The sequence below is a fragment of the Gossypium arboreum genome, chromosome 8 (genome assembly GCF_025698485.1).
Source record: "Gossypium arboreum isolate Shixiya-1 chromosome 8, ASM2569848v2, whole genome shotgun sequence".
Classification (NCBI taxonomy): Eukaryota; Viridiplantae; Streptophyta; class Magnoliopsida; order Malvales; family Malvaceae; genus Gossypium; species Gossypium arboreum.
The window spans coordinates 140,263,959-140,334,911 of NC_069077.1; the positions used below are offsets into that span (position 1 = coordinate 140,263,959).

At 34.7% G+C, this 70,953-nt stretch overlaps 6 protein-coding genes and 1 long non-coding RNA gene across 9 annotated transcripts in view; 3 read left to right on the top strand and 4 right to left on the bottom strand.

Annotated features, from left to right (window-relative positions):
• LOC108470254 (protein REPRESSOR OF SILENCING 3) overlaps positions 1–1,732 on the bottom strand; it is a 3,609-nt gene extending 1,877 nt beyond the window's left edge. For both annotated transcript variants that reach the window (XM_017771545.2, XM_017771541.2), the window contains exons 1-3: positions 1,432–1,732; positions 1,125–1,349; positions 1–160 (exon numbers count right to left, since the gene is read on the bottom strand). The exon at positions 1–160 is cut by the window's left edge and continues 257 nt beyond it. In XM_017771545.2, coding sequence (XP_017627034.1) covers positions 1–160; positions 1,125–1,349; positions 1,432–1,638 — 592 coding nt within the window. In that variant the 5' untranslated portion in view covers positions 1,639–1,732. The remainder of the gene's footprint in view (positions 161–1,124; positions 1,350–1,431) is intronic.
• A 1,644-nt stretch (positions 1,733–3,376) lies between these two features.
• LOC108468221 (uncharacterized) lies at positions 3,377–6,314 on the bottom strand. The gene is made up of 6 exons (XM_017769113.1): positions 5,388–6,314; positions 5,260–5,316; positions 4,479–4,921; positions 3,959–4,088; positions 3,716–3,853; positions 3,377–3,625 (listed from the first exon to the last, which is right to left on the bottom strand). The coding sequence occupies exons 1-6, from the start codon at positions 6,312–6,314 to the stop codon at positions 3,377–3,379; spliced, it is 1,944 nt and encodes a 647-aa protein (XP_017624602.1).
• A 4,167-nt stretch (positions 6,315–10,481) lies between these two features.
• On the bottom strand, positions 10,482–43,217 carry LOC108469725 (uncharacterized). The gene is made up of 20 exons (XM_017770733.2): positions 42,831–43,217; positions 42,710–42,749; positions 42,350–42,592; positions 35,533–35,632; positions 35,334–35,408; positions 26,954–27,061; positions 26,096–26,212; positions 25,859–25,974; positions 25,566–25,665; positions 24,641–24,999; positions 23,945–24,278; positions 23,329–23,519; positions 15,821–16,039; positions 15,333–15,519; positions 14,350–14,582; positions 14,190–14,282; positions 14,023–14,124; positions 13,229–13,586; positions 12,638–12,775; positions 10,482–12,553 (listed from the first exon to the last, which is right to left on the bottom strand). Exons 1-20 carry the CDS (start codon positions 43,042–43,044, stop codon positions 10,844–10,846), a joined length of 5,037 nt encoding a protein of 1,678 aa, XP_017626222.1. The 5' UTR covers positions 43,045–43,217; the 3' UTR covers positions 10,482–10,843.
• On the top strand, positions 36,065–41,701 carry LOC108469726 (uncharacterized). 2 transcript variants are annotated; one of them, XR_008287117.1, is made up of 7 exons: positions 36,065–36,278; positions 36,466–36,555; positions 36,682–36,760; positions 36,844–36,906; positions 36,994–37,350; positions 37,451–37,575; positions 41,566–41,701. It is a non-coding gene; the product is annotated as an uncharacterized LOC108469726 (long non-coding RNA). The 2 variants fall into 2 exon arrangements; XR_001869181.2 differs by having other exon boundaries at positions 36,066–36,278; positions 36,989–37,350.
• Positions 43,218–45,521: 2,304 nt separating the features above from the next.
• LOC108470223 (uncharacterized) lies at positions 45,522–53,571 on the top strand. Its single transcript, XM_017771497.2, has 18 exons — positions 45,522–45,871; positions 45,953–45,980; positions 46,050–46,150; positions 46,314–46,517; positions 46,609–46,852; positions 47,168–47,343; positions 47,836–47,918; positions 48,208–48,280; positions 49,170–49,235; positions 49,353–49,395; positions 49,532–49,671; positions 49,957–50,163; positions 50,843–50,927; positions 51,120–51,414; positions 51,718–51,979; positions 52,127–52,340; positions 52,424–52,638; positions 53,027–53,571. The coding sequence occupies exons 1-18, from the start codon at positions 45,746–45,748 to the stop codon at positions 53,174–53,176; spliced, it is 2,712 nt and encodes a 903-aa protein (XP_017626986.1). The 5' UTR covers positions 45,522–45,745; the 3' UTR covers positions 53,177–53,571.
• A 536-nt stretch (positions 53,572–54,107) lies between these two features.
• On the bottom strand, positions 54,108–58,851 carry LOC108469286 (cold-responsive protein kinase 1-like). The gene is made up of 7 exons (XM_017770181.2): positions 58,425–58,851; positions 58,119–58,326; positions 57,894–58,024; positions 57,161–57,374; positions 56,101–56,329; positions 55,853–56,003; positions 54,108–54,612 (listed from the first exon to the last, which is right to left on the bottom strand). The coding sequence occupies exons 2-7, from the start codon at positions 58,255–58,257 to the stop codon at positions 54,259–54,261; spliced, it is 1,218 nt and encodes a 405-aa protein (XP_017625670.1). The 5' UTR covers positions 58,258–58,326; positions 58,425–58,851; the 3' UTR covers positions 54,108–54,258.
• A 5,688-nt stretch (positions 58,852–64,539) lies between these two features.
• LOC108469941 (cycloartenol synthase 2) overlaps positions 64,540–70,953 on the top strand; it is a 6,741-nt gene continuing 327 nt past the window's right edge. The window contains exons 1-18 of the mRNA XM_017771072.2: positions 64,540–65,130; positions 65,952–66,137; positions 66,327–66,416; positions 66,555–66,749; positions 66,860–66,944; positions 67,047–67,213; positions 67,549–67,737; positions 68,011–68,124; positions 68,412–68,534; positions 68,626–68,748; positions 68,813–68,911; positions 69,075–69,131; positions 69,342–69,388; positions 69,493–69,636; positions 69,751–69,928; positions 70,424–70,504; positions 70,768–70,851; positions 70,925–70,953. The exon at positions 70,925–70,953 is cut by the window's right edge and continues 327 nt beyond it. Coding sequence (XP_017626561.1) covers positions 64,933–65,130; positions 65,952–66,137; positions 66,327–66,416; positions 66,555–66,749; positions 66,860–66,944; positions 67,047–67,213; positions 67,549–67,737; positions 68,011–68,124; positions 68,412–68,534; positions 68,626–68,748; positions 68,813–68,911; positions 69,075–69,131; positions 69,342–69,388; positions 69,493–69,636; positions 69,751–69,928; positions 70,424–70,504; positions 70,768–70,851; positions 70,925–70,953 — 2,189 coding nt within the window. The 5' untranslated portion in view covers positions 64,540–64,932. The remainder of the gene's footprint in view (positions 65,131–65,951; positions 66,138–66,326; positions 66,417–66,554; positions 66,750–66,859; positions 66,945–67,046; positions 67,214–67,548; positions 67,738–68,010; positions 68,125–68,411; positions 68,535–68,625; positions 68,749–68,812; positions 68,912–69,074; positions 69,132–69,341; positions 69,389–69,492; positions 69,637–69,750; positions 69,929–70,423; positions 70,505–70,767; positions 70,852–70,924) is intronic.

A 70,953-nucleotide genomic window follows, 5' to 3' on the forward strand; every position in this document is an offset into this window, starting at 1 on the left:
CATTTATTTCCTCATGATGTCGAACTTCTTTTTGTTTCACAGCATTGAAACGACCAGAGTGCTCCACACAATCACAAAAATGTAGAGGAAAAGCAGGGGCTTCAACACGTTGGAAACTGTATCTATGCTTTCCAGTCCCACTAAATGGCAACGATTTTATCTGCACAACATGAAAGTACCTGTCAGTTGAGCTGGTCGAGTTGGTTTTGGATCGGATTAATTCCACTTTTAAAATTTTCAAGTCATTTTAGCCCTGGTTAGTTTTGAGTTTGGGCCATTTCAAATTCAGGTCAATTCATGTTCATGTTGTTTCGGGTTTGGGTCATTTCATGTTCGGGTTGTTTTGGTTTAGGGTCATTTGAGTTTGCCAATCAAATTATTACCGGTTTGGATCACTTTGGATTTTTGTCATTTTGGGCTACTTGTTAAAGTCAATATGGATTTGGGTTGGATGGTTTCAAATGTAAATGAGATACCGGTGCTTACAAGCTAATCAAACTCAACACAAATAGAACTCAAACTCAATTTGGTAATTATCGAGCTGAACTGGAGCTCAAGCAGTTTGAGCTATCAATCGAGCCAAATTATCAAGCTTGTTTTATTGTCCTTAATATATATTATTAACTCTAAGCTTAATTATCAAGCCAAGCTTGAGCTTCAACACATATGAGCTTAGTCAAGCTTGAGTTCAAGTTTGAGTATGAAAATTGATAAATCACCTTAATCACCTTAATCAAGCGGAGCTCAAGCTCAATTGAACTCAAGCCAAGTATCGAGCTCTAAATTTCGAGCAGAGCTTGAGCTCCCGGGCTCAGCTAGATTTCACCCTTAGTTCAGTTGACTTTTTATTATCAAATTGGGTTTGGATTCAGGTAATTATGGTTAGAATCATCCGGTTCCATAATGACATCTATGGTTTCAGCTGAAGCTAAACAATTCCCTATAACATAACAAAGAACAATGTTACTTGAATTTGGGACTGGTATATATCCAACACAAGGAAATGGGAATGTTTAATTTTTTTACAATTTACACACATATATAGGAGCAACAACACAAACAACCGATTTAAGAGAGCAATTTGCAATACAAAATTGAAAATTTAAATTAAAAAGAAACCTAACCTTTGATAATCTAGGAAAGAAGATCCGAAGCTGGTTGTTTTGAGAAACCTGAACTTTGTTTTTGCTATTGTTGCTATCTGAAGAAGAAGGCTTAGCTTGATGGCTTCCTTCATTAGCTTCATCTTCAGCTTCTGCCTCAGCCCATTCCCGTTTCAGGCGAGTAAGAAAGTGTTCTTTAGCCTTTTCAAGCTTCAACTTGCCCCCTTTCCAAGCGCACCCATTATACTGTATTAATTTTCAAAAACAAATCAAACCATGAATTTCTAAAGCAGTAACCCTAAACATACAGTGTTCAAAGATTTCCCACCGTGCTAAATAGCTTGGAGATGGAGTTTGAGGTAGATGTGAGGATATCGACGTATGCGAAACTGCGACCTTTGGTCCTTACGATGTCCACTCCTTCCACCGTTCCCACGGCGGAGAATATCTTCCGCAGATCATCGCTGTTAACGCTTTGCCCCAAACCTCCAACATGTATTCTTGTCCTAGTTGTGGCTGTGGGATCGGCCGCCATTGCCGGTCTCTGTGATTCTATTTCACGGTTTTGCCTTACTAAGGAGTAAAGGACTTACTTTTGGGTATTTTGGAACCTTTCGGGTTTGGGCTCTTTAAAGTTTGGGCTTTACAAATTACGATCCATTCATACGTACAAAATCTAAGTATAATTTATAATTGTATAATGGTTTAATATTTGTTTTGGCCCTTGTACTATAGTGAAATTCTCAATTTGACCATTTAACTATTTTTCCGGTCACTTTGCCCCCTCTACTTTCATTCTATCAATTACATTAGTCCCTTGACCATTTTCGTTCAAAAAAATCTCACATGTTCGCCCTTTGAAAATAGGCTTAATACATGTTTTTGCCCCTGTATTATAGTGAAATTCTCACCTTAACCCTTTTATTATTGTCCACGTGTTCACATTTAATTTGCTTTAATAGCCATGTATTTTTTTAATGGAAATAATCAAGAGGCTAACATGATGGATGAAATGAAAATAGGAGATAAAGTGACCTAAAATAATGTTGAAATGAGAAATTCACTATAGTACAAGGACTGAAATAGGTATTAAGCTTTGCATAATTTATTTATTATATTTCATGCCAAATTTTTTATATGAGGAAACTCGAGGTATGTCAACTAAAAATTTTAACACAAATATTTTATCACTACATCTGTGGTTCTGTTGATATTTTATGTCATATTTATTTAAATTGTATTTATATATGTTAAATTTTTTTTTTGAAGAAATATTCACTAGTTATATTAAAACAAGTCTAAAACAAGCAAAACAAAAACCAAAACAAAACAATTCTAGGAAGGGCCCAAAACAAGGGAGTCCCAAAACCTGCCCAGCACAAAGTAAACGCAGGAAAACAAAGCAAAAACAGAAAGACCCAAGGAAATAAAAAAACTAACAGGTCCAAACAAAAGAAAAATAGCCCAAACATATAACCAGTAAAACAACAAAAGGGGTGCTCTAGTGTCACGGGGCTAGACCTTTTGTCTCGCAATCCGTGCGGCCTTAGGCGATTCGCTCGTCCAAACTCGCCCAAGTCAGCCTTTACTCGAATGAGGATTCCTCAAGAACTCCTCCAAGGCACCAACTCGTACAGCGGAAGACTTCTTATGCCAAAAGAAGCTTATAAAGAACAATAGAAAGGGACGCACACAAAGTGTTTGAGTAAATGCTCTCTATCCTCTTATTCACAAAGAATAATGAAACAATGAATGGAGTGAGTACAAATGAGGGGGAGGCTTTCTATTTATACTTGAGCTCCCCCAAAACCGACGGTCAAGATAAAGTTACATCGACGGACGAGATTAACCAATCCCATGATTTAAGGGATTTTACAAGATATTGCCATATCAAATCCTATCTAATCTTTACAAGATATGATTCCCTTTATCTTTAAAGATTAGTTACCATAGTTGCCTAAGTTGCCATATCTTCGCTATCGGGCCAACCAGGCTTCAATCTGATAGGCTTCTCCAATAGTTCCTTGAATCGGGCCAGCTCTCGTGGGCCAAATGATCCCTATCTAAGTAATAGACCTCCATCGGATGCATTTGGTTCGATGGTCACGGGCTTTGAACTCTGGCCCGTGACACTAGAGCCTTCCACTCCAGCTGGAATCCACCCAAAAAACCCCTCTTGAAAACATCAAAACGTGTGAGCAGCAGCAGTCAGTAAATAAGATGTCAACAATAAATTACCTTCTGACCGTTTCAAAACCCAACAACGACATTGATTACTCCCTCCTTCTTGAAAAATCTTCTACAAATAGATTCAACGAAACATTTCCATCTTCTTCACCTCTCCTCCGACTCCTCAAGTCCCTCATGCTCTCTGTCCTCCTTCGATCCTCAGCCACCGTCTCCACCGCGCCAGAAAATACCTGATTCGCCAGATAAGTTGACTCTCTCCTTCTTATTCCTTCTGAAGTAATGAGATGTGCAACCTCATTAGCATCCCTATTTGTGAAAAGGAAAACACAAGTCTGGAAACCCAGACTTAGTTTTTTAGAATCATTTATATACACAGCAACCTATGATCTATCCTCATGCTCCATTTGCAGCTTACGAATTACTGTCCAGGAGTCACCCTCGATCTCCACCTCCTTCAAGCCAAGATGTAAACCAAGTTGCAGCGCATGAAGGCACGCCACCGCTTCTGCAGCAAAGGCGGATGGTATGTTCGAGTTCATTACTATTTTAGAACCAATAATCTGCGCTTTATCATTTCGGATAACAAACCCAGAACACAATTCCTTTAGTTGTTTGTTGAAAGCGGCATCGAAATTAATTTTTTGTCTCGATCCAACCGAACCAACCCAACTTCCTATACAGAGACGTTCAACAGGTATGAACAATTTCAGCCCATCCAGTTCCAGCATAAACTTTTTAACAAAAACAGTAATTTGAGAACCCGTTTTAACTTCACCTTCATGGATAAATTTATTTCTGGAAGTCCAAATCACCCATAAAGTACAGACAATAATTCTACAAAAAGCCGTAGAGCCAGATTGAAAAATAAGCTTTAACCAGTCTCTAAAATCAGTATTATCTTCAGGGAGAGGCCAACTGATGCCCAAATTTTTCTATGTTTCCTTTGCTGTAGGACATTCGTAGAACAAGTGTTCCCTCGATTCCACACCGTTTTGGCACCAACTACAAGTAGCAGATCCTCTCAATCTCCGATATTGTAGGTTACTGAAAGTAGGGGAGAAATTACGTGAAACACGCCAAACTGTAATCTTTATTTTAGAGGGTAGATCTAAGTTCCATAGCTTTTTGTAAAATTTTTAATTTGTCTGTAAGTCATTCTGATCATTGTATAAGAGAATTTTATGCCCACTCTGCACCGAATATTCTCCAGTCGGCTCACCCCGCCAAATAACAAAGTCCTCATGCTCATACAAAGACAAAGGAATGTATAGAATTCGTTCCACTTCCTGCTCCGAGAAGGTATTACAGATTAACTCAGAATTCCATTTTCTACCATTTGCCTCAATTAAATCAGCAACTTTTAATATGCTCATATTAACATTTGTATGCTGAATTTTGAAATCCTCATTACCAAGGATCCAAGCGTCTTCCCAAATAGAGACATGTTTGCCATTTCCAATCCTCCAGCCCAAACCCTTCAGAAGTAATCCCTTGGCCGCCCAAATACTCTGCCAGGTAAAAGAAGGTAAATTCCCTAACCTTGAGTTTAAGAAATCAGACTCTTTAAAATATTTGGCTTTCAAAGTACGTGCCAGTAAAGAATTAGGATTACGTAATAAACGACAACCCTGTTTGGCCAATAAAACAATATTAAAATGATTCAAATTATGAAAACCCATACCGCCGTCTTCTTTTAGCGCGCACAAAGACTTCTAATCACACCAATGCATGCCTCGCTTGCCCTGATTTTTCCTCCACCAAAAGGTCCCCATGATATTTTCCAATTCCATGCAGAGAGATTTTGGCAATAGAAAACAAGCCATCATGTAAGTAGGAATAGCTTGCAAAACGGCCTTTATAAAAACCTCCCGGCCCCCCGCGAAATGTGTCTTAGGCTCCAACTATTGATCCTATTCTTTAAACGATCTTTTAAATTCTGGAAAGCCATCCTCATCTTTCGACCCACCACATTAGGAAGACCAAGGTATCTCTCAGGATTCGTCGAACACCGCAAATTAAGAATCTGAAAAACCAAACTCTTATCCTGGTCATTCACGTTAAAACTCAAAATGCTGTGGACTTTTCAAAGTTAACACACTGCCCCGAGCAAGCTTCATACTCTTCAAGAATATCTTTCAACACACAAATCCCCCTTCTTGAAACTTCTCCAAACAAAATACAGTCATCTGCGAACATGAGATGGGTGATAGGTGGGGCTGATCGACAGACTTTAGCACAAAAAATTTTTCCTTCTTGGCTTGCTAGTCTCATTAAGGCAGAAAGCCTTTCTCCACAAAAAAGAAACAAATAGGGACTCAACGGATCCCCTTGACGCAAACCTCTAGAAGCTCTGAAGTTAGACCCTTCCTCTCCATTAATTAAAATCGAGTACTGGACAGAATTCACACAATGGAGGATAAGACTAATAAACCTGTCTTCAAAACCCATATTAGCCATCATTCCTCTAATCGAAGGCCATTCCACTCTGTCATAGGCCTTACTCATGTCCAGTTTTAGAGCCATAGAACCTTTCTTGCCAGACTTTTTGTTTTTAAAAGAGTGAAGAACTTCATAAGCAAGTAGAACATTATCTGAAATAAGTCGGCCAGGAACAAACGCGCTTTGCGCATCGTCTATACACCCATCCAATACTTTTTGAAGTCGGTTAGCCACAGTTTTGGCAATAATCTTGTAAATAACAGTACACAAACTGATAGGGCGATAGTTTTTCAAATTGGAAGGATTAGCAGTTTTTGGAATCAGCACCAATTGAGTCCTATTGATATCTTCCAAAGAATGACCATTATTCAGAATGTCTAGACAGAACTCACAAGTTTCCTTACCAACGATATGCCAGTACTTTTGGTAGAAAATTGCCGGGAAACCATCAGCACCCGAAGCTTTTGTTAGTACCATCCCTTTAAGCGCCTCAAGAATTTCTCCCTCAGCATAAGTGGCCAGCAGAAGGTGATTCATACTATTTGAAATACACAGCTGAACTCCAGATAGTATGTAATCCATATTTCAGGTCCTAGAAGACGTAAAAAGATCAGAAAAATAATCCCTGGCAATAATCTTCACCTCCTTTGTAATACCCCATACCTGTACTTGAGACCGGGATAAGATATGAGGTATTTCCGAGATTTTCAGAATAATTTCAATTAATTTATATAATTTAGTATTCATTTTAATGTTTCATATAACGTCTTTTTCATATATTCAATTTAAAATATCATATAAAATACGATATAATATTTAAATTGTCATATTTACATGCTCATTCAAGATATACGAACCTACCTGACTAAATTGTAAAAATATCAAGATTTAAGGGCATATTGGTAATTTATCATTTTTTCAAATTTCACCCAATCTTAAATTGATAATTTCATTTAATTTATTAATTTAGATAATAAAATAATTTATTCCCTTCAATTTAGTCATTTTTAACATTTTTATAAAATTTGTCTCCTAAAATTTTACTTTTATTTAATTTAGTCCATGGGCTTAAAACATGCAAACTAGCCATGCTAACTGAATATTCATATATATTTTCCTCCACCTTTCCATTCCACATCTTTGATGTATATAACACACTTGTAAGTAACATTATCTATAATTTTTATTATTTATTTTATGGATATTCAAGTTATCTATCGTGTCATAGTCACTAAATTATTTATATCTGGAGCTATAAAACTCAAAATTATGATCCGCTAATTTTTCCTGAAACTAAACTTATATATATTTTTACCATAAAATTTTAAGAATTTTTGATTTAGTCAATAAGTACAGTTTATTCTTCAAAGTTATCTTTGTTCTGCTGTCTGACAGTTTCGACCCTTCTTCACTAAAAATTAATTATCTCATAGTACAAAACTCAGATAATATTCTCATTGATTTCTCCTGAAAATAGACTTATTATGGATTCTAAAAATATAACTTTAAGTCTCTAATTATTTTTATCCAATTTTTGGTGATTTTCCAAAGTCAGAACAGGAGAACTCGAATTCATTCTGACGTTGTCTCACAAAATTCATTATATCTCATAATTTACAATTCAATTGCTTATACCGTTTCTTCTATAAGAAACTAGACTCAATAAGCTTTAATTCTATATTTTATTCATCCTCTAATTCAATTTATACAATTTTTGGTGATTTTTCAAACTTAGAGTACTGCTGCTATCCATAATAGTCTTAGTGCAAAATGTTAATTTTCTACTTTTAATTTCAATTTAATCCTAACTAAACTCACTTACTTTTTTTATCTTAATTCATACTTTATTTCTACTCAATTTTTAACCAAACTTAGACATAATTATCTATTTTTCATCATAAAACCATAATTTCAAAATTCTTTCAATTTAGTCCTTAAAGCATAAAACTTATGAATCACTTTACAATTCAATCCTTATTTAATTTCTAACTTGAATATCTATCAATTTAGCCCTTAATTCATCATTTTACTCAACATGAACATTATCTAGAAATTTAATAACTTTCAAAATATCAACTTAATTTCATCAAAATCTTGTTCCAAAGCTTCTAAAACATCAAAATTAAAAAAATGACTAAATTGACTTACCTATTAAACTTTCAAGCTTCAAACCTTCAATTTTCTCTTTTCTTCTTTCTTTTCTCTTTTTCTTTCTTCCTTCCCCTGTTTCGTTCCACATTCTGTTTCTTTTTCATTCTAATTCTTTATTTTTTTTCCTTTTTTATTTACTTTACTTTTAATAATAATATATAATATACTTATATAATAAGCAAACATATATGTGTATTACAAGTGTATGTATACTATTGGTACCCATATAAATTATTTTTACCATACACTTGTCTTATATTTAATTTATTTATCAAATAATATTAATTAAATAATAATAAATACATTAATTATTTACTTAAATAATAAGTGAATACATACATGTATTACAAATGTATGTATTATATTAATTACACATGTATTTTATTTTTGCCATACACTTGGCACTCTTTTTGGCTTATTTGCCTTTTAGTCCCTTTACTTTTCTTTATTCTATAATTAAACTTTCACTCTTCATTCAATTTAATCCTTTTATCTAATTATCCTTAATTAAGTTAAATTCACTTAATTAAACTCTAATTAATCAATCATTTTACTTCGTAAATATTTTTAAATAAATATTTACGAATCCACTTTTCATAAACAGATATCCGAAATTATACTTTTTCAGTATCGGTAAAATTCTGGTCATTACATCCTTACTTCCTAAAGCAAAAGAGCCATCGTTTCGTTGAAGGCCCCGAATTCGATTAATACGCCTTCTCTGGGATGCATGCTTATGGAAAAAAGCAGTATTCTTATCACTCATTTTAACCAGTTGGCACGGGCTCGCTGCTGCCAATACTTTTCCTCCTTATCCAGTTCCGTATTCAGATGGAGTTTGGCCTCAACAATCTCTCCTAAAATCTCCTCCGAACTCTCTTTACAATTTAATTCCTCCAGCCTCCTATTTAGTCGCTTCATCTGATTAAAATGAATGAGATGCCCATCCACAGCCTCTAATGAATCCTGACTCGTAGAAACATTAGAACCCAAAATATTAACCCGCTGTCTTTTTTTCCCATCTTTATGAGAGAAAGGTTCCTCTTCCAATTCACAGTCCATATGTGCCACCCCCAAACCTTGCAAATAGCCCAGCCCATTAGAAATTGTTTTTGGGACAGCACCTTCCATTGAAACTCCAAGTAATTGATATTTTCCACCTGTCAAATCTTCTCTATCATTAATACTCAAATTTTTTCCTTTTTGAGACTCATTTAAAGTAGCTGAAAAGTTGGAACGTTCTAGATTAATTCTCAAATCAGAATTAAAATTTACTCCATAATTTCTTCCACGATTAAAGCTGGAGTGTTGGCTCGATTGATGCCCAGATCCGTACTTTCCAAAACTACTATCGTCTCCACTGCCCCGCAACCAGATACTGTTTGCAATGGAAGCTTTCCTCCCTTGTGCCTTCAGCGACAAATCCCAACCCAACTCAATTTCCTGCAATCCATATTGAAGCCTCCTCGAACAAAAGCTATCCCCATGCCCAAGACATCCACATAAAAAGCAAAATAATGTTAATTTTTCATACTTAAACTTAACATAAGTGGATTTATTTGTCGAAATCATAACTTTTTTACGTCTTTTCAGGGGCATTCGAACATCAAGCTGAACACGTATACGCATATAGTTCATATTACCAATTGCCAGTTGCTTCGTATCATACTCCAGAAATCTTCCAATAAAGTTACCAAATTGCACAGCCATAGAATCTCTAAAAAAACCTGGGGGCAAATCATGAATCTGAATCCACCAATTAGAATACACCAAAGGAACAGACATTGTATCTTCATTTTCCCCAATCCTATGTAAAATCAAGAGATGATTATTAAAGGACCAAGGAGCACCATTGATAACCCTTGAAATATCAACCTCGTTAAAAAATTATCTGTGATTTGCACACCTCCCAAAGGATGCCAAATATTTGCCATTGTATTTCTCATTGCTGGAAAATGGACCACGCTGGCAGTAAGAAAACATCCCACCAAACAAAAACTATACACATCACAGTTAACCTCTGCGTCGTTCGGTAACGATAACGCCTCTTCCTCGCCATCATCCAAACTCAAACCCGCCATATCTCTCTCCATATTTTATTCAACAGTAAAGCAACTGAATATACTCAATGACTAAAGCACCCACGAACACAAAACCGCAGAGAACGGAGACAATAGAAGGAACAGTACCCTAACGAAAGATTAAAAGGAAAAAACAAGGAAAAAGAAAAAAGAAAAAAAGAGCGTGTCAAAAGCGACAGACTAAAATGTGCCAATACGGCAGACTTGGTTCATCTTAAAAAAGGATCACTTTTTGTGAGCCGAGCAAATACTTACATACAAAAGAACAATTATATATTAAATTTTTAATAAATTAAATATTTAATTATTTATAAGATGATTGTGGTGATAGGAACATACTTCCATTACACATGCATACACTACATTTAAAGAATTGCTCAAAAAAGACATATCAGTTACTCCTTGGATGCTCAAACCTTAACCACTAGATCAACCACCGGAGATGAAAGTGTAAATTTAAGTGTAGCAAAAGAAAAAACAAGAAAGAAAGCCCCACGACGATTAAATAACATCATCATTTTGCAAGCTCTGGACTTTAATATGCATTCTGGATAAAATTTCGATAACAAGCAAGGCTTACAGCACAATTCTACAACAAATCCTATTAAACTACTCATATGGGCAGCTCTTGAGTGGAAAAGCCAAATCAAGAACAAATATAATCCCTACTTACAGATTTCGATCAAGCCAAACCGAAGTCTAGATAAATCAAATATGTTCACATTGATGCATTCACAAAAATGGGCTCCTGATGCTGGTTCTTTTTCCGAATCCTATCAAGGATCACTGTAGTTCATATGAATGAAATCAAATTGTTGTTGTCTGGAATCAGTTGAATTACTATGAACTCATTATGTGCTAGTCGTAGTCCTAACAGACTCAAGCAAGTGGTTCACTTGTTGGGTCTGTAGTTGGAACACTTGTTTCTTGGTTATCTGGTGTTAGAGATGGTACATCTGCCAATGGTTTATCTGTTGGTGTTGCATCTGGTTTGTCATTGATAGACTTTGTTGGATTACTTTCTACTGAAGCAGTCGTATGTTGATTGCCTGATGAGGAAATAGCAGATTTATCATCTGAACCAGGTTCACTTGCTCCTGATATGGGTGGTGGTGCACCTGTTGCTGCTGCAGCAGGTGCACCAGGAGGTGGTGCTCCAATTGGCTTTCCTACTGTTGCAGCTGGTGCATTGGGAGGTGGTGCTCCTATTGGCGTGCTTGGTGTTGTGGCCGGTGCACAAAGAGGTGGCGTTCCTATTGATGTGCTTGGTGTTGCTGCTGGTGCACCAGGAGTTGATGCTGCTATCGGTGTGCCAGAGGTTGCAGCTGGTGCTCCAATTGACATTCCTGGTGTTGCTGCTGGTGCTCCTATTGGTGAGCCTTGTCTTGCATCTGGTGCAGCGGGACATGGTGCTTCAGTTGGCGTGCTTTGTTTTCCGGCCTGTGCACTGGTAGGTGGTGCTCCTACTGGCATGCCTGTTGTTGCAGCTAGCGCAGCAGGAGGTGGTGAACCTATTGGCGTACCTGGTCTTGAAGCTGGTGCACCAGGAGGTGGTGCTTCTATTGGCTTGCCAGGTGTTGCATCTGGTGCATCTGGTGCATCAGGAGTTGGTGCTCTTGTTGTCATGCCTGATGTTTCTGCTGGAGGTGATGCTCCTGTTGTTGTGCCTTTCTTTGCTGCTGGAGGTGGTGCTCCTGTCGCCATGCCTGGAGTTGCAGCTGATGCATCAGTAGGTGGTCCTCTTGATGGTGTTGCTGATGTTTCAGCTTGAGTGCCAGGTGGTGGTGCTTCTATAGGTGTGCCTGCTGCTGGAGCTGCTGCACTGGTAGGAGTTGCTCCAATTGGCATGTCTGGTGTTGCAACTGATGTACTGGGAGGTGGTGCTCCTATTGCCATGCCTGGTGTTCCAGCTGATGTACCAGGAGATGGTACGCCTATTGCCATGCCTGCTGTTGCAGCTGGTGTGCCAGGAGGTGGTGCTCCCATTGTCATGCCTGGTGTTGCAGTTGGTGTGTCAGGAGGTGGTGCTCCTACTGGTGTGCCCGGTGTTGCAGCTGCTGTGCCAGGAGGTGGTGCTCCTATTGGCATGCCCGATGTTGCAGCTGTTGCACCCAGAGATGGTGCTCCTATTGGTGTGCCTTGTTTTGCAGCTGCTTCCCCAGGAGGTGCTGCTCCTACTGGTGTGCCGTGTGTTGCAGCTGGTGCACTTGGAGTTGGTGCTCCTATTGGAGTGCCTGGTACTGCAGCTGATGCACTGGGAGATGGTGCACCTATTGGTGCTCCAATTGGTCCACTAGGACGTGGTCCTTCTATTGCCAATGGTGTGTTCGATTGTTGCTGGGAAGTCTGCGTTGCAGGAGCAGGATTTTTCTTAATAACAATTGAAGAAGAGAGTGCTGACATCCCAGGAGGAAAGATTTCAATAGGTGGTTTCTTCCCTGCTTCTGACAAACTCGAAAGTTTCAGCTCAAGAGCAGCCAGAAATGCAGCAGTAGCATCTGTCTTTGCCGTTGGAATGTGATCCACCTCCTTCTGTAACGCTTTGTTCCAAGCCTCAACCAGGTTCTTCAATGTTGATCGTCCATGTGCCTGAAACAAATTTTAGACTGGTCAGGAAATGCAAGAAATATGGTTCGGATGAGTAACAAATTGTCGACATGAACCACGTCATACATGTGCATGTAAAACAGCCTCTGCAAGCATCCCAGTATCCTGCCATGCCTTTTCCATATGAGCATTATCTCCCAATAATGCAGCTGCAAACGCCGCTTCCCGTCCCAATCCGAGTGATATCAAGTTAGTTCCTAAACCCTGCAATAACATAGAATATCTTTACCAAACAGTGATCAAATCAAGAACGCCAAGTGCAAAGATGATAATGGTAAACAGAAAAATTAGTAAACTCATTCGAACTATTACAGAACTGCTAAAGACCTTTCTCATAAGTGAAAACTAAAACTAGAAAATTGCTTTAAACAAAACTAAAACTAGAAAATTGCTTTAAACAAGGATATGGATATAAAATTGTTGCATCGACTCTTCATTTTTCTTAAAGTATCTATGTCTATAACCCACAGTTAACACATTCAGACATGATTGTGGATTATGGTCCTCAAAGGTCTCTCCAAATACATGAAAAAGACAGAAAAAGTGAACATTCCTGTGTTGGACACATACTTATTTCCGACATTCACACCCGATCCTAAATAACATAGGAGATATATATTTGGATAGCAAGAATTATTATAAATATCACCAACTTACACTCAAGCGTGTCAACTCTCCATGATTTGCAAGGCGAAGAGCCAGTCCTCTTAACTCATGCCCCGGTAAAGCTCCTTTCACTGAACCTGCAGTAGCTAACCTTTTAAGAGCTTCACGAGCAATGTCAACCTGGGCAGTAGCATCAGCTGCATCAATAAGGTCCAAAAACTCCTTTGCAAATTTTACTATGCCTTGAACAGCCTCAACCAAATTTTCCTTCTTAGCTGTTAGATTAAGGATATCATTCTTATCGAGTCCTGGATTATCTTGTCCCATGTCCCTGCTGTTGCTCATTTTAAGAAGACACTGAAGAGCTCGTTTCAAATCATTACTCTTCATGGCTAAATCAAACTCTAACCTGTAAACATAGAATAGCAATGTAATTGAAAAAACATGGACCAGAATGCAATGCAAGAATAACATGTGGTTCTTGGTGAACTCTAATTGGCACAAACATGGATGATGGCTTAATATGTGTATCAAGATTGATTATCTAATCTAAACTCTAACTGGTACAGCCCTTCCACCATCAACTTCCTTCCCTACATTTTTTAGCAAGCAGCGGCATTCCTGCAGGTTAATTTACAGATAGCCACATGAAACGATAGCAAATATGAAAGCAAGAATGCAAAGGCATGTGAGTATGTTAAAGGGAGAGAAAATCTTAACATTGAAAATTATTATGACTGAACTAAAAGCTCATGTCAAATTTGAATTTCAAATTTGAAAATGAAAAAAAAAAAACAGACACAACAACCATAAAAGAAATCAAATACAAAACAGGTAAGGCAAACCTCTTAGATATGCCAGGTAAATGAAGTGCTTCATTCGCATAGCCCATTCCAAGCAAAAATTGTGCTAAATCATCATGATGTTCCCTGGCAAGCCTAATTGCCCTGCCAAGGAAAATAATGAGATTGCACAAAATTGGTCTCATTTGAAATATAAAAGAATGCTATACCATTTCACCGCACTAACAGCATCTCCATAAGCAGCGAGACACCGACAACGAATTCCTGGATGGCTTAGGGACAAGGCATGCACGGTCATGTACCTATAAAAGTAAAGTAATGAATGCTTTAGCAAGCCATTAAATATCTCAGAGTTGCAGGACAAGCTACCTATCAATGAGCCAAAGGACTCCATCTCTCACGCCAACCACAATTACTGGTCCGACTGGTCGCTTTTGCTCAGTTGGAAAACGAGTAACTGCTACTGAGACCCCTCCACCACCAACAGCTATCTCATTAACCTTTCTTTCTTCCATGTCATCCCCACCAACTTTAAATTTCTTTGGCAACGACAGGAAATGTGGCACAGAAGGAGCAGGTTGGAAAGAAGCTAGTCGAACCACCTGACAAGAAAAAACATAGATGCAAAATAAAGAACATTAATCAAATTGTAGACATTAAGGCATAGCATTCTGAATAATCCACTATCTAGAGACCATAAGAGATAATTAATTACAGCAATAAGAAGTCAACTGAGTGCTAGCTATTAGAGTGTATTTCCTGTAATTTGTTCTTTTGACTAGCTTGGAATATCTTTAGCATGACAGAGCATCATTGTCAAAGGTGCATGGTGCAGACTAACATGCTAGAACCCTTACAACGGCAAAGGGGGAAGATGCAAAAAGGTGCTTGCCCGAGTGAAGTAAGGTGCTCATTTCTAAGAATAATAATATATTGTATTTAAAATATCTAAAATGCTAAAATCCAAAAGTATATGATTTTGTTAATAAACATTACATATTGTACAACATTACACAGCTTAATGTTCCAAAGATCAAGAAGTATCACAACTAACATCATCCAACAACGTTCCAAGTTTTCTTTACTTCCATTTACAACAAGAAAAAGAACCTAATGAAACCAAAGGACAAATTAAGTCAAGCATAATTTTCTGCACCTTTTGACTTTAAAAAATGTACCCAGGCGCAAAAAGCATGTGCCTAATTAAAGCTGCCTCATCTGAAGGATTGTTCATGTTGTGCCATAGTGCCTCTGCATGTACCTTGACAACATTGACAGGGAGTGTGCAAAGCACAACCTACACTAATGACAACCAACAGAAAATTTACAAAAAGTTATATCAGAATTCTGACCTGTAACATAGGTGGTCTCAGTGTTATTTTTTCTTCTTTAGCAGCTTGGGGACCATCTACATTGATTAGAGCCAACTCTCCATGACCAGCAAGTGCTCTTGCCTGTGCCTCTCTTAGCTTCATCTCTTCTTTTCTCTTTCTTGTTTCTATGTCAAGGGGTGCAACTCCAGCATCCACAAAAACACATCTGAAAAATGCAGCATATTAGATACGCACTGCAAAACTACTACTCTGCCCGTGTAGCATTCCTGGGAGTGTATTAGGCCTTAGGGCATCAACCAGAAAGAAATGGAGCTTTATGAATAATTTTCAGTGCTTTGACTGACATAAATGCTTGAAATAGGCATCAATTTCATTATATTGCTCAAAGAAGGAAATAAGGGAATAATTATCCAGCAAAGAATGTAAATCTCAACTGAAATAAGTAACTTTCCACAAACCTCCAACTTAATATAAACAAAATTTCTGAAAAAGGAACCTTATCTTACTCGATAGTAGTTGGTGTAGCCACAAACAATTGTCTCCGCTGCCAAACTGCTCCAGTGGCATGACTAATTGCAACATCTCCAAGGTATCTATACTGGGGGCGCAATGTAGAGATGACAATATAACGCTGATAAGCAAGAGCACAGTACTCAACGGTTTGGTCCCATGCAGTCCACTCTGGCTGAGGGAGAAAACTACCTACTGGTTGACAAGTTTCCCAACTGTACATTATCACTTCAATAATTATTATGTTAAAGAAAAAGAAATGGCATTCTATCTTTTTGTCAACTTATGGTAAAATTAAAATATGCATAAAAATGAAGTGGATATTAGGTAACATAAATATCTCAAAGCAATTACTTCAGGACTAAGGGTAACAGAAAATTTGGAACTAAACATACAATACATATACAAAGGCTGGTTCAGGAGTTCAAGTTAAACAAGACTTCTAGGTAGTCGATTCGGGAGTATTGTTCAAGTGGTGTTATCCCACATCTATTATGGGTTTTCTAGCATTTTATATTAAAGCTGGGCCCTCCATTCAATACCGATCGATTTTAAGTTGGATGCTTTAATTAGGGATTAGATTCCAAAATATATTGTGTTGTTCTTCCTGCCTGACAGCATACGAGGTCAACAACCCTAGGTGAGGTTGTCAACATGTGGGCAATGTTAGCAATTGCGCATGATTAGCCTATATAACCACCCAACAAGGCACTCCACTCTATGAATCGCCATCTCCTCAGATACTCAGGCTCACAGGAGAAAAACCCCACCAAAAACAATATCCAGATATGTTGAGGTCCAACTCATGGTCCTTAACAAGTTATAAGTCACGGGCAATGTTAGCAATTGCACATGATTAGCCTATTCAAGCGCTCAACAAGTTATTTTCAAAGACTCAGTTTAATTCGTTGTTTTGTGAAGTTTGTGAGTATGCTAAATATAGTAAGAACTCTTATCCTTTGAGAAATAACAGAAGTATCATTCCTTTTATTACTATTCACTTTGATGTTTGGGGACCAACTCGGCATACCTCATTGTCTAGTAATCGATGGTTTGTCATCTTTATTAATTGTTGTAAAAGAATGACTTGAATATATTTATTGAAGTCGAAAAGTAATGTGTTTGTATACTTTCAATCTTTTCATAAAATGATGTATACTCAATTTGATGCTAAAATATAGTTTGGTACAAAGTACAACTTTGATGACTATTTGGAGTGTTTTGGGATAATTCATCAAACTAGTTGTCCAAGAACTAGTGCTCAAAATGTATTAGGGGAAAGGAAGAACCGGCATTTGCTTGAGGGAGTCAGATCTCTCATCTTCACTATAAATCTGCCGAAACCATGTTGGGAGTGATGCAATACTCGTAACTGGTTACCTTATAAATAAAATGCCTCTAAAGGCCCTTGATTACAAAAGTCCCTTAGAAATCTTAAAAGGTAAAAATGAATATATTATTCCAAGAGTGTTTGGATATATTTGTTATGTTCATGATCGGAAAGCTGAAAAGTTAGACATATATTATCCAAGAGTGGATGGATATATTTGTTATGTTCATGATCGGAAAGCTGAAAAGTTAGACCCACGAGCACTTAAATGTGTGTTCATTGAGTATTCTCCAACATAAAAAGGATACAAGTGCTATTGGCCTCTTTCACGACAAGTCTTTGTTAATATGAATGTCACTTTCAAAGAAACTAAGGCTTACTATGATCTACACAAATCACCTCTTTAGGGGGAGAATGATAGAGAAAAAGTGATACCTAGCTCAGTAACCTTGGAAGAACTTGTCCCAAGAGAAAGAATGGAGTATCAAACTCCAGAAGGTCAAGAAGAGGCTATTGTAGAAGAAATGGAGATTGATGTTGAGGAGGAAATTGTTGGGTGATTCAATAGACCAGATTTGAAGATGTATTCAAGGAGGCATGGAACAAAAAAAGGTCATCATGCAACCTACTATGCACCAAGAATCTTCTTCTTCTAGTGAGTTACCCTTAAATCTCAATAATAAAAAAACCCTATATGGGCTAAAACAGTCTCCTAGAATATGGTTATATAGATTCAATAAAGTCAATATCTCTTTTGTCTATCGGCAGAGTGATGCGGACCATACCTTTTTTATAAGACATCATAAAGATAAGATCGTCATTCTTATTGTTTGTGTTGATGATATATATAGTGGTAATAGGAAATGACGAGGAAAAAATTGTTCAACTGAAGCAACGATTGACTCAAGAATTTGAAATAAAAAATCTAGGGAAATTACAGTACTCCTTGGTAATTGAAGTTTGTCTGGTCAAATAAAGGAATCTTCATCTCCTAAAACAGATACATCATTGATCTCTTGACAGAAACGGGCATGGTGGGTTGCAAACTTGTAGAGTCACCCATGGAGAGCATCATAAGTTGCAAGTTGGGATCAGAGAAACAGTGGATAGAGGTATCAAAGATTAGTGGCGAATTTGATTTATTTCTCACAAACTAGACCAGACAGTGTTGAAATATGTATATATTTTAAATTTATTTAGGTAAATAAATCTTATTTGGGTAGATAAGTTTTATTCATATTTTAGAAATATTTTTATTTTATCTTTTAGTAGTTTATTAGAATAAGGGAACTATTTTCTTTTTATATTTTAGTAGTTTATTAGAATAAGGGAATTATTTTCCCAATTAGGATTAGGACTCTTTCCTCTATTTAAGTTCAATTCTTTAGTTAATAAGATGAGTACAATTTTATTCAAAGCTCTCTTGAAATCTTTCATGGTATCAGAGTTAGGTTAAAATCTCTAGTAACATCATGGTTAAAACAGCCTTCATTGGAGATAAGAGATCCAGCAATCAAACAGAGGAAGAAAGTTCTACAGTTGAAACAACTACCGAGTGTACAATGACTCAAGGGACAGAGGCGTCTCACCTTTCTTTTCAACTGACATCTCACAAGTTGAATGGCAAGAATTATCTGGAATGGTCACAGTCCGTAAAATTAGCAATTGATGGGCGTGGCAAGCTAAGTCATTTAAATGGAGAAGTTCAGCAACTACAGGTGGGCGATCCAAAGATGAGCAAGTAGGGGTCAGAAAATTCTATGGTAATTGCATGGCTTATTAATTCCATGAAAGCATCCGTAGGTAAACCTTTTCTTTTTCTCCCAACTGCTAAAGATGTTTGGGACGCTGTGAAAGACACCTATTCAGATTTACAAAACGCTTCACAGATTTTTGAGTTAAAAATAAAACTGTGGAAAGCTAGGCAAGGGGAAAAAGAAGTTACTCTTTATTATAATGAAATGATGTCTCTTTGGCAAGAACTGGATCAGTGTTATAATGATGAATGAGAGTATCCCTGAGATGTTGTAAAAGCTATGAAAAAAGAAGAGAATGAAAGAGCTTATTTGTTTCTGGCTGGTTTAAATAAAGAATTTGATGAAGTGAGATCTCGGATCCTAGGGAAAAAACCGCTTCCAAAACTTCGTGAGATTTTTTCTGAGGTTAGAAGGGAGGAGACAAGGAGAAAAGTAATGTTAAAGCCAGGGTTTGAAGCTAATGATGATAATTCTGCTCTTGTAATTATTAAAAATAATGATGATAGTGAAAAAAAGAAAAAACCTTGGTGCGATCACTGCAAAAAATATTGGCACACTCGTGAAACGTGTTGAAAGCTCCATGAGAAACCGACAAATAGAAGGAAAAAGAGTGGCAATGGTCGTGGTTCACAATCAGGGGATAGCAGAGCTTTCCAAACAACTAATGGAAATTATGAGGGCCAAAGTTCTCTGGAAGGGTCTTTATTCACTAAGGAACAATTAGAGCATCTACACAAGTTTTTTTAATCACCATAATTTCGGATGAATTCTTCTATTCCTAACTCATCCAATCATCCTTCTTCCTCTTTTACCCAATCAGGTACTGATTTGTCTATTTTTTTCAGTGTCAAGCCTTGTAAAACAAACAAATGGATCGCTGATTCTAGAGCTAGTGATCACATGACTAGCAGTCATTTTCTTTTTTTCAACTTACACACCTTGCACAGGAAACAAAAAGATCAAAGTAGCAGATGGGTCTTTCTCGGCAATAGCCGGCAAAGGCACTGTTAAAATTTCATCTTCCTTGGTTTTACATGATGTTTTACATGTGCCAAATCTAGCTTGTAATCTCATATCGGTCAGTAAATTATCCCAGTCTTCAAATTGTCATGTTATATTTGACTCATCTATGTGTAAGTTTCAGGACATGGTCTCAGGGAGGATGATTAGCAATGCTAAAGAATTTGGTGGAATTTACTTTCTTGAAGACGACCAACTAAGTCGACCAACAACTACTTTATGTTTAAATTCTGTTTTGATTTTGATAAGGTTATGATTTGGGGTTATAGGCTTGGACATCCTAATTTTTATTATTTAAGATATTTGTTACCTAATCTATTTAAAAATAAAAGTCCTTCTTCATATCATTGTGAATTTTGTGAATTGGCTAAACATCATCGGTCATTCTTTCCACCTCAAAAATATAAAGCCTCCAAACCTTTTTCGTTAATTCATAGTGATGTTTGGGGACCTTCAAGAGTCTCGACTTTTTCAGGAAAACGTTAGTTTGTCACATTTATTGATGATCATACTCGACTTTGTTGGGCGTTTTTATTAAAAGATAAGTCCGAAGTTAAAAATGTGTTTCAGACTTTTTATGCTATGGTGAAAACACAATTTGGTGTGAAAATAGAAGTATTTCGAACTGACAATGGTGGGAAATTTTTTAGCGACCAATTAGGTGTTTTCTTAACCAAACATGGAATAGTCAACCAAAGTTCTTGTACAAATACACCACAACAAAATGGGATTGCAGAAAGAAAAAACCGACATCTTTTGGAAGTAACTAGAGCCTTGATGTTCACTAGTCAAGTACCACATTATCTTTGGGGTGAAGCCTTGTTAACAGCTACATATCTTATTAATAGAATGCCCAGTAAAACTCTAAATTATAGAACTCATTTTAGTCTCTTTAAAGATAACTTTCCTAACTCTAAATTGATTACAGATTATCCCTCCGACTTTTTGGGTGTAGTGTTTTTGTTCATCTTCACAACCAGAGTAAACTAAATCCTAGAGCAAAAAAATGTGTCTTTGTTGGTTATGCTTCTAATAAAAAGGGTTACAAATGTTATGATCCAATTGATAGGAAGATTATAGTTACCATGGATGTCACATTTGTTGAAAGACAATCTTATTTTGATTCTAATTTTCAGGGAGGGAATTATACTAAGGAATATTCTATAATTGATCAAGAAGAGACTAGGAATATACAACATAGGGATTCTAATAATGGGGAAGGCGAATTTATAATTAACACAAAAATTAATGATGTTAATGTTAATGAAAAGGAGGATGAAGGTGTAGAGTCTGATCATGTAAATAAAGAACAAACAAAGGAGTTAATTGTTTACTCAAGAAGAAATCGAAATCAAGAAAGTGGAATCCACCAGATTCATCACCAAGAATCCGACCCGCAAGATCTTGTCAAAAGTCCAGGTAAAGCTCATAATCCAGCCAATGAATTTTCTGAGTTAGATATTCCAATTGCCAAAAGAAAAGGTGTTAGAAATATTGTCAAATATCCCATGTCTAACTTTGTATCCTATAAAGCCTTATCTTTGACATTCTCAACCCTTGTTTCGTGTCTCGATACTGTACAAATACCCAAAAATGTGAAAGATGCTTTACAGGTTCCTGAGTGGAATGAGGCTATTTTAGAGGAGATGCGTGCTCTTGAAAAAACAGGTACATGGGAAACAATGGAATTACCCGTAGGGAAAAAAACAGTGGGCTGTAAATGGGTGTTCACAACCAAATTCAAACCAAATGGATCTTTAGATAGATACAAAGCCCGATTGGTAGCTAAAAGGTACACTCAAGCATACGGGATAGATTATCTTGAAACATTTGCTCCAGTGGCCAAATTAAATTCCGTCAGAGTTCTTTTATCAATTGTTGTTAATCTTGATTGGTCTTTACAGCAACTAGATGTGAAGAATGCTTTCCTAAATGGAAAACTTGAAGAAGAAGTTTACATGGATCCTCCTCCAGGTTTTGAAGAAAAATTTGGAACTCGAGTATGTAAACTCAAGAAATCTTTATACGGTCTGAAGCAGTCTCCTCGAGCTTGGTTTGAATGATTCACTCAAGTTGTTAAAAAATAAGGTTACTCACAAAGACAAGCTTTGATTTTCTTGTAAGCAAGTTGGGCATGATTGATATATATGCACCAACTTGAGGGAGGGTGTTGAAATATGTATATATTTTAAATTTATTTAGGTAGATAAATCTTATTTGGGTAGATAAGTTTTATTCATATTCTAGAAATATTTTTATTTTATCTTTTAGTAGTTTATTAGAATAAGAGAACTATTTTCTTTTTATGTTTTAGTAGTTTATTAGAATAAGGGAACTATTTTCCCAATTAGGATTAGGACTCTTTTCTCTATTTAAGTTCAATTCTTTAGTTAATAAGATAAGTACAATTTTATTCAAAGCTCTCTTGAAATCTTTCAGACAGAGCATACAGCATACTCGATTAGTGTGATGAGTCAAGTTATGCATGACACTTGAGAACCCCATATGCAGGCTGTCTTTCACATACTATGCTACTTAAAATCTACTCCAGAAAAGAGACTTTTCTTCTCTAAAAATGGTCACCTCTAGATAGAGGCTTTTACAGGTGTAAATTGGGCTGGATTTTTAAACAATCAAAGGTCTACAACTGGTTATTGCACACTTGTGGAGGGAAATTTAGTCACTTGGAGAAGTAAAAAGCAAAATGTAGTTGCTCGATCGAGTGTTGAGGCAAAATACAAGGTTATGGCTCAAGGTGTTTGTGAGCTTATTTGGCTACAGAAGGTGTATACAAGGTTATGGCTCAAGGTGTTTGTGAGCTTATTTGGCTACAGAAGGTGTTGGAGGAGTTGAAACTGTCAAGTAAAGGAAAATTACCATTGCACTGTGATAATAAGGCTGCATTAGCATAGCTCAAAACTCAGTCCAACATGATCGAACAAAGCATATTGACATAGATCGCCACGTCATCAGAGAAAAATTGAACTCAATCTCTTAGACTTAGTTCATGTGACATCAGACAAGCAGTTCACTAAAGGATTAAGTAATTGAACCTGATTTGCAAGTTGAGTATATGTAGTATCTATGCACCAACTTGAAGGGGAGTGTTGACAACTTTAAATACTAGCTGACGACAGCAATATTGATAGCCATGAGATTCTTTCAATCTCTGTAAATTAGAGATTGTATATTATTTCATGCCTTATTTTTCTCTTTGTATAAAAACTTATGTAATCATCTTTTTTAGTATGAGTGGAAATTATTCAAATCCCTACAAAATTAGTCTCTCAAATATCTTAATTCAACGCTTTATGCTTGGAACCCAACCAAAAGTTGTACTATTATACCAGACAAAATCAAGTTACTGGCATACAGGAATGATAATAACTATTTTCACCTGAAAAACTGAAAGTTTAGAGTCGCTGCCTCAGCAGTAGATCTCTGAGAAGAAAACCCATCATCATAAGAACCAAATCCGGACACCGGCATAGACTGAATTGTTGATATAGTTGTTGCAGAACCAAGGGTATTCCTGGGAGATGTTCTATAGGCAATACCAAATAGTGCCCCTCCATACAGGCCAACGACCTAGTAGAGAAATTTGCAAATTATGATAGGAGTCTAACCTTGTGCTGTGCAGCAAAAATGGAGTGTTCTGAGAAACACATCCAAATCTAACAATACGAAATCTTATCAGTGTTGTTTAATGCTGGAAGTATAAATTCTTTCAGCAAGTCATTGAAATTTCCAGAAATAGTCGGCAGCAGCAAAGAATCTATCCAGTTATTTTTCACATATAATAAACACAACTAACATGATCAGAATCTCTCCCCTAGTTAAAAGAAAAAAAAAATTGATTTGTTGAAGGAAAACATAATTTGTATAAAAAATTTGTTACATACACACTGGCGCTAAGAAATCATCTCTCATATTTGAAGAACCAATGCATCCTGAATGAATCAAATTCTACCGAAATGAAGTAACAGATACATTACGCAAGGAGATTAAAATACCGGTTCATTGCGACTACCTATGGACCTCATTAATATGTTTGATGTTCCATCATCTAGCAAAATGCGGACTTGAACATTAGCAGAAGCAGAATTAGCAGCAGCTGCTGCTGCTGCTGCCTGAGCTGCAGCTGCAGCTGCTTCTTTAGCTTTTCTTGATGAACTTCCTTTGGGAATAATGGGCATTCTAGGAGGTAAAGTAGACTCTAATATAGCAAATCTGTCACAACATGTATCCCAAGCCAGAAGCCTTGCACTCCCTGAATCAACAATGGACCAATTGCTAACCTTGTAGATTGAGAAATAAGGAATATCAGGCCACACAATAGCAACATACCTGCACGGAAGTTCTTCACTAAGATGACGTCTCACTATAAACAGTATGGTTAAAGAGCTGCATATTCCAGCTGAAATATCTGTCTACACTCATAAGATGTGTGTATGCACAAGGCAAAGTAGGATGTATTTATAGTTGACTGGGACAAGGGCATAGTGTTCTATTTTTCTCTTCCAGGCTGGGAGGAGAGAAGAATAGGAAACACTTGTCCAAACTGGAGATGAAATAGCATGTAGACAGGCCTCAAAGTTTAATGCATGTCCGCATCCAAAATCATCTACTACACTTATTGCTGAAACGGGCACTCAGTAAAGAAACAACAAATCAACAATCAAATCGAAACAAAAGTAAAGAGTACTTACTTTCCAGAACTGCTTACTGAAAGAACTGAATATGAATCATGAGGTACAGGTGCATTAATGCGCTTTCTAGTCTGAGTCACATGCAATGGTTCAAGTGAATCTCCCTTTAAATTTCCTGTTTCGGATAAAGAGCTATTATTTCCAAGCGATGGATCCGTTGTGTTGGACAAATGAAAGTTTAATAGCTTCAGCTCCTTGGCAAGAATGCAGACAGCAGAAAGGTTTCGACTTTCGGCTGACATTAGGAGAGGAGTAACAGGAGGAAGAGATTCTGGATCAAATTCACTGACAATAACACCAACATTGGTCCCAGTAGCAACAAGATGAGGTTGTAAAGGATGTGCAACCATGCAATAAACCTGCAGTAGAAACTTATAATAGTCAAAACAGATATCTTTGGAAAGATATTCGGAGGTGAGGAGGAAGAACAAAGGAAAAGAAACATCATACTAAGTGAAAAGAATGACAATCATATAAAGGCCAATTTCATTCAAGGGAAAAGAATAGGTATAACATTTAATTTCTTCATAGAGTAAGTAGATGATATGTTAATGCTTCTAGTGCTATAGTTTCTGAATTTTCAAAGATAATCGCAAGGAATTTTAACACATCTGCACAAGCCTAGTCTAGCTACCAAAGGTTATATCAATGGGGATCCAACACATTCCTCTATACCCTTAATTGGGATCTAGTACAAGCAAATGGAAACTAGTAAATTACCCAAAGCGCTTGACCATTTTTGTTATCTATGTAAATTTCTTTCCTCTATAACTCATTAGATTACTAATTAGGGCTTCAGTGATATTGACACTCAACATAACATTAAGAACACATAACATCGAATTAATCCTAAAACTTACGTTTTATGAAAAAAATCCCAACCAATGGAGGTCCTAAGATCACAACTACAAAAACATCTACATACCCTGAGTTTCTTATGCGTTGCAACTAGAAGAGGAGGAATAAGTGAATACAGATCACACAATGGTCTTGTAAGTGCTGAAAAAGTTGGGTGCTCAATAGCCCTGCAAAAAAGTATGATATCCTTGAAATAACTAAACAAATAATACTGCCTTGAATTGTCATTATTTAGAGCATTGAGCCTCCACCAGTATACTGTAACAAAAAGAGCCGCAGTAGAGTGGAAAAAAAAAGAAAAGAAAGAAGACATGAATCTATTAAGTGGGTACCATTGAGAAAACCAAAAACTTAGCGTACCATATATATGAATCTTTAACACAAGTCAAAATATCAAGGTTCGGAGCTCGAGGATGACGCCAAGATGCCACACTATGACAGGCAAGCTTTGGAACAGGTTTCATTCGACGTAACTCCTGTAGCAGAGAAGTTAACAGGAATGAAAAGAGAAAACATGGCAACTCTTTACCATGGAGATTTCGGTTAGAGGAACTGCTATTCACAACTATTAAAACTTCTCAAGAGACAGTATAAAACCTTAAATTTGTTTGTATCCCATATAACCAATGTCTTGTCTGCACCGATTGTAATAAGTTGAGGACTGCCTCCAATCACTCTATTAAGCTCAATAGCAACAACTCCACCGTCGTGTGCCTATTTGATATCATATAGAAATGAAAAGTTTCCTATGGAAGGTGCATCCAGAAAACATGCACACAAAATAGGTACCAAAAGTTTTAAGTGAATACAGAAAATATATATAGATTGAAGAATTTTTTTAAGGAAGGAAAAAGTAACCCTATAAGCAACATTTATTAGTATAGAGCATTAACATTCCAGCAGTTCACAAGGAGAGAACAGAAACCTATACAATCCAAAAAAAACACCTTATTCTTAATCGGTACGCCTACGCGAGCCTGTACTTGCACGTTAGAGCTAGACAATAAAAGTGCTTCAAACCCTCTCAGGTGAGGCGCAAGCTTCGTTCCATTCATGTTCAGGATTCGTCTATCTTCCCAACGATATCAGTATAAACATAAATTTTATTAATATGATACAAGAAATTTATTTAATTTCCTTTTTTTCCTTCTCATTTGATGTACCCTAAAGGATCAAACTCTACTTCCCATTTTTGAGTATTTAACAAAAAAGATAGGATCATAAGGAAATCAGGCATATCGGCCGAAAAAAAGAATTTCATATTTTATATACACCACAAACACATACACATACATACCATACATAATTCTTTGTTTGGCAACTTTAATTGAGGTTGGCTCTTAATGTCTATTAGAATGCTATTCCTTTCAGATTTTTTAAATTAATGAATGATTAATTTCTAGTGTTGATTATTAACATTTAAGTAGGTGAGTCAATAATTAAAGATGGAGGCACCTTCATGCTTAGCTTGGCTACAAGATCTCGCACACCATGACCATGGTGTGTTTCGAGTGCATTCCAAATTATAAGTAAACCATCACTACCACCTGAAATAAGAAGTGCCTGCAATTGATTTTTTTTTTAAAATTACACGATAAATATATATTGCATGATAATAAAAAATTGTATTCAACCAAACTTCAGATATACAAGATCGAAGGCAAAACAATATATATTTATTGCTTGATAATGAAAAAAATACATAATACATTGCATGATAGTGAGAAATCATATTCAACCACACTATAACTCCAATATCAATGTTACAAGCTAATTTGAAATTATTTAATAACCAAATTTTAGAGAAGATAGAAAGTAGACAAGAATGTGTTTAATTCATTTTATATGATATGTGTAACTATTATATAATATCTTTAAACATGAAATTACATGTTGGCTTGAAACACAATAGAGACTCAATTTATCTAATCCTCAAAAAAAAAAAATTAAAGATCTCAAAGCAATAATCTGGCACTAATGAGAATAACACCAATGCAAATTTAAAAGTTTTGAAACTTCTTTTTAACCTGTGGATAAAAATTAAACCATTGCTAAATGCTATTAAAGCATTTCTTTTACCGATCTTGCCTATTTCTCTTTCTCCATTTCATCCGTTCAAAACATGGTTAATTTCTTTCTCTACCAAGAATTCCATTATTTTCAATGTTTTAGATCCACCACCAAATGAGTCAATCTTCACCTTATGTGTCTATCTCTGTCTACCTCTTTTTCCTCTTCCCATCCATGACTGTCAAGTTGCTCTTAGATTATTGCTTACTATTTCCTGACTCAATGAATAGAATTAGCCCCAGAATTACTACTCATTTTCTAAGTTCCAATCGAATAGTAGAAATGTAACAACAACTTGTACCTCTTTTGTCTTGATCTTGATCGTGTTGTCAATAAGCAAATGGACTTCTTCTTTATATGCCTATTAATTATTGTTTTTATATAGTTTGTCTAACCTAAGAATGAAGTATTATTTTATTATTTATCACGTAGGAAATTATTACTATACCTAGTTTTTATTGATATTCTAACTCTTGATTAGCATTAAGATCTTTACCAACAACAGGTTTATTCGATTGATAATGTCATTCAACTTGTTATAAGGTCTTTGAAAGTCTTATTCATAACCTATCAGCCTTGGTAAGGTACTATTTGATAAAAGAGGTAATTCCCAGCAAATATTTCATAACCTGACCAGACTTGAAACAGCTAATCTGACCCAATTTTTGAGCCTACGACATGCTGATCCGCACCAACGAGTGAAGAAATTGGTTAACATTGAATGTCAAATTGTTGGATTTTCATTTTTAGTGTTTTTAGAAATGGATGTAGACGTTTAGTTAATGTTATGTTGTAGAAAGAAGTAAATCCTTATCCTATGCTATATCACCTAATGTAAAGATTTAAATCTCATTCTTATACCAATTTCATGTCATGTCATGTTACACTGGTACGGCACTCGAATCTATCAAATCCAAAAACTATTGAAATATGTATATATTTTAAATTTATTTAGGTAGATAAATCTTATTTAGGTGATAAATTTTATTCATATTCTAGAAATATTTTTATTTTATCTTTTAGCAGTTTATTAGAATAAGGAAACTATTTTCCCAATTAGGATTACGACTATTTTCTCTATTTAAGTTCAGTTCTTTAGTTAATAATAATAGAACAGTTTTATTAAAAGCTCTCTTGGAAACTTTCATGGCATTTGAGCTAGGTTAGATCTCTATTAACATCATGGTTAACCTTGGTGCTGTAATATCTTGAATTAGGGCTTAATTGGAATAGTGGTTTTGTGACCACAAATCCGAGATAGAAATAATTATTTTATAATTTTTTTGATGATTATGGTATGATTGCATAATTGTGTGAAAATTTCGTGATGAAATTCTATGCCTAAAGTGCTTAAATTGAAAGTAGGGACTAAATCGAATAAGTTGCAAAACTTGCATTTTAGAAGTTTTTAGTATGAAATTGTTTTGGAATATTAATGAGGAGGTCTTAAATAGCAATTTGACCAATTTAAAGTTCATGGACAAAATTAGGACATGGAAGGAATTTTTGGAAAGTTTAGTAGTAAGGGTACTTTGGTCATTTAGTTATTAAAATGAATTAAAAACAAAATTAAAAGCCAATTTTTGTCCATCTTCTTCATTAGGCCGAAATTTCAAGGGTTCTCCATAGCTAGGGTTTGTTTCAAGCTTCCAAGCTCCATAGTAAGTGATTCCAAGCCCGCTTTTAATGTTCTTTACGTTTTGGAATCCTGTAGCTCGATTAAGCTTATGTTAGCAATAATTCAACCTAGGGTTTATATTTGGAAAAATACTCATAGGTGAAATTTGTGTATTTTGATGTTTTATGATAGAATATGAGGTTTTAAATTATGTTAGACAACTTGTGCTACTCGGTTTTGAGTGAAAAGCGAGTAAAAAGGCTTAATCAAGCAAAAATACCTAATAGTCACAAGTATATGTTAGAGAGAGAAATTGATGTTGCCATAGAAGGGAAAAGTGATCAGCATGTTATAAAACATAAGAATAAGGAATAAAGTTTAATTCCCGAGCCTAGGGGCAAAAGTGTAATTATGCAAAAGTTTAGGGGCAAAAGTGTAATTTTTCCAAAGTTCGTATTAAATGCTGTTTTGATGAATGTATGTATTAAATAAGATTAATTTGGCATCATAGATCAAGAGAAACGAGATTCAAGTCGCGATCGAGGAAAAGAAAAGATTGTGGACTAAATTGCAAAATCTTTATATTTTGGTACCAGTTCATGTGTAAATGTAGTAACATAATTGTCATTTTAAGCAATTTAATGTTGTTTATATGATATGATGCTGATTATTATCATGAAATATTATGCTTTGTGATTATTGTTGAATAATATGTAATTATGTGAATTACTTGATGAGTATGAACTATCACCGAAGTACCGATTTCGATATTCCGTGGAAGACGGCAAAGATGTGTGATCGAGGAAAACACTCGTTTGAACCTTAAGAATAGATTAGGATACAAGTGACATGTCACTAGGATGGTTGAGCATCCGAACTCGTTGAGTTGAGTCCGAGTTCACCTATGGATGCGAATGTCCGAACTCGTTGAGTTGAGTCCGAGTTCGTGAGATGTAACTAGGCATCCGAACTCGTTGAGTTGAGTCCGAGTTCACTTATGGATGCGAACGCCCGAGCTCGTTGAGTTGAGTCTGAGTTCACTTAGGGGCGGGTTACATGATTTCTTGATTACATATGAGGCACTTATGTGCAAATTATCCGTGTATCCGAGTTGTATTCTGATGTGTTCAACGGGTGAAATTTCTAGTGAAATGGAAGAACACTTAAGATGCAAGTGACGTTTTGGTAAGTGTTGTGAAATGGACACTTTGGACGGGTATGTTCTTAACCCTCGGGTTGAAAATAGATACAACAACGATAAGGTGGTAAGATGATGAATGATGTTTAGAAATATGACATGTTTTGGTGATACCATGCTAAAGTTGTTTGGTATATTTGTATTGTTATGTTACTTGTTATTTACATATGAACTTACTAAGCATTTATGCTTACTCCCTCCTCTTTATTTACTGTAGTTTTGAACAAGCCAGCTCGGGAATCGGGACGGGTCGAAGGTTCGATCACGCTATCCAAAGGACTTTCATCTGGGTAAATGGCTTGTAAAACTTAAGTATGGCATGTATAGCAATATACTTATTTTGTGTAAATAATTTTATGATATGGCCATGTTTGGTTGAGAAAATGTTTGATATTGATAAGTCATGGTGATGGCTAATTTAGATCATGTTTGATATTATGGAAGTTTAATAGGTTATCTAGTTCATAAAAATTCATGGAAAAATGAAACTTGCCTTAAAACAGAATATTGCTGCAGCAATGACATGAAATTGAAAAATCACTAAAAATAGTATAAATGGAACTAAATAATGAGTAAGTTATGAAATTAAAGCTTAATGAGTCTATTTTCATGTGGATTGAACAAAACAGGCATATAAATTATATTTTATGAGATATTTAAACTTTTGTGAAATAGGGCCAGAGTGATTTCTGGATCCCCTGTTCTGACTTTAAAAATTCATAATAAATATTAAAAAAATAATTAGAAGTTTTTCTTTATATGTAAAGATTTCTTATTGAGTCTAGTTTTAAGAAAAATAAACCTCGTAGCCATTGAAATTCTGTATAGAGAGATATCTGATTCGTAATACACAGATGTCAGAGCAGTCAAACCCTGAAACAGGGGAGAATTTAACTAATAAACTTTACTAATTGGCCCAACCAAAAATTCTAGAAAAATATTACTAAATAGATATATGAGTCTAGATTTAGGAAAAATTTACGGATCTTGATTTCGAGTTTCGTAACTCGAGATATGATTTTTCTTGTAACTGTGACGCGGGTAGTTAGAAAGCTGTGAATGTAGAAACAAATGATTTGAAGTTCTTAATTTGATAAATTATGTTCGGTAACCCCTCAAGCTCGACTCCAGAGACAGTTTCGGGCGTGGGGGCGTTACAGGTGAGATCAATGCAAAAGATATTGGCACACTCGAGAAATGTGTTGGAAGCTCCATGAGAAACCGACAAATGAAAGGAAAAAGAGTGGCAATGGTCTTGGTTCACAATCAGGGGATAGCAGAGCTTTCCAAACAACTAATGGAAATTATGAGGGCCAAAGTTGTCTGAAAGGGTCTTCATTTACTAAGGAACAATTAGAGCATCTACACAAGTTTTTTCAATCACCACAATTTCGGATGAATTCTTCTATTCCTAACTCATCCAATAATCCTTCTTCCTCTTTTGCCCAACCAGGTACTGATTTTTCTGTTTTTTTCAGTGTCAAGCCTTGTAAAACAAACATGTAGATCGTTGATTCTAGAGCTAGTGATCACATGACTAGTTGTCATTTTCTTTTTTCAACATACACACCTTGCGCAGGAAACAAAAAGATCAAAGTAGCAAATGGGTCCTTCTCAGTAATAGACGGGAAAGGCACTATTAAAATTTCGTCTTCCTTGGTTTTACATGATGTTTTACATGTACCAAATCTAGCTTGTAATCTCATATCGTTCAGTAAATTATCCCAGTCCTCAAATTGTCATGTTATATTTGACTCCTCTATGTGTAAGTTTCAGGACATGGTCTCGGGGAGGATGCTTGGCAATGCTAAAGAATTTGGTGGAATTTACTTTCTTGAAGACGACCATCTAAGTCAACCAACAACTACTTTATGTTTAAATTCTGTTTCTGATTTTGATAAGGTTATGATTTGGCATTATAGGCTTGGACATCCTAATTTTTATTATTTAAGATATTTGTTACCTAATCTATTTAAAAATAAAAGTCCTTCATATCATTGTGAATTTTGTGAATTGGCTAAACATCATCGGTCATTCTTTCCACCTCAAAAATATAAAGCCTCCAAACCTTTTTTGTTAATTCGTAGTGATGTTTAGGGACCTTCAAGAGTCTCAACTTTTTCAAGAAAACGTTGGTTTGTCACATTTATTGATAATCATACTCAAATTTGTTGGGTGTTTTTATTAAAAGATAAGTCTGAAGTTAAAAATGTGTTTCAGTCTTTTTATGCTATGGTGGAAACACAATTTGGTGTGAAAATAGAAGTATTTCGGATTGACAATGGTGGGGAATTTTTTAGCGACCAATTAGGTGTTTTCTTAACCTAACATGGAATAGTCCACCAAAGTTCTTGTACAAATACACCACAACAAAATGGGATTGCAGAAAGAAAAAACTAACATCTTTTGGAAGTAACTAGAGCCTTGATGTTCACTAGTCAGGTACCACGTTATCTTTGGGGCAAAGCCTTATTAACAGCTACATATCTTATTAATAGAATGCCCAGTAAAACTCTAAACTATATAACTCCTTTTTGTCTCTTTAAAGATAACTTTCCTAACTTTAAATTGATTACAGATTTATCCCTCCGAGTTTTAGGGTGTAGTGTTTTTGTTCATTTTCACAACCAAGGTAAATTAGATCCTAAAGCAAAAAAATGTGTCTATGTTGGCTATGCTTCTAATAAAAAGAGTTACAAATGTTATGATCCAATTGATAGGTAGATTATTGTTACTATGGATGTCACATTTGTTGAGACACAATCTTATTTTGATTCTAATCTTTAGGGAGGGAATTATACTAAGGAAGATTCTATAATTGATCAAGAAAAGACTAGGAATATACAACATAGGTATTCTAATAATGGGGAAGGCGAATTTATGATTAAGACAAAAATTAATAATGTTAATGCTAATGAAAATGAGTATGAAGGTGTAAAGTCTGATCATGAGAATAAAGAACAAACAAAGGAGTTAATTGTTTACTCAAGAAAAAATTGAAATCAAGAAGGTGGAATCCACCAAATTCATCACCAAGAATCTGACCCGCAAGATCCTGTCAAAAGTCCATGTAAAGCTCATAATCCAACCAATGAATTTTCTGATTTAGATATCCCAATTGGCAAAAGAAAATGTGTTAGAAAAATATTGTCAAATATCCCATGTCTAACTTTGTATCCTATAAAACCTTGTCTTCGACATTCTCAATCTTTGTTTCGTGTCTCGATACTATAAAAATACCCAAAAATGTGAAAGATGCTTTATAGGTTTCTGAGTGGAAGGAGGCTATTTTAGAAGAGATGCGCACTCTTGAAAAAACAGGTACATGGGAAACAATGGAATTACCTGTAGGAAAAAAAACAGTGGGCTGTAAATGGGTGTTCACAACCAAATTCAAATCAAATGGATCTTTAAATAGATGTAAAGCTCGGTTGGTGGCTAAAGGGTGAACTCAAACATACGGGATAGATTATCTTGAAACATTTGCTCCAGTAGCCAAATTAAATTCCGCTAGAGTTCTTTTATCAATTGTTGTTAATCTTGATTGGTCTTTACAGCAGCTAGATGTGAAGAATGCTTTCCTCAATGGGAAACTTGAAGAAGAAGTTTACATGGATCATCCTCCAGGTTTTGAAGAAAAATTTGGAACTCGAGTATGTAAACTCAAGAAATCTTTGTATGGTCTGAAACAGTCTCCTCGAGCTTGGTTTGAACGGTTCACTCAAGTTATTAAAAAAACAAGGTTACTCACAAGGGCAAGCTGATCACACAATATTCTATCGACATTCACAAAAAGGTAGAATAGCTGTTATTATAGTTTATGTCGATGATATCATTCTTACAAGAGATGGTGTAGATGAAATAAGGCGTCTCAAAGAGCATCTAGCATTGGAGTTTGAGATCAAAGACCTGGGTCCTTTGAAATACTTTCTTGGCATGGAAGTTACTCGATCAAAGAAGGGTCTTGTAGTCTCTCAGAGAAAATATGTGATTGATATTTTAAAAGAGGCTTGGATGAGTGGTTGCTGCCCAGCTGACACACCAATTGATTCATATGTAAAATTCGAAAATAAAAAAGGTCGATTAGTTGATAAGGGTTGTACTAAAGATTAGTTGGTAAGTTAATTTACTTATCACATACAAGGACAGACATAGCTTTTGCAATGAGCTTAGTTAGTCAATTTATGCACTCTCCAATGGAGGAACATGAAGAAGCAGTGTTTCGAATTCTAAGATACTTGAAGAGTTCACCTGGAAAGGGCCTATTCTTCAAGAAATCTGAAAAAAAAAGAATTGAAGCTTATACAGATGCAGATTGGGCAGGCTAAAAAAGAGAGAGAAAATCTACATCAGGATACTGTACATTGTTTGGGGAAACCTTGTGACTTGGCGAAGCAAAAAACAAAGTGTATTGATATATATGCACCAACTTGAGGGAGGGTCTTGAAATATGTATACATTTTAAATTTATTTAGGTAGATAAATTTTATTCATATTCTAAGAATATTTTTATTTATGTTTTAGTAGTTTATTAAAATAAGGAAAACTATTTTCCTTATGTTTTAGTAGTTTATTAGAATAAGGGAACTATTTTCGAATTAGGATTAGGATTGTTTTCTATTTAATTTCAGTTCTTTAGTTAATAATAATAGAATAGTTTTATCAAAAGCTCTCTTGGAAACTTTCAAAAACATCCCAAATTACATATATTTTTATTCATTCATAAATCAGCATTCTTATTATTTTCTTTTTTTTTTGGCTATCTTGATTTGATATCAAGGATAAGATTTGCAATAACCTTGTGGCCACCTAAGTGTTAACATCATGATAAAGTTACAATTAACTAACACTTATTGTTCATAGTTGGGCAAATTTGTAATTCATTAACAATAAGGATTTCCAAAACAAATAATAGCTGCGTTGATTTTGCTCTGAAAACTATGACCTACCTCACAAGAAGAAGTCAGGAATGTCATCATACAAGAAATTGATCCTTTATGCCCCCCCATGCATCTTGCTGCAAGCTACCAAAATAAACTGAATTTAAAACAAAATAATGATGATGCCATAATAAAACCTACTAGAACTTTAAGCTAAAAAGGGATAAACAACATATTAGCTAGATATGACGAAAAATAAAGGCCAAACCTTCCATGTCATCATTGAAAGGGTTCTAATAACACCATCAGATCCACCAAAAGCAACAAGAGGACTATCGCCCGTAGCTAACCAAGGAAGGAACTCCATACTGTTGTAAAAAAACCAGATATCAGTGAATTTACTATTATGGTGATAGAAAAACGATGGTAGAAGAAAACTAAAATCACCACAGGGATAGTTCCTAAAATGAAAATAAAGCAGAAAAAAGATTATAGATGCTGCAAAAGCTACTTAAAATGGTTCATAATTTGGGAAAATAAGGGGCAGTCAGCATAGTCGAAGGCAACAAACACCTTGTAAAACTGCGGAGCACACCAATGAAATCAACATGCTATGCAAGTCGTTTAGCATCCAGATTAAAACTAATTGATAGTAGATGGAAGGCCTAACTTTTAACATAAGACCACAAAAAACCTTTTTTTGTTTAAAGGAACTGGGTTGTATTGATATAAAATAAACCAAATAAAATCTTTAAACAATCGGCCCAATGAATGGACCGCCAAACTATGCAAAATAAAATAAAACATGAATGACAACCCAGCATCTATGAGCTGTTATTTCCTAGAAATCTCCCTAATATATCTTCATTTTCATTTACAGCTCTCGGAGAAGAACAAAAGACTGGTAACCCAAGAAATTTTCTCTTGTAACATAGAGACTGTTGGTATGCTTCACCCCCATCCCGGAACTACCTCTGCTTCAGTGACTCCCGCAACCACTGGATCGTGAGTAAGGTAAGTACTTCCTACCATTCTTAAAGCTTTCGATGCTAGGTCATGTGCTTTATCATTTGCTCCTCTTCTTACATAATGGAATCGAATCTCATGGAAAAACTTGCATAGTTCCTGAATGTCTTGGATGTATGCGTTTAGTACCGACTTATCTTTGTTCTTGTTCTGGACTTTTTTAATCACCGTCAAGGAATCCCCTTCGATGATAACACCCTGTAATCCCAGATCGTTTCCCAAAATAACTGCCTGTAAACATGCAACGGCCTCGGCTGCAAACCCCGTAAGTATATTCTCATGGGTTGTAGTTTTAGTGACTAAAGTTTTCCCTTTCCAATTTCTGACTATGAGTCCCGAACACGATTTTTGCATTTTGAGATCTACTGCTGCATCAAAATTGATTTTACAGATACCTTGGTCTGGTGGCCACCATTCTGCAGTTATCGGGCTAAAGGCAAGCTTACCTCATTTAACGTTGTTGAGATCATGTAAGTATTTTGAAACGAATCGTGCTGTCTCTGCTCCGGACATTTTTTTACCTTCATGAATCCATTTATTTCTGGCCGACCAGATAGCCCAGATGGTACACAAAAAAGAACGACAGATATCCATACTGCTATTTGAAACAATACAGGTAAACCACTTTATAAATTCCAGATCTACTAGGCTTACAGGCCAGACAAAGTTTAAGCTATTCTATGTTTCTTTTGAAACAGTGCAGTCACGAAATACATGGTTCCTGTTCTCCACTCCTTGTTTACACCTCGGACAAACATCATCAGTAATGAGCCTTTTAGTTCGTAGATTTGATAGTGTAGAAAGGTAGTTTAAAGTGGCTCTCCATGCTGTAATTTTTAACTTTGAAGGGAGGTCACTTTTCCACAAGTTTTTGTAGCATTTCCTGTTTTCACTTGGGTTGTATCCATTATTATTGATGGAATTGCCATGTAAAAGTAACCTATACCCACTTCTTACTATGTATTCGCCTGTCGGTTCGCCTCTCCAAGCCAGAAAGTCATCCTGTGGCAAACGAGCAGGCGGGATTTGGAGGATTCGCTGGGCATCTACTTCGGAGAAGGTACCTTTAATCAATTCAGTATTTCAAGACCTATTTGTGCAATCAATGAGGTCCGCTACTTTCAATAAATCGGGATTACTTATTATTTTTTAATAAGCAGATGTTCATCATCTGGAGCCCATACATCCTCCTCGATACTGATATTCCAGCCCGTTCCCACCCTCCAACAGAGTCCTGACTGCAAAAGGCCTTTTGCAGCCCATATACTTTTCCAAGTATATGAAGGTAAATGTCCTAACTCTGAGTTTAGAAAGTCAGTATTCGGATAATATTTGGCCTTTAACGTTTGTGCCAAAAGAGAATTGGGATTTTCAACTAATCTCCAACCTTGCTTAGCCAGAAGGGCCAAATTAAACTTTGCAAAATCACGAAAACCAAGACCACCAAATTCCTTCAATTCGCATAAATTGGTCCATGAACACCAATGAATCCCCTTTTTTCTCGTACCCCCTCTGCCACCAGAATTTGGCTATTATTTTCTCCATATCATCGTATACAGACTTCGGTAATAAAAAACAACCTATTGTATAAGCAGGAATAGCTTGTAACATAGCTTTGATGAAAACCTCTTTGCCCTACTGTGATAATAAGCGAGAGCTCCAACAATCAATTTTTGCTTTAAGACAATCTTTTAGGTGTTGAAAAGCTAACTTTTTGCTCCTACCCACCATACTTGGCAAGCCCAGATATTTCTCTGCGTTATTCATCCATTTCACCCTCAATCTACATGAGATAGCTGAACAAATTACTTCAATTGTGTTGGAGCTAAAATAGACTATGGACTTTCCATAATTAACGCATTATCTCGAGCATTTTTCTTATTTTTTTAAATTTTTTTCAAAAATCCTGGTACCTTCTTCTGTTGCTTCTCCAAACAAAACACAGTCATTTGCAAAAAAAAGATGAGTAATTTGGGGGCCTCTTTGACTCGCCTTTATTCCTCTCAACAATCTTTTTGCGCTTGTAAGTCTTAATAATGTAGATAGTCCCTCACTGCATATAAAAAACAGAAAAGGACTCAAAGGATCCCCTTGACGAAATCCTCTCCCTGGCATAAAAATCTCCCCTGATTTCCCATTCAAAATGACCGAGTACGTAATCGTACTGATGCATCTCATAATGAGCTGAATCTAAGACCCATCAAACCCTATTTTTGCCATCATTTGTTGTAAGAAACCCCACTCCACCCGATCATACGCAGCCATAAAACCCATTTTCCCCATCCTTTTGTTCTTCATAGATTGTAGAATTTCATATGCCAGAAGAACATTATCAGTAATTAATCTACTCGGTACAAAAGCACTCTGAGCCGGATCTATGCAATAATCCGAAACTTTCTGTAGCCTATTTGTTATAGATTTTGAAATTATTTTATAAAAGACCGAGCAAAGGTTAATTGGTCTAAATTCAGATGGGTTTTTTGGATGAGGATTCTTGGGTAGTAGTACGATATTCGTATGGTTTAATAGATCAAAAGATATACCATGATTAAGAACTTCCAAACAAAAATCACTTACCTCCCTCCCTACAATATGCCAGAATTTTTGAAAAAAAATTACCGGAAAACCATCATGTCCAGAAGCTTTTGTCGGCCCTATACTGTTAATTGCTTCAAGAATTTCCTCCTCTTTAAAAACGGCAGTTAGCAATTGATTCATGTTATCGGTGATAGTGCAACGAACACCTGAGAATAAGTGACTTGTATTACCAACACCTTTAGATTCGAATAGCTTCATAAAATAGCTCTTGGTTATGAATTCTATATCTTCTTCTTCAGTACAGAGGATATCTTCGTTATCTTCCATCTCTCGTATTCTATTTGTTCTACATCTTTGAGATGTTAGACTGTAGAAAAAGGCAGTATTCTTATCCCCTTGGCGTAACCAATTCGATCTCGCCCTCTGCTCCCAGTACATCTCCTCCTTCTCCATCTCCCAATTTAATTCAAGCTTCACATCACTGATCTCGGCAATGATATCATCTCTATTCTTATTGTCAAGTTTAACCAGTCTTTCCCTTAGAATCTTTGATTTTCTTTCACGATCCCCTTTAATAGTCTTAGCCCATTTTTGTAAGCTCAAATGAATATTTTCAAATTTTTCCAAAACGTTACCAGATTGCCTCTGCCACGCGTCCTTTATGATTTCTTCACACGATGGCTCAGTGACCCACCAAGATTCAAATCTAAAACAACTACCTCCAATGCTTTGTACGTTCGGCATAGTCATAATGGGAACTAGGCAGTGATCAGAGAAAGAATGTGGCAAATGTTGAACTTCATACTCAGGAAACAAATTCAGCCACTCTTGAGTCGCGACCCCCTTGTCCAAACGCTCTCTTATATTTGTATCCGCAAAATTACCCCTCTCAAGTAAACTTTTTTCCTTTGAAACCCATATCAGCCAGACCACAAACTTCCAGAGTTGACCGAAATGCCTCCGTTTGTTTCTCATCTTTTGTTCGTCCTCTCATTTTCTCATGTGCATACATAATTTCGTTGAAATCACCACATACGCAACGTGGTAGATGGCTGTTCTTCTTCAATCTGCGTAGTAGATTCCATGACTCCTGTTTATTTGATTGATTTGGGTTACCATAAAACCTAGTGAAATACCATTTGTGCAAACTATTTTCCTCATTAATCTCCAAATCAAAGTGATTTTGTGAGTAGCTATAAACTTTAACTAAATTGTTACCATTCCATGCAAGGCTTAAACCACCACGTGACCCATTTGCTGAAATATCCATTCCATTTTGAAATCCCCACCGCTTCCGTAACCGTTCCATTCTAATGCTGTCTAACTTTGTCTCCATCAGGAAGACCATTTGGGGTTTATAAAGCTTCAACATGTGATGAAGCCTTCTAGTCGCCCGATAATTCCCCAATCCTCGGATGTTCCAGCATAAGATTTTCATTGTTCCCGGTCAGTTGGCCATTTGCCAGCCGCCGATATAATTTGTGAAATTGCAGTACTACCTTCCCTAATAATCAGAGACTCATCTACTACTCATGTTCCTCCCGAATTCCCATCATCTAATTTTGCTTTCTTAGACGAAGCTTCGACATTCAAGTCTGAGACTCTCACCATCTCTGGGTCAAATTTCCGTTTTCCGCTTATATAATCCCCCATGATGGAATCTCCTTCCTCCCTGCTGGATAAACGCCTCAAGCTCATCTTCATGTAGCCCAATTGAGAAGCTTCAATTAGCCTGTTTGCTCCCACTGATAAGTGGCTAATTTTAGGCTCATCCTCATTACTAAACCTGCTTGTATTCCTACTCTCCAACACTTCTGTGGGCCCCATTTGTACTAAATTTTCTATTTGACTAGCTTCTAGGTTGCAACAAGTTTTGTCTGTTTGTGCCTCCCTTTTTATAGCCAAATTTTTAGGCGAGATTTCCTCATCATTATCCCTTAAAACTATTTCCCCTTTTTTAGACGATATCTGTAGCAAATTCCTCTCAACTATATCTCTAAAATATTCCTGCAATTTCTCCGCTTCCCAATTCGTAGAATCCTGTTGCACGACATCTACTTTCTCCGGTCGACGATTCAAGTCTGACGCTACCAGTGATAACTTCGTCTCCGTGTTCGCCACTTCCTCCCCCGTGTAAAAACACTGATGCATTGACTTTTTCGCTATGGAGCCAAAAATTAGACTTTTTTTCCCGATTATGGACGATTCTGCTTTAAGGGCTAACGAGAAAGGATAGTCCCCTTCTGCTGTATAACATTCTCCCTTTTGAGTTTCCAAACATTCTTTGACCCCATGTCCAATCCTTCCACAACCAAAGCAAAAAGTTGAGAGATTTTCGTATTTGAAAGGTAACCAGGTTTTCCTTTTTCCACACAAAGAAGCAAAGATACCTCTTCTCAACTGTTTTTGGATATTCAAGTTCACACGAATGCGACAGAATTCTCCCTTTATCTCAGCCCGGATTACTCCCCCAAAAGTAGACCCAATAGCATGCATCAAATCTTTCTTGTCACATTCCGGCGGACATGGACCAACTTTTAACCAGAAAGGGGAAAAAAATAGTTGAATCTTGCTACGTTCCACGGGTTGAGACAATCTATCGAAGATGATTAATTGTTTTCAGAAAAACCATGGCCGTCCCTCCATAATCTGTTCTAAGTCTTCTTCATCTTCAAAAGAAATTGTAAATAAATTCTGCCCCGCTATGAGAATCTCAAACTTTTTTTTTGTTTTCCAGATACTCTGTAATTGCGCACGCAGACTATCTGGGTTGTGTGATTTTCTCGTCCAAACAGTACAAAGCAGCGTCGGATTTTTACTTGGAGTAACTAAAGAACTTTTCACTGTTAATTGAATTAATTCTTCTTCAAGGAGATTAATCTCGTTTCGATCATCAATCTTTCCAGAGTCACCACTTGTCTTCATCCCAACCACAGTATTCACTATTTCTTCGAGAAACCTAAGAGAGCACTCTTGACCCTCGGTCCAATTTTTATAATTATTTAAACTTTTAAAAACCCTCTAGACCACAAGAAACCTATTAGTTAACAAATGTGAGATAATTTCACTTAGAGCTCCCCTCATGTAAAGTTCACAGGGCTATACATGGACAATCGCAGCAGGGGTCATCAACCTCCTCGCATGGGTTACAAACGAAGAACAACACAACAAAACCTAAGCTCTGACACCATGTAAAGCATTCAACTGAAAATCAATTGGTAATAGGTGGAGAGGCCTAACTTTGATATAAAACCAAAGGAAACCTAATACTTAATAGATAAAGGATAACACCGCCTAATACAGGTCATTCAAGGATATGAATGGATGAAAGCATTCGCGGTTAAAAAGCCAACAGACAACAAGAAATAAGAAGCTTCAATTCTAGATTTTGGGCTCAGCAAATGATGTGACATAAATGAAGCTGTGCTTAGCTATTTATCAACACTAATAAATGTATGGAGCACTTCAAATATGACAATGGAACTGCTATTTTCAAACTGAGTTAAGTAAAGATAACTCACCATAGAAGCGATTTGTTGTCCAGCTCAAACTTGGGTACATCACGGCCACGCATGGTAACCAGGTCCAAAAAGATGGCTTTGTTTTCACAGCAGACGACGAGATAATGTTGTCCTCTTATTGATGAAGGCCGAAAGGCAGAATCGAAATTATTGGTATCAGAAGGCGCCTCCGCTGCCGCAGAATGGTTACGCCAATATTGCCAATACCTCACGTCATCATCAAAAAAGCTCACCTGCTTAACACTTTTAATGATTCAACGAAACAAAAAAGGTCGAAACCTCAGATTTCGCTTTCAAATTTTCGATTTAAAGAATGGAAAAAGAAAGGCTAAAAAAAAGGCACTGCTACTAATTAATTACCTCCCTCCACGAATGGCCTCTGCATGTTTCCCTTTGGAAGCTGTTAAGTGAAAAAAAAATTGTCAAATCAAATAATAATAAAAAAGAAGATTAAATATCAAAAGAGAAATAGATTACAAACCATCGCCCTCAGCAAGCTTCTCCAATTTAGCACCAACAAGACGTCTACGGTCAACACCACCGGCCTTGAACTCGTAAATAATCTGACGATGTTCCCAGTTCCAAACGGAGACATAATCGGAGGCATCGGCGGTTACTAACCAAGGATGCGTTGGATGCACTGCTATCTTGACAATCTTGTCATTGGTCCCTCGAAACGCCCTTAACCGAAGCATTTCTCTACCGATCTGATCTGCTTATAAAACAGTAAAACAATTGCTCTACGATTTAGTTTCAAATTTCGATCAACAAAATCAGTAATCTTTCAATTGAAATTTCGAGCTCATTCAAAATTCTAGATCCAATCACTCTCAGTTGAGTCCTTTCTATTTCTAGCTTCCTATTTTCCCGCGCCAATTAACGGTTTTTCTCTTCTTTTTTAATTTAAAATTTTTAATTTAAAATTTTTAATTTACGTTTTACTCTAAACGGAAAAAAACCATATATTATACACTTACCATGGGGTGTTGGTAGGTGCGTCGCCCTAAAATGGAAAGTATTTGATTTAGCTCCTTTAAATTTTATAAAATTTAAATTAGTAAGAATAAAATTATATTTTAAAAACCTTAAAATTGATAAATTCTGATTTAATTCTTTATAAATTATAAAGATATAGATATTAAAATAGTGAAAATACATTTTACTATCATAAAAATATATAATTTAATTTTGGCCCTCTAAAAAAATTTTCTGTCTTCGCCCTTATTAATTTATTATTTGGTATCTAAGTTTGACTTTAATATTTAATTTGGCACTTGAATATTTTATTCCAATTTGATATCTGAGTTTGGCTTCAATGTTCACTTTGATACTTGAGCCTTTTCAATTTAATACTTAAGTTTTTTTTGTCTCAAGTACCTGGACTTGACTTAATTGTTCAATTTGATACCTGAGTCATTTTTTGTCTCAATTAATTACTTATGCTTTTTTATTAAATAACATATGTCAAACATTTATTAAATCACGTGATAGTGTTTGGCTTGAGTACTCAATTATAGGTTAAAGCCAAACTCAAATTTCAAATTGTACATTAATTTAATATAAAATGATAAAATTATAAATATTAATTATGTAAGGGTATAATTCTTTAAAAAAACATATAAGGGTAAAGCTAAAAAATTAGAGATAAAAATTGAATTATAAGTTGTCAATTTCAAAGTGCAATTTTTCTTATGTCTATAGTTGACTTCTGTAGAAAATAAATGTGTTTTAATATGCTCAAACTCATATATTCTCACACTGGTAATATTGGTGCCAACCAAACTAAAACTCCATCAACATAATTATTATTTTAATTATTTATTTATAAATTATGTAAAATATTTTTTAATATTCATAATATAATATAGTTGTTGCGGTTTCTTTCTACCTCCTTCACTTGGGAACGGTTCTTATTTATATGGCATGGTTCCCTTAATGTGACATGATAGGGAGGTAGCTAAGTGCTGTGCATATAACTCAATATGACACATACATATCCCCTTTAGGTTCGACACATATCCTAGATATGCCTTTCAAATAGGATTCGCACCCAAGTGTCATCATATGTGCTCGCGCGTTCCGTCTAGCAAGGTCGCAAAGTGTGTTCACAGTTTTCCCTTACAAGGGGCTGACATTTTACCTTCCAAGGTTACAAGGTGCTCCATGTCGTCACACATATTGATGTCCACCTCGCGAGATCGTGAGGGCGCCAGTTAATGGTCGAATTTCGGGTTGTGAGATATTCTATAACAATAGAATATTAATTTTCATATGATATATAATTACGTAGAGTTAACTACATCCCATTTCACTAAATTATTGGCAAGTTTACGTTTTGTTTATTTAACTTAAAAAAGTTACAAAATGGTCATTAAACTGTTCAAATTTTTTCATTTAAGTTACTAAACTATTTGAAACTTTTTATTTAAGTCATCACTAGGTTGTTAAGTTTTTTTTTTAAATTTAACAAGCGAATTTCAAGCGACAATTTGACGATCAGTACAGTGGATCAATACCTATCGATAAATAAAAGAACATATCTTAAATCCAAGTTTATCTGACGGTTAGTGTCAAAGATCGAATAAAAAAATTGTTTGGATTTTGATTTGTCAATGCGTAACATTTAAAGCTACTTCATAAAAAAACTAAATTGTAGAAGAGAAAAGGGAAAAAAGGCTTTCGATTGGCGCGGACAAAGAAGGTCATATAACATCAATTTTAACAACAGAATGACTTAAATGAAAACTTTTGAGTAATTCAGTGATTATTTTGTAATTTTTTTTAAAATTAAGTGACTAAAATATAAACTTATTAACAGTTTAATGACCTTGGGTGTAATTTACCCATTTAATAATATATATAATAAAATAAAAACAATTATCATAAAATTAAAAAGAGGTAAAATTGAATTTAAGCTTTCAATATTAAAACCCAAGCTCAGCACTAATATTTTTATCCAAAATTTGTTAAATTTCCAATCAATATTCGAGTTTAGACGAATAAAGCAACTCTTGAAGATGATACTTGCAAGTTAGGATTTCGAGGATTATGGATATTTTAGGAAATGTCTTAAAATAAATATTTTAAAGCTGAACAAAGAAAAGAAATCCATTTTCTTACGAGTTCTTTTTTCCCTTCTTTTTTGTGCGTACTCTTACAATTATTCAACGTTAATAAATCAGAATTTACAATGAAATGGAATAATACACATGAAACGACAAAACTACTACCCAAACAATCAACGAAAATTACGTGTATTGCCCTTAAATATCATTTAAGTTCCCCGTCCAAAAGACCAAAACCCTAAACCCTCTCCGCCAATCTCACTTTTAAACCAAAACCAAACCAGTATTTCCCGTTCAGGTCAAGGGAAAGAAAAGAGAAGAGAAAAAAAAAATGGGGATATTTGAGCCATACAGAGCAATAGGTTACATAACTAGCGGAGTTCCTTTCTCCGTTCAGCGATTGGGCACCGAAACTTTCGTCACGGTTACCGTCGGCAAATCTTTTCAGATTTACAACGTCAGTGCTAATCTTTCTTCTCTCCCTCTAATTTCTGATGTTGAAATTATTCATCTTCTCACTTTTAGCTTCCTTTTGCAGTGCTCAAACCTCAAGTTGATGCTTATTGGTGAGTGTGTGTGTTTGAATTTAGCTTTCGGTTAAAGTTTTTTTCTTGGCCCTAATTCTGTTCATGTAGGTCCTCAACTACCGAAGAATATTCGAGCTCTTGCTTCGTACCGTGATTTCACGTTTGCTGCCTATGGGACTGATATTGCCGTATTTAAACGAGCTCACCAGGTTTATCTTTGGTCTTTTATTTATTTCAAGTTTAGTTCTCAAATGGTTAAGCTAATGTGAATGTGTCTCCTGGCTTGAGCACCGTATCTTATGTAGAACTTTTTTTTTTTATCCTTAAGATTTTGTTCTTTTGGATTTGGTGATAAAATTAATACATTTGTAGGTAGCAAATTGGAGCAGACACAGTGCTAAAGTCAACTTTTTGCTTTTATTCGGGGACCACATTCTAAGTGTAGATGCTGATGGTAATGTTTTCATATGGTCGTTTAAAGGAATTGAAGACAATCCTGCTCCAATTGAACATATTAAGCTAGATGCCAACTTCACTCCTACTTGTATAATGCATCCAGATACTTACTTAAACAAGGTAACAGTCCCTGATTTGTTGCTAATATGGTAATTGATGAATTTATATGTTATGATAAAATGAACGTGTATAACTAAAAAGACTTGAACAGGTTCTTATTGGGAGTCAGGAGGGTTCTTTGCAGCTTTGGAACATTAGCGCAAAGAAAAAACTTTATGAATTCAAGGGATGGAATTCGAGTATCTGCAGTTGTGTTTCATCCCCTGCACTAGATGTCACTGCTGTTGGTTGTGCTGATGGAACAATTCATGTTCATAATATTCGTTATGATAAAGAAGTTGTAACATTTAAACATTCTGCACGAGGCACTGTCACTGCCTTATCTTTCAGCACAGGTATTCCCAATAAGAGCTTTTTGCTTGATCTTGAGCTTGTAGACATATCAGAATTTGCTTAGGCTGCAGTAGGGGTAATTGAGACAAGCCAGCACATGCCAGACTAGATCTTGGCCAAGCTTTATTTTCTTGTTTTTGGCACAAAATATAATCCAGCTACTCAATCTCAAGTCAATTAGACTCGATAAATTTAATACTAAACAGTGTAGATGTTTAGGATAGGGCTTTTTCCTAATATTTTCTATTAGAAAAATATCTGTTCACTCAAGCCACCACCTAGCATGTTTATGCTGATCTGTGTTCTATATTCTGCAGATGGACAGCCCCTTCTAGCATCTGGAGGTTCTTCTGGGGTCATAAGCATATGGAATCTTGAGAAGAAAAGGCTCCAATCAGTCATACGAGAGGCTCATGAGAGTTCAATTATTTCGCTTCACTTTTTTGCTAATGAGCCTGTGCTAATGAGCTCATCAGCTGATAACTCAATTAAGGTATGACTGATTTAGTATCAATATTTTTCCTTTTACCCACCATCTGATGAATTTGATACGTCTAAGGTTTTAAGTGGTTAAAGTAAGGTGGAACACAATCTGGATGCAGCATATGCATTTAGTTGTTTTGTATCATATTTGATGCTTTAGATTGTGGCATGAACTATGTTGTGGTTTTTTAAAATTTGAAACTAATATATCCTATGCATTTTGCCAAGTCTGATTCTTCTCCTTCCTAAACAAGAGGCTGGATTTTTTAGATACATGTAGATTGTTACCACTATGACAAGTTTCCTTTTTACCATCTTTGCCTAGTTTTTGTTTTGATACAGAACTTTGCTAGCAAAAATGGGTTGTATGCATGTTTGCTGCATTCCTGATATTCTTTCAGATCAGTGGTAAATTATTGGTGTTTCTTTGCATTATGGTCTATGCCTTGCATGCTCATCTATATTATCAGGAAATGCACTTTGAATTTATCTTCTACTGCAGATGTGGATCTTTGACACAAGTGATGGAGATCCTCGTCTCCTGCGGTTTCGAAGTGGACACAGTGCTCCTCCACTTTGCATCAGGTAATAGTACTCCATATATTGTATCCATATGCAACATTCTACATATTCATTTCACCCCTAATATGTTTAACAATTAAAATCGTATTAGAACCATATTGTGAATATGGTCAATACAATTCAAGAAGCGTGCTAATCTTCGTCTTGCAGTACTTGGGCATATGAATTCTGAAAATTTAATATTTGTTGTACTGGATTTCTATTGAACCTGTGCTTCAATTAGTTCAAAACTTTCTTTGGGAGATCATTTTGCTCATGAAATACCTAATTCCAATTTTACCCACTTTGGCAGGTTCTATGCCAATGGAAGGCATATCCTGTCTGCTGGCCAAGATCGCGCTTTTCGCCTTTTCTCTGTAATCCAGGTTTGCATCTATAGTCGGAAGGAGTTTTTTTTTTTTTTGACATGCATGAAGTTCCTGATTGACCATTGCACAAACTTTTATGCATCCCAGTGGCCTTTTTAATCAAAAGGTTTGCATGCAGTTCTTGAGTGTTTTTTGGTGGCAATGATCTATTTAAGTAGATAACACATATGCCTCAATCTGTTCATAATGTACCACGAGTGTTTAGTACAATGTTCAATTCTTCAAATCTTCTTTTGATGGTTCTACAATTACACTACGTTTACAGGCAAAATATAGAAGGAAATATTACCATGTTCATGCATTGATAAGTCTATGATTTTAGATTTATCATTATCAATGCAATCTGCAGGCTTTTTATTCTATCTCTTATACTGATCATTTGTGTTTGAAATTAATTGATCTGCTTTTCCATGAAAGATTTCCTTTCTTAATCTTTGTTTATTTATTCTTTTTGTTCATTTTTTTTTTAAATTTTATAATGGGAGTTTTTGTTATTGGTACTTGAATTGACAATTATTTTTGTAAGAGGTCAGTATCCATGTATTATTTTGTGTGTAGGATTTAATACTATCCTAGATTCCATATCTTTACTTTTGCATGTTGGTTCTTTGATGCAAATCTGATCTTCAATTGATTAAATTGTCTGAACTAAATCTGGGTGTGAATATCATATAAACTTTGCTTTTTGTCTGATTATAAGACCTGCTAAAATCCTATATTTATCTAATCTGCAATTTGAAAGGAGCTTTGGTTCTTGGCTAAACTGTACTTATTGTTTGCTCTTATTCTCACCCTCCATCCATGAATTTCTATATTTACATGCTACTTCACAATTAATATAATTTTATAATTTGTTGGTAAAAATTGTCAATTTTGTTATGATCAGGATCAGCAAAGCAGAGAGCTGTCTCAAGGTCACATATCTAAGCGAGCCAAGAAACTAAGAATGAAGGTATGGCTGGGGTGAAATGTTGGTACTTTTCTGGCTATGTCTGCACGTATTAGTTGGCTGTTGTAATTTTTTGAGTGAATTTTTGCGTTCAACTTAGTTTCTTATTTTCAATTTCAGGAGGAGGAACTGAAATTAAAGCCTGTTATCGCATTTGATTGTGGTATGATTTTCTGCTATATGCTCTTTTATCGTTTAAACTTAAATGAAAATTTGCAAACCGTCTGATTTTGCATGGTGGTATGTTCTTTTGTTATGTCAAAGTGATCTAAGTTTGGCTCTCTCTTTCCATAAAAAAGCTGAAATCAGGGAACGAGATTGGTGCAATGTGGTTACATGCCATATGGATACTGAACAGGCATATGTGTGGCGACTTCAAAATTTTGTGATTGGTGAGCATATCCTGAGACCATGTCCTGAAAATCCAACTCCTGTGAAGGTTATGCTCTACCAAATTCCTACTATTTAGTATTTAGTTCCACGAGTTTTATGTATTAACATCTCTTTTCCTTTACCAAAATGTAGTGAATACATTCAGTGCTTTTTCTGAATTTCTCTATTTATAGAATATAGCCAAGATGGCTGATGTATTCATCTTCATTTAAAACATTACGCAGCAAATACTACTGATATTAAACTATTCAAAGATGAGAAACCCTGCTAGAAACTAGTATTTCTTGAACTATATGAATTGTGACTGATGGTTTTTTCTATCTGGTTGCAGGCCTGTGCCATCAGCGCTTGTGGTAATTTTGCGGTTCTAGGGACTGCAGGGGGTTGGATTGAGAGATTCAATCTCCAATCTGGAATAAGTCGAGGTAGTTATGTGGACACGCCAAAAGGAAGTGCTCATGATGGAGAGGTCGTTGGAGTTGCATGTGATTCTACAAATACCTTGATGATAAGTGCAGGGTATCATGGAGACATTAAGGTATATTCTTTCCCTGATTTTTGTTCTATTTTCCTATTCTTAACATGCACTTCTAAGAGTAACACGTGATTATAGCTTTGGATATTCCTCTGTTGGGTGTAGTTGTTTTAAACTGAGCAGCATTTTCTCTCAGTTACATTAAAATAACTAAAAGATGAAGACAGATGGTAATTGCCTTTTTGTGCCATTTGTCCACAAAATGTTTTTAACTTGTTGAGTGTGCTTTGCTTGGAAATGTGTTAAATATTGCGGTTCCCCTTATCAGGTAGGTGTAGTCCTTGAATACATTGGATATTTTGGATTGAATCTGACTTTTGCAAGTCAGTTGAAATTGGTGGTGGTTGTTGTTGTTTCTTTTTTAATAGCCCAACCATAAAGATTTTGTGAAAAGGAAATTACATACAAGGTAGGGGCATTTATAGCCTTACATAGGTTTTAGATTCTGTTGCGGGGAAAGCATTTTTACCACCTTTTTGTTTTTCTGTAGACAAGAAAGCAATTGTAGAAATTGATCCACCTTGGTTTATGTTTTACTTTGAAATATTTTCCTACTGGTAATGAGAAGAGCTGATGGAAATTTAATTAATAAAACTTACGTTAAGCATGCAGTACAAAGAGAAAATTTTGTTTGAGTTTTTGCCGGGTGTAATTTAATAATTTTGTTTTTTTTTTGGTGCAGGTATGGGATTTCAAGGGATGTTACGTAAAATCTAGCTGGGAAGTTGGATGTACTGTGGTTAAGGTTGTTTACAATCGGCTCAATGGTGAGTGCTTCTTTTGGTATTTGTTATTTTCAGCCTTTAACCTTTGGTTTTTCCGTGTGTGTGTGTCGGTCTGTCATTGGGCATGTACTCCTGCATCTCTACGATATCTCTGTTTCTGCTTTTCTTCCTTGGTCTTTTCTCGTCTTCAAACATATATTTAGCAACTGCTTTTATTTTGACTGTATTTTGCAGGTCTTTTGGCCACAGTAACAGATGATTTGGTTATATGTTTGTATGATGTTGTGGCATTAAGAATGGTTCGTAAATTTGAAGGCCATACAGACCGTATTACTGATATATGTTTCAGTGAGGATGGCAAATGGCTGCTATCATCCAGCATGGATGGGAGTCTGAGAATTTGGGACGTTGTCTTAGCGAGACAAATTGATGCTATACATGTTGATGTATCTATCACAGCATTGTCCTTGTCACCAAATATGGATGTTTTAGCAACTACGCATGTTGATCAGAACGGGGTTTATCTGTGGTAAGTTTCCAGTTTTGTATCACCTTTATCTTTATGGGTCAAAGAAGTTGGCTATTAGGTTCAATTATCTTATTTAGGATCTTATATTCACTCTAAATAGCTGAAAAACTTAAAAAGAATCTTATTGATATGATGAAATTTCTTCTTTGTAAACAACATGAATGATCATTTTTGAAACTGGAACGTGGCAACAATAAATGTTATATATTTTAGACATTCAGTGTATAATATGCAGGTGGTACGTGTAACTATAGTTTAATTCTTAATAATAATAAAAATAAGCGGCTGGAATTGTTAAATCAGGGTTAACCGGTCGATCTTCTCTGGAGCTTCAAATGTGGATTCTTTTGCAAGCGGAAAGGAAGTTGTAAATGTCAGGTTGCCATCCATCTCATCTATGAATGGATCCCAAACTGAGGATTCTGATGAACCTGTTACGGACAACTCAGTTTCAAAAGATGCTTCTGTTTCTCCAACCTTCATTAAGCAAATACCGGAACTAGTTACTCTCTCACTATTGCCAAAAAGCCAATGGCAAAGCTTGATCAATTTAGACATTATAAAGGTCTCTCTTTATCTTCTTGCTTTTTTTTTTTTTTTGAGAGTTAAGTATTGGAAGTAAATATGTTAATTCTTTTTCTTTTTCGCACTCCATTTAGGTAGAGGGTTTCTGTGAGGATTGACTCTGGTATTGTATTATTTATAATTGCAGGTTCGCAACAAACCAATTGAGCCTCCGAAGAAACCCGAGAAGGCTCCTTTCTTCTTGCCTTCAGTTCCATCTCTTTCTGGAGAAATATTATTTACACCTAGTGAAGCTAATGGTGATGTAAAAGGCAATGACTTGGTAATGAATGATAGGAAACTTGACTTGGCACCGTCTCCTTTTTTGCAGCTTCTTCAGTCCTCCGCGGAGATAAAAAACTGTAAGTTCCATCTTGAGATTTTATCAAATATTCGTCAAAAAGGTCTTTGCAGCTAATATTTGTGTGCTTTTAACATGTTGCAGTTTCAGCGTTTACTGATTATATTAAAGGTTTATCTGCTTCGGCTTTGGACATGGAGCTTCGGATGCTTCAGATCATAGACGACGAGAATTTGGAAGATCTTGATGGGAAACCTGAGATGATTTCAATTGAACTGTTATTGGATTATTTTGTTTGTGAGATCTCGTACAAGAACAATTTTGAGTTCATACAAGCTGTTATCAGGTTATTCCTGAAGGTATTGTTTCTTACCTTATTTGAAGGAATTCTATTTTATATGGTTAGGAATTTTTTGGCCAATAGACACTTTGAGTATGTATACGTGCCCGGTCATGACCCAAACGTGAAAAACCAACCAATTACCTAAAACTGGAACCTGACCGAACCCAGTTTCATTATATATAGTAATCCAAAACCTCCAAACCTGAAATGAACCAAGCCCAAAGCAATCCATAAACTGAGAGAGCCAGCATCATAATCTCAAGTGTTTGACCTAGTTTTCCTTGATTAATATATTTAATGGTATTTTGGGTCACAATTGGTTATGCATCTTCATTAATCTTCTGCCCTGTTTTCTAATGTGGCTTGTCTTGGTTTTTCTTTGATGTCATATCATATTCTTTCAGATCCACGGTGAAACAATACGACGCCATCCGAAGTTACAAGGCAAGGCAAAGAAGCTCCTTGAAATCCAATCTGACGTATGGCAGAAAATCGATACAATGTTTCAACGAACAAGATGCATGGTGACTTTCCTCGGTAATTCACAATTTTGAAGTGCTCAATGGGCAACAGTTTTGTAAGTTGAATCAAATCCAGAGTTCCCTGCAAAACAGGTATGAATTTCAACTCTCTATTCTTGGCTGGAATTGTAGATAAGAAGAGGATTTATGTAATTTTGGTTTTTTTATAAACGATTTTCTATTTATAACAAAATTTCTGAAAAAAAATGCTACGTGTGGTTCAAGCAACCTATAAATTATCTCTTATCTAGGGCTATAATCAAGCTGAGTTGATCTCGAATAATAACAAGCTCAAACTCAAGCTTGATTAAAAACTTCTGGCTCATTATTTGTGATTCAAACAATGATGCTAGACCGAATCGGCCTAGTTGGATCGGGAATTGATCGATTATTGGTTTAAAGAAATGTAACTGAATTAGTTGGATCGAGATTTAGTACAGACCGGGTTAAATTTGGTTATTCTTTTAATATATTATTTTGAATTTTAATTTTTTTAATTGAACTTGTGGGGGTTGGTTCAACTGGCTTAATCGATGAACTAATGGTTTGACCTGTTTAACTATCAATTCGGTTTTAAAGCATTGGATTCAAGTTGTATTGAGTTTCATTTTCTAAATTCAAGTTTAGTTTGAAATAAAATCAAATTGTTCAATTTCAACAATTTATATTTATGGGGAATAAAATACCAATAACAAAAATGAAATATATACAAGTGTACATTTTCGGAATATCCAAATTACAAGCGTTCCATTTCCATAGGCAAATATCAAAAAGTACCATTTTTTTTTTCTTCCTAGCTATAATCAGAAAAATATCGCTAAAATGGAATTTTGAGTGTATAATTATGTATGTCAAGGTATTAAGGGTAGAAAAACAATTTAGTTGTATAACTTAAAAATGTATATTTAAAGCTATGAACTACTCGAATTGAGCATTAAGATATTTAAAATCAGCTCGTTCGGCATGATAAATACTATAAAAGTATTTAAACTTGTTTCGATTCAAACTCGAGTGGTTCACAAGCACTCATTTACACCTCTACTTATATCCTAAAAAAATTTCAAGCAATTAGAAATTAAACAATGGTGCTTTAAAGCTACAAGCAAAAGTGATATTCAACAAGGCAACTGAGTGTGAGCCTGAGTTGATGAAGTGGATTCAGATTCAAGTGGAGAAGGGAAAGGATCAGGCATAGTATCCCAAGACACAGATGACAGCTTTTCACTGTTCTTCTTATGCCGACTCCGATCAAAAAAGGCCGGTCTGGAGGGTGTTCCGACCATTTCGGGGGTGCAAGTTAACATGGTTACGATCTCGGACATGGGTGGTCTTAGGTTCGGGTGAAGCTGAAGGCAGAAGAAGGCTACGTTTACAACACGAACCACATCTTTCTCCACCAATGATCCTAGTTGTTTCAATCTTGGATCTACTAGATCAAGCACACGAGATCGCTCATATAACTTCCATGCCTAGCTAATTTTAAAAAATACATGCAGTAATAATCATTAATATTTTGTCAATGATATACATATTGTATACAAATTTAGGATCAAAATGATTTTCTCTACTAATTTTTTGAACAATCCAAGGGGAAAATGTCTTAAAAACCGAATTGGTGGTCAAACCGATTTGATTATTGATTTAATTGATTTAATCTTTGATTTAATAATAATTACATAAACAATTAAAATTTTATAAATATTTAAAATATTGAAAAATTTATAAATTGGTTCAATCATTGGCCTTTGGTCTTAATTTTCGAATTTTTATTAGTTCGGACTTTTGAGTAATTCGTTCAAAGATGAATTCAGTCCTTATATTTTGACCAACATATTAGTCAATTTTAAATCCAATCAGTTCGGTCTAGTTCTATTAACACTACAAGAGAGAGGTGTCAATCCCCAACCTAGCCTCCTTTGCTATGCCTAGACTAGGGATTGTATACATCACCTTCATCTCATTTTTATGTTGAGGTTCCGTTTTCATGAATTATTATGAATTACATCATAATTATTTCACTCAACTCAATCTTCTTCGAGTTTTGTTTACCATTGAGTTTGAAAAGTATTTTTCAACCTAAACTTTGATTTCAAAAAAAAAAAAAAAGTAAACACACAGCTTTTCAAACCAAACCTTGATTTTAAATAGGATTTTAACCTAAACTAAAAAGTAAAAAATTTTAGCTTTTGGCTTTAAGAAAAGTGTTTTTTAATTAAGTTACCTTTTTATCCACTTTTAAATCTTTTAGACTCTAGTTCATAATATCATGTCTAAAATTGTTATTTTATTTATTATAAGCATTCTTTGACAACAATAGTAAACACTATCAAATTTTTCAAAAGCACTTTTTTAAAAACAATTTCACGACACTTTTAGAAAACACTTTTCAACCTCAATGATAAACTAGCACTTCTACTATACTTTTTACTAATGATTTTTTAATTTATTATTATAAAATATGTATTATGATTTATATATAGGATCGGGTGGAACGGAGTAGGCATTTACTAAAACCGCCTTGCTCTATTGACCACAACTCCCATTGTTTTAATAAATAAAATAAAAAAATAAAAAAAAAACAATTCTTATTCGGAGTGGATTGATATAAAATCTATAAAAGTGCTCGAGTTTTACCATGTATCTCGATTTGTCTAACTATGAATTAAAATTAAAATTAAAAATAAAAAAATTGACTTAAAAATTGCTTACATATTCAGGTAGATACTGCATTTCTGAAGGCAGAGTAAGATCAGTATTCTTCCTGCGGCTAACAATTTCAAGCACAAGAACTCCAAAGCTATAAATATCTGCTTTTTCAGACAATTCTCCTCTAATCGCATATTCTGGCGCTGTATAGCCTCTTTTAACAATATCAAAACCAATCATTTCATCATCATCATCATCATCATACATTAATTCCAATACTACTTATCATTCTAGGGGAAGAGAGGGCTTACAAAGTGCCAGCAAATGTGGTGCTAAGATAAGCTTCATCTTCAGGAAAGAACCTAGCCAGTCCAAAATCACCAATTCTAGGATGAAACTTATCATCAAGAAGAATGTTGCTTGCTTTGATATCTCTATGAACAATCCTTAGATGAGAATCCTCGTGTAGATACTGAAGTCCTCGTGCTACACCCAATATTATTTGAAACCGAGTCTCCCAGTTCAAGCACACTTTCTTACCTGCATATATATATATATATATATATATACACAAGTTAATTCCAAGGTTTGGGTTACATATATGTATGTATAGTTCTAGTTCAACAAAATCATGGTGATTTTTTGTTTAGCAAATCGTCAAAAACCTTCTTGCACAAAGAAAAGAAAAACACATTATATAAACCAAGTTCATGCACAAGTTTGAATCCAAATATGTTCATGCAATCATCTTTAAGAGGTGGCATTGTAATAAGACGAAATTTGAGCCTGAATATGTGCAACCCCTTTCTCTTTATGACTAGAATATAGCATTTTTTGTACCAAAAAAGGACAGATTATTCCTTCATGTAGCTAGCAAGAGTACATATAAAAATTATAGTACGAGTAAAATGCATCATTGACCTAAGATTTTTTAGTGTAAACTATATTAGTAGTCACCCAATTATGTTTTTTTTTCTTTTTTGGTCACCCAACTATGAAAAGTTACAAAATGGTCACTCAACTATTCAATTTTATATCTTTTTTTTTGTCACCTAGCTATCTTGGATTTTTTTATGTTTCTATTTTTACATTAGCCATCTGGAGATCAAAAAAGATAAAATTGAATTGTTGGGTGACCACTTTGTGACTTTTCATAGTTGGTTGACATTTACTATAAGTTTACTGCTTTTTTATCATTAAAATATCGGGAAAGAAAGAAGGGAGATGACAAAGTTTAAACTCTTGTCACTTAGGAGCTAGACAAAAACTTTGACGACTGTTCCAAACAAGTCTCAGCACATATATATATATATATATGATAGTATGTATGATTTTTAGAAGAAGAAATTGGGGTTGGTGAGTTATATATACCATAGATTATGTGGTCCAAGCTACCATTCTTCATAAATTCATATACAAGTAAACGTTGAGACCCATCTGAGCAACATCCTAGAAGTCGAACCAGATTCTTGTGTTGGATGCTTGTGATCAACCTCACTTCTGCCAGAAACTCTGACTCTCCTTGTTGGGATTTATCATGGGACAGCCTTTTCACAGCAACCATTCTACCATCTTTAAGCTTCCCCTATCAAATATTCAAAGAAAAATGGCAAAAAAATCCTCATTTTTTTTTTTTTGGTCAGTTTCAAATGCCCAATGCATCCCAAAAGCAATATAATATATGATTTCAAAAGGTACAAAGGTAGCTCCTACAACAAACCATGTTTCTCAAGACTCCGAAACTTCAAAATAAGACATTACTACAAAAAGGGCTCATACCATATCTCTCACTTTATATATACATGGAAATAATATATATACACATGTACACTGCACTATATCTATATTTTCTTGATTTGATGACGAGTTTTGAATACAACTATTATATAGTTAATGCTCAATTATTTCTAATGCATCTATGTTATCTAAATTCAAGGATGTGTGCCGGATACGGTTATATATCCCACACAAGTACGCTCAATTTTGTTAAAAGTAATGACATATGTTTAGAGGATCATATCTGAACTATGTGACAAACACGGATATCAAACATGAATAATTTTGAAAAGAAAATGAAAAGTCCGAATATTTTGAGCTTGCTTACCTTGTAGACAGGCCCAAATCCACCTTTTCCAAGGAGATTATCAGGGTGAAAATTCTTGGTTGCTCTCTTTAATGTCTTGAAGTCAAAATAGAAAATAGTTCGAAGGTCCCCACTAAAGAAATCCGTCGATGCTGCAGAGACGCATAAAATTAAACTTCACAAGCCAATAATTCCCAACCAAATCATACCTCACTCTTTTATCAGTAAATTCATCAAATACGTTACCTGCATGCCTTTTACTCTCTGATATAAAACTCTTAATCCCTGCTGGTTTCCAAATTTTCCAATAGATTAACACTATAATCAATAATATTATTAACACAACAACCCCTCCAAGGAAAAAAAACAAGGAAGACGTCTTCATCGTAGAACCAAACACTTTTCAAGCACTGACCATGCCGGAAACAAAGAACAATTTAACTTCTGCTAAAACCTGTCATTTACGAATCAAAATTCAAAACCAAACAATGGGTCAGTTTCTTTTTCGATGTTGAATTTCCCTATGAAGTTCACAGTACATATGATCTTTACCTGCGTTGCAAATCATTGAACTTGAGAAGACACCATTGTTAAGACTGTCTTTCCATTGGTTTCGACGTGGATTAGTGATAAGAGAGTAGCAAATGGAGTTGGATTTTTGCCTCGAGTTTGCCATCTTTATTATCGATTTTTAAAATTTTTCGTTAATTTATTGGATAAAAACTTGAAAAAAATAAGGTGACAGCTAACAGTAAGCAATGCTGCCATTGATTTAAACGATTTCTTTGGAATTTTACGAATATTCTGTGATTTGCAAATTTGTATCTTTTATTTGGTGTTATATATAATAGTATATATACGTACACACACCTAGGAATTAATCAAACAGTGTAAATGCCGGCTTCTTATTTGAAGTTTCAATGCTTACAGAGTAGCACCTTTTGCTTATTCTTTTGACAGAATTTATGCTTCTTCGACTAGAATCAAAGATTTTCTCTCTTTACGCTCAATAATAACAAGGGTAAATTGCACCCAAGGTTACTCAAGTATTAATAAATTTACATTTTTGTCATTCAATTTTCAAAAGTTACAAATTGATCATTGAATTATTTAAAAGTTACAAGTTGATTAGTAGGTCATTAACTTGGTAAAAGATGTTAGATGTGACATTAACTCACTATGCATCATAGAGTAAACCATACCTAAATTCAATTAATTATTAGTAAGTTTGTACTTTTGTCACTCAATTTAAAAGAAATTATAAGTTGGTCACTGAACAATTTGAAAATTTTAGGATTTCAAGGATCTTCATCAGAGTTGTATCTCAATGAACTCGCCACCATCCAACCTCCTCCTCCTCTGGCAAAGAAACACATCGAACCAACTTTTTTTTTCCTCTTCTTTCAACTTTATGATTTATTTTTCTTTGAAATGGCCTAAAATTCAAGTGATTTAAACCCGAAGTTCTAGCCAAGAAACTATCGGATCTCCATCCATCATTATCAAATGATTAACCGACTTTGATATGTTCCTTTTTTCAACGAGGCTTTTTTTATCTTTTGTATAGAGCTTTCACCGCTTGGAACTCTCTAGTTAATTCCTAACCAAACATGGTACGTTTGAGTCTCTCTCTATATATATTATTCTTTTGCTTCTTACCTTTACCTTTGTAGATCCTATTTGGGATAAATCATCATTGGTATCTTCCATTAATTTGATATATCTTCATATCCCATTTTGTCGTGGCATGTTTAGTTAAGCTTGCATTTGTTACTAATTTGTATGAATGTCGTAGTCACCCCCTCACATCACATTCACATTGATACCCATCGTATGATTACAATGCTTCACCTTGTCATGGTTGTGGATACTTTTTAAAACTTTTATTTGATTAAGCATAGTGATAACTCGTGATGGTTGATCTGCTCATAGTCTTTGTTTATAGAGTATGCTTGCATGATTTTTCTTCTTTTTATGCTCATGTTAGGTATCATTGTAGTTTTGATAGCTTTTGATATCCAAATTAGGTACATTTGTGGTTTCGATGCCTTGTTGTTGTTGTTTTTTTTAATAACAATAGGTACCTAGAAAAAAGGTGATTAGAATATGCATCTAGCAAAGGGGAGTACTCGAAATAGAAATTGCATATGATTGTTTTGGATCATTCTTTGCATTCAATTTTAGAATAATGCATTGATCAAAGTTCTTGTTTACACCGATATCTTTGTTTATGTATCAAATGGTATGCTTCTTTTAGCATGATTATGGATGACAACTTTATACAAATCGGACTAACTTGTATGAACTTTAGAATATTACATCGAATTGGCATAACTTAAAAATCTATAGTAATAATGTCATGTCTCGAAACATATTGAACTTTGTCTCGAGACAAAATCCTCATTGTCTCAAGACAGGCAACTTTGAAGTAAAATTTCTATAATGTCATGGCAATGTCTCGAGACATGAAGGTCATGGTCTCGAGACATACAAACCTACAATACAATATTTTTAATTAGGTGATATGAGACTTAAAACAAATTTTACATGTCAGTAACCTTTATTATCGATCAAATTATGTTCCTAAAAGCATAATAAGGATTTAAAATCATTCATAGAAGTCCAATTTAACAGTATTTGAATTCGTAAATAAATGTTTAGTTTTAAAACGTAACACTCGTTGCTTGACCTTACTCGGGTAAATTCAGGATGTTACAATCATTATATTTTATTTAATAATTTAGTAATATATTAATTATGGTTGGTGTTGCCATCACTTTTCATGAATTATTGTAATTATGATTTATAAATATTTCAACACGATATATTTACTTATTAATATATATATTATAATAACAAAATAAAAATTGTAATAATTTATCATAATTCTATGGAAACCGAGATTAGAAAATATTAAAGAAACTAAACTTGTTAAAAAAACCTAAATCTATAACAAAGACAATTGAGTAAAATGTATTTCTAAATAATCTTAGATTCTGTCAACCAAATATCTAAATATTACATTCTGGTCAAATGAACCAAACAAAGTAATCTCAGCTTCCATAACAGAGCAAAAGCCCAAATACCTGTTGTAGCCTAGAACCTATCCTCCATTCTAGTCTCGCAAAACACCCCCAGCAACAGCAAAACCGGTTCCCTCATTAACAACACCATCGGATCTTAAGCGAACCTAATTATTGCCTAAAATCAGAGGCGGTGTTGGGATATACAAATATATTTAGTATTGTTAATCTGATGTATTTATGTATTTAAATTTTGTTTTACTCACAATTTAATCTATTTTTTCTTTTAATATCATACATATTTCATATGTTATTATGATTAATAGTTTCAAATAATACATTTCATTATTTATTGAGTATTATTTTTAAACACACATCTATGTTCTAAACCCGTTATTTCCACACACATGCTTGTGTGACAGGATTTCTAATTATATATAAAGTTATTGATTGAGTTGGAGTCGCAGTCTCACCAACTCACTTGGAGAAAGTTTTAAAATATCATTTTCTTTAACAAACAACAAATATTATTACAAAAGTATTTACCTCTTTTAATAGTTTATATAAAATCTTTAAAATAATTAACTTAAAAATAAAAAATACTAAGATTTGAAATGTAGACCTTGAAGTAGAAAAGTCTTGACCACTACTTCAAGAATAAAATATTATTTTAAAAATAAATTACATTAATAATCTTTCAATTATAAAAATTACAAAGTAATCACTAAAACTTATTTATCCTACCAATATTACATGAACGTAGGTCTGCAAAATCTAATAATTACCTAACTCCCATTTGTACTTCCCTATTGCCTTTATTTATATCTAATTAAATTCTTAATAATTTAGCTTTAATAAACACAATTAGAACCCTTTTTTTTCTATTGGAAATGGTTAAATTACTTATTCGATCTGAATTTTTCTGGGTCAAATTACGCTCTGAACTAAACAATTATTTTTATATTGGGGGTTTAAATTTTTTTATTCAAATTAGACATTGAACTTTGCAATTGTATCCATATGAGGTCTAAATCTTTTTTTTTTGTCCAAGTTAGTCCCTGTTATATCTTTAAAAACTCTAAAGTTTAATTTTCAATGTAAGAATAATTGACATATTTAGGGATTAATTTGAACAAAAAAAAGATTGGAGCCTCAATGTGGGAATAGTTGTCTAGTTCAGGCTTCAATATTAAAATAATTGTCAAGTTTAAATCTCGATGTGCAAATAGTTACTAAATTCAGGTCTTACATAATGATTTAACGTATTAAAAATAAATGAAATTAAACTTTTTTTCAAAATGAAATTAAACTTAATTTGACAAATTCAGAACATTAGGTAGACTCAAACAATAAATAAATTTATCCCTACAATTGCACTAAATGGATGTTGTAGCATAGGTTTGGTAAATATAGAGAAAGTTATGCATTACACGTACAAAATAATTGTATTATTAAAATACAATATAATACACCAATATATAAAGAAAAAAAATCAACTAAAAAACCGTAATAAAAGCACGACTATAGTTTCTCTCAATTACAGCCATTTGTTTTGATCGGTATAATAATAAATTTAGTCCTCAATGCTTATATATTTTGTTTAAATGTTGTACATTAAATTTGTTAAATCATGATCAATTTGACAAGATGCGTAAACTTTGAATGCTAGATTTGTTATTATACAGATAAAAAATATGTACAATTGACGAAAAACATTAACGTTGTGATTAATTTGCCTTTAATTGTTCAGTTTTAAAATTGATGAAGATTAGTTTGCTCTGAATTTTTTGACAATGATCAATTTGTTCAATATTAAAACCGAGAAAAACAAAAAAAGTCTTTTTACCAAAAAAAAAAATTGCACAACTTTTTTTGTTTGTTTTTATTTAATTTTGGTTGTTAAAATTTTAAGCTCATATTTTGTTTTAAGGAATAAGACCAAAAAATATGGACCGCTCAAAAATCCCGTAAAAATTAGGTTACATTTTGTCTCCTATCCTTAAAAATAGGTAAATTAATTCTAGTTCGTTATATTAAATAGTAAATTTGTTATTTTTATTATACTAGCATATAAAAATTAACTTTTAATAATAAAAATAGACAAAATTTTTAATAGAATGATCAATTTATTATTTAATTTAATATATAAAAATAATATTTTATTTTTCAATAAAAAATATAATCTGAGTTTTAATATAAAGGTATATATGTTACTTTTGTTGTTATCCCAAAATGAAATTAAATTAAAAGAAAATTAAGAACTGTCAGGAGTCACGAGTTTTGCCTTCCCTGAAATCATTACCTATTTTGCAAACTGCCTTGCACATCTTTTACTTCTTTTTTTATCCATACTAGAAAACAATAAATATTATACATACATACACTCATATACATACGCACATATATACATACATACATGCATATCAATTTTATATTTAAAAATAATTTAAATGTTTTTATTTTATAAAAATATTTTTAGTGTTTTTAATGGGTAAACTACACTTAATGTCACTAAACTATTAGTAAGTTTACGTTTTGGTCACTAAACTTCAAAAAAGTTACAAAATGATTATTGAACTATTTGAAAGTTTTCATTTAAGTCACTGAACTATTTAAAATTTTTTTATTTAAGTCATTAGGCTATTAAGTTTTATTTTTAAAAATTCCAATTAGCAATTCTCCAAGTTACAATTCAATAATCAGTACGGTGGACTAGTATTTATCGATGAGTAGAAGAACATACTTTAAATCCAAGGCGATTTGGTGTTGGAGATCTGAGAAAAAAGTTTGGGTTTTGGGTCGCAAATTCTTGACATTTAAAGCTGTTTTATAAAAAAATAACTGAATTGTAGAAGAGAAGGGGAAAGAGAGTTTTCAGTTGATGCATGTAGTGCAAATAGAAAAGGATATACAATAACGATTTTGACAGCCTAAAGACTTAAATAAAAACTTTCAAATAGTTCATAGAAATTTTGTAACTTTTTGAGATTAAGTGACCAAAACATAAATTTACTAATAGTTTAGTGGCTTCAAGTATAATTTAATTTTTTTTAATTGAGTTGATATTTGATCAACTTTTGATACTAACTCAATCTCTTGTATTGTAACATTAACTTAATCCATGATTTTATGCATTTTCATAATAATCATTGAAAAAATACTTTTTGGTTCGATTAGTTCAACTAATGTAATCAATTTAATTGAATAAATTATTAAAAAAATTCTATCCGACCACCCAATTTAATTGATTTGCAAGCTAAAAATATTGACTATTTCTTAAAACTTTACTCTTTAGGTAATTATGATATTTTTATTTATTTATGATATTTAATATGAAAAGGAAATTGCTTAATATTGATATATACAAATTTTTAATTAATTTTAAGTAATTTTGAGTTAATCAATTTAACCCTTTATTCAAATTATTATATCAGTTAATTTTTTGTCTATACGATCCGATCCGAACCTATTTAATTACAGAATTAAATCTTGATAGAATCTAAATTCAAATAAAAGAATAGACAAAAGAAAAGTACAAATATTAAAATAGACATAATTCCTAAGGACCAAAAATTATATTATTCCATTATTAAAAGAGTCATGGTACCTACATTTCTGTACAAATGCTGACTATCTACTTGCCAGTTGCCACAAAAAAATAGTCATGCTAGCTTCTTCTTTTTTTTTTTTTTAATTTTATTCAATATGCTACAAATATGTCTGTACCTTAAATAATATATATATAAATGTGTGTGAGAGAGAGAGAGGTATTTGAAGGCCAATGGTGTTAGTGCTTGTCGCTTCTGGTATCAGATGACAGTGCAAGAGCTGCGGAACACGACGACACGTCTCTCTGTTTCTCTCTCTTTCTTTCAATATTTTGAATTTTGAATATTATTTATATATAAGACTGTCACTGTTCGCATCGCCACTTTCAGTTCTAGTTCGCCGCGCAGTACTCATTTTCCATTTGGCTTTCTCTGTGAATCTGCTCAACCTTTGGATTTTGAATTTATAGAGAAAAAAAAAAGTTAAAAATGTGGAAGCTGAAAATCGCGGAAGGAGGGAATCCATGGCTGAGAACAGTGAACAATCACGTCGGGAGACAGATTTGGGAGTTCGATCCCAACCTTGGATCTCCTGAGGAATTAATGGAGATCGAGAAAGCTCGTCTCAACTTCACCGAGAACAGGTTTCGAAAGAAGCATAGCTCAGATCTACTTATGCGCTTTCAGGTATATCGATATACATTCTTCATTCTCTGTTTTTTCTCTCTTATGCATGTTCTGTTGCTTTCCATGATTTCCATCGTTGTTAATTACAATAAAACAACAATAGCAATGTGTTTGTTTGCATTATTGAAAACTTCCACTGTTTCTCATTCATTGCTCATCTTACTTTTTGCTATATTTGGGTAATAGCTGATATTTTGATTAATTGTGTCTCCTTTTTCCTCAAACTTGTTGGTAATAACTTGGTTCATTGGCTTAATCTTGAAAAACTATTACTTTCCGAACCAGTGTTCTTTGTAGTGCCAGGTTCATGTATCCTCAATTGTTTATCAGATAGGTCTGAACTTTGAGTTTAAGATTTGCTGCTATTAGCGTTGAGTATTTCACGCCTCTCGGGCTGGACAGAATTTATAGGAAATGCATAATTACATGGAGTCTACTTCTCCAATTGTTGATGAATTTGTTGTAAGATTATTGTCACCATGTGAAATTTTTGTTAGGAATGGATGTTTAGTAAATTTTTTTAATTTCCTGAGAAGATAAATTTTATTAATCATTTTTACAGTCATTCCCTCTGTTGATATTATATAATGGAAGCTTTTTGTAGCAGTTCTCTTTTATTAATGGTGCAGTTAATACAATTTTAATCCTTAAATATAACCTCTGTCTTTTGCTTTCAGTTTTATGGTAGAACCTTTTCCTAGCTCTCCTGATTCTGTACTGTTATTTGGACTGTTAATATTTCTGCTTGTATTTACAAATTATGCATAATGTTCTTTAGTTATTCATTTCATTATTTGATCTCTTTTCCCCCCATAATACAGTTTTCCAAGGAGAATCCACTACCAGTGGTTTTACCTCCGGTCAAAGTTAAGGAGTCAGAAAATGTTACAGAAGAGATGGTCACCAATACATTACGGAGAGCTATAAGTTTTCATTCATCTGTCCAGGCCCATGATGGGCATTGGCCAGGTGATTATGGAGGTCCAATGTTTCTTATGCCTGGCTTGGTAAGTGCTGATATTTCAATGGAAGATATTCCTGATAATATCAGTTTGACTTACATTGTCTTACATGGTTGTCAAAAATTTTTGGCTTACTTTACCAAAATCTTGTTATTAAAATAGCTATTATGATTTTAAAAGAAACAATTATGTAGTCTTCATGTATATTTTTGTTTTGTTCTTGTGATGCATCAGGTTATTACTCTGTCTATTACTGGGGCACTGAATGCGGTCTTATCAGAAGAGCATAAAAAGGAGATGTCACGCTATCTCTATAATCATCAGGCAATTAAATTATTTTTTATGTTGCTCTTTTGGCATGTTTAATAGCTCCTTAAGTTTTTGGTGAGCGTTTTGCTTCTATTTCGTTCTTGCGCTTAGGTTGTAAATTTTTGAACTATGGTTATGCACATGCATTTACAGAATGAAGACGGCGGGTGGGGCTTACACATTGAGGGCCCAAGTACGATGTTTGGTACTGCATTGAGTTATGTGACTTTAAGATTGCTTGGTGAAGGACCTAATGATGGGAAGGGGGCAATGGAGAGAGGAAGAGATTGGATTTTGAATCATGGTGGTGCTACTGAAATAACATCATGGGGGAAAATGTGGCTTTCAGTTCAGAACCTAGCCCTTTCTATGCTGGTTTCAGTATTTAATTCAGTGTTTTTTCTATTGACATGGGCATCAGTTTGATACTAATTGCATGCATTGCTTGGTGACAACAGGTGCTTGGAGCCTTTGAATGGTCTGGAAATAATCCTTTGCCCCCTGAGATATGGCTTCTTCCTTATATGCTTCCAGTTCATCCAGGTTCTTGTCCCTTCATTTCCATCTCGAAGTTTTTTTGAATTTGTATTCTTACCATACCTCTCTCAAAGAGAATAAATAAGTGTTCTTTTACCTTGATGACAGGAAGGATGTGGTGTCACTGCCGGATGGTCTATTTGCCTATGTCTTATTTATATGGAAAGAGGTTTGTTGGCCCTATCACACCAACAGTTTTGGCTTTGAGGAAGGAGCTTTATACTATTCCATACCATGAGATAGACTGGAATCGAGCACGGAATGCATGTGCAAAGGTTAGTGAAATTAATACTTATATAAATGCTCTGCCTCTAACATGTAGACACTTCTAGAAATGATCTTAGATAACCATGCAGTAATTGGAGTGACAACTTGAGCTCTTTTTCTATGTTAAGCTTTCAATCTGGAACTAATTGGCATAACTAGATGTCCATTACCTACATAACTAATTTTGAACTTAGCTAGCCATTGCTGATGACATCAGTTAACAAGAATCATAGGGACCATAGGTTTTTCTCATTAGTACTCTCAGTAGAGTGTTGAACAGTTCACCCTTGATGTTCTTGTTGATTTTGATTTAATATCACGAACCTATTGCTTTCTTTTGCAGGAAGATTTGTACTACCCTCACCCATTGGTGCAGGATATTCTTTGGGCATCCCTTCACAAGATAGTTGAACCTATTCTGATGTGTTGGCCCGGAAAGAAGTTGAGAGAAAAGGCTCTCCAAACTGCAATAGAGCACATACACTATGAAGACGAAAATACTCGTTATATCTGCATTGGGCCTGTAAACAAGGTATGCGAAGTAAAACAAATTCATAAATCTGAAAAAAAAAAAAAGTATTAAAAGAGCTATGCACGTCCATTTGGTTCTCCAGTGTGTCTGAGTCTTTCAGAATTCAGATTACCATGCAGTTTCTATTCATTTTTTAGCTAACTCTTATATTTGTAATAATGCTTGTGATGTGGTTACTCTGCAAAATGCAGCCCATGCAATCATTCTGTAATTTTTATTTGCTTATCTAATTATATATTTTTGCCTTTGGGATATGAATTTTGCTGATAATAGGTGTTAAACATGCTTTGCTGTTGGGTGGAAGACCCAAATTCAGAGGCGTTCAAGTTGCATCTTCCAAGACTTTATGATTATCTATGGGTTGCTGAAGATGGCATGAAAATGCAGGTGAGTATACACCTTTTCCTTTATTTAGTTGATAATAGCCTTGGCCATCAGTCGGCAATGAAAATTTACTTACAAGATTAGTGGTATTAAGGTATTTTTAGCAGATGAAACAACATTAATGCATAGCTGCTGCTTCCGTTTCATTGGGAAAATATAATTTCTGCTTTATAAATAATGTTTTGCGAATCTATGCACTGTAATTGTCTATGTTTTGGGTTTTACTTTTGTACTGCCTTTGTGCAAGATCTTAATGACCATTTACTGTGGGCATAATGAACTTGTTGCAGGGTTACAATGGAAGTCAACTATGGGACACTGCCTTTGCAGTTCAAGCAATTCTTTCAACCAACCTTACTGAAGAGTACAGTTCAACTTTGAGGAAAGCAAACATGTACTTACGGAACACACAGGTGTTTATGCTTTGGAAATATATTGGAGTTTATTCATTTGGGAGACTGCTTGCTATTGTGCATTTTATCTCTTCTTTTCATTGTTTTGCAGGTTCTAGCAGATTGCCCTGGGGATCTTAACTTTTGGTACCGTCACATTTCCAAAGGTGCTTGGCCTTTTTCAACTGCAGATCATGGATGGCCCATTTCAGATTGCACAGCTGAGGGATTAAAAGTAAGTGTTTCTGATTCAGAGACTTTTCCTTCTTATGTTTTATTAACATTTTATCCTCCTCCAGGCTGTTCTTTTATTATCAAAAATACCCCCAGAAATCGTTGGAGAACCGTTGGAAGCAAAACAATTATATGATGCTGTAAATGTTATTCTTTCACTTCAGGTAATTCATTTTCTGGTTACAATCTATTTGTAGACGAATACATATGCACCACGGTCACTAAGGTGGTGTTTAATAAACCATTAAATGTTTTAACTATGTTTTTACTTCATTTTATATGAGATCACCATTGATTATTCATAATCTAGTTTTTGTATCTTTGCAGAATGGAGACGGTGGTTTTGCAACATATGAGCTCACAAGATCATACCCTTGGTTGGAGGTATCCCTTGGCACTATTTATGCCACTATTTTTTAACTATATTTTTACTTCATTTTATATTTTCCATATTATCAGGATATTGTAAGCACGAATCAAATACGTATACTTTGAATGTTGTATTATTAATTGTAATACCTGCTTTAATGGTAAGCTGTAGAATACATAGTGCAATATTTCTTTTTAGCTCACTGTATGATGTTTTGTTTACAGCTGATCAACCCCGCAGAAACATTTGGTGATATTGTTATTGACTATAGGTAAGATTCCAGTACTCAAGTTTAATATTGTTAATATTTTTCTTTTCCTTTATTTTTTTGGGCTTGAAGTATGTTGTTTAATATCGATTATGATGGCTGTTCAGTTATGTGGAATGTACCTCAGCTGCAATTCAAGCTTTGGTATCTTTTAGAAAGTCACACCCTGGGCATCGTCAAGAGGAAATAGACCAATGTATCAAAAAGGCTACTAAATTCATTGAAAATATACAAGCCCCAGATGGTTCATGGTTTGGCCCTAACTTTCTCTGAAATAAATGTTTATAAGAAGCTTTACAGTGTTTCAACTCCATCTTTATCCCTAGCTTCGAGCTCAATTCAAGTTATTTATGCTATCCAATTAGGTATGGCTCGTGGGGTGTTTGCTTCACCTATGGTACATGGTTTGGAGTGAAAGGATTGGTGGCTGCCGGAAAGAACTTCAATAACTCGTCTAGTATCCAGAAGGCCTGCAATTTTCTGCTGTCCAAACAGCTCCCCTCAGGTGGCTGGGGAGAAAGTTATCTTTCATGTCAAAACAAGGTTAGGTTTATTAACTTACCATGTGATAGTCCTTAATTTCTACTCAAACATATACGAAACCTCTGCATTTTATAATCTCGGTTCTCATTTAGAGTAAACTTTGTATAATATTTTATTTTTTTATGTCTAGGTTGGGCCCTTATGCTCCTAACTAGGAACTTCCTTTAAATACATGGGTCGGATCTAACATCAGATGTCTTTTGCTGTGTATAAGCCATTTCTCATCCTCTTAACTAGCTTAATAGCTAACTTATGTTTCTCCAACTCGTTTTTCTTGAAGTACCCTTGTTTGACATATTTTCGGACACAACCATGGGGATACAACCTTCAAGGACCCTCTAAATACTTGGAATATCCAAAACTTGCATCCTAGTCCTATTAATATAGTAGCTAAACACTATTGTCATCATTTCCTTCTAAAATATATTCACACATCCTGAACTCAATTATGTTTCAGTATATTGTTTACAACATATTAAATGCTCCCCTGTACAGGTTTACTCAAATGTTGAGGGCAACAAACCACATATGGTAAACACTGGCTGGGCTATGTTGGCTCTAATTGATGCTGGGCAGGTAAAACAGTCATTTTCGAGTGCAAAATCTTTTAAATTTCGGGACAGGACTATGCCACTATGGTGCCATCTTCTTGAGTGGCACTTAATGTGGTACCTTGGAACCTTTCCTACGTATTCGTAACAGCAAGTCATGAAAATTTTGAATCATTTTAACTCAGTAACTTATGAGCCTGCATGTATTAGTCCAGAAATGCACGCATCTGTTTATCGATTCCGAAGTTTCAACTTTTCATTATTTCCATTAAAAACTTACTTGAACAGGCTGAGAGAGATCCAACACCACTTCACAAAGGAGCTAAATATTTGATAAATTCCCAAATGGAGAACGGTGATTTCCCGCAACAGGTAAACAGTTTCACGACAGCACCAGTACCGATAAATACGCTTTGATTGAATTCCTATAACTCTTTACGTGCAGGAAATTATGGGAGTGTTCAACAGGAATTG

Coding starts and splice junctions, on each gene's coding strand:
- LOC108470223 (XM_017771497.2), top strand. CDS start 45,746: ATGGGGATATTTGAGCCATACAGAGCAATAGGTTACATAACTAGCGGA. Junction 49,396..49,531: donor TGTTATCGCATTTGATTGTG/GTATGATTTTCT, acceptor TCCATAAAAAAG/CTGAAATCAGGGAACGAGAT. Junction 52,639..53,026: donor TTATCAGGTTATTCCTGAAG/GTATTGTTTCTT, acceptor ATATTCTTTCAG/ATCCACGGTGAAACAATACG.
- LOC108468221 (XM_017769113.1), bottom strand. CDS start 6,314: ATGGATTACATACTATCTGGAGTTCAGCTGTGTATTTCAAATAGTATG. Junction 4,922..5,259: donor ACCTTGGTCTTCCTAATGTG/GTGGGTCGAAAG, acceptor TTGGCCAAACAG/GGTTGTCGTTTATTACGTAA. Junction 4,089..4,478: donor GAATATTCGGTGCAGAGTGG/GCATAAAATTCT, acceptor TTGGACTTCCAG/AAATAAATTTATCCATGAAG.
- LOC108469286 (XM_017770181.2), bottom strand. CDS start 58,257: ATGAAGACGTCTTCCTTGTTTTTTTTCCTTGGAGGGGTTGTTGTGTTA. Junction 58,025..58,118: donor AGAGAGTAAAAGGCATGCAG/GTAACGTATTTG, acceptor GCGTCTCTGCAG/CATCGACGGATTTCTTTAGT. Junction 54,613..55,852: donor TGCAGTATCTACCTGAATAT/GTAAGCAATTTT, acceptor AAAATTAGCTAG/GCATGGAAGTTATATGAGCG.
- LOC108469725 (XM_017770733.2), bottom strand. CDS start 43,044: ATGCTTCGGTTAAGGGCGTTTCGAGGGACCAATGACAAGATTGTCAAG. Junction 23,520..23,944: donor TAGGTAGTCGCAATGAACCG/GTATTTTAATCT, acceptor TTTCTCTACTAG/GTCGTTGGCCTGTATGGAGG. Junction 15,520..15,820: donor GCTACACCAACTACTATCGA/GTAAGATAAGGT, acceptor TGCATTTTTCAG/ATGTGTTTTTGTGGATGCTG.